The following is a 72,089-nucleotide window of genomic DNA, read 5'->3' as shown; positions in this document are numbered from 1 at the left end:
TTTGTCTTTTCCACCGTGATTGCGTAGATTTTGTTTGTGCTTAAAAAATGGTCTGTTTCACAATAGATTTTGATGCTGTTGTAAAGATTATTTGCAATTTTGCTGAAAAAAATTACCAATTAAACCAGCTGCCAAACTACAAAGTGGGTAAAATCAGGTATTGGCTTCTTATTTTATACAGACATCATCATGTGTTTGAGCGTGTAACACTGTATATCCCATTCCTTCAGTGCTATGCTGCCCTCTCTGAAGGATTGCTTCTTGGAGAAGCTCCATTTCCCAAAAAAATCAAAGCAGGAACTGCAGATGTTGAAAATCAGAAACAAAAGCTGGAAACGTTGTAATAGGGTTTAATAGCCCTCCCCAACATTGCGCACATCGACATGAAGCGTTGTCACAGGAACGCAGCATCCATCATGAGAGACCCCCACCCCACCATCCTGGTCTTGCTCTCTTCTTAGGAAAAGGTACATGACCCTCAAGACTCACACTACCAAGTTTGGAAACAGTTATTACCTCTCAACCATCAGGCTCTGGAATCTAAGGGGATAATTTCACTCGACTTCACTTGTCCCATCATTAATTTGTTCTCACAACCTATGGACTCACTTTCAATGATATTGTACTTCATCTCATATTCTCATATTGCTTGTTTGTTTGTTTGTTTATTTATTTATTTATTTATTTATTGTTGTGGCTTTTTTTTGTATTTACACAGATAACACTTTTATACACTGGTTGAATGTCCAAGTTGGTGCTCTCTTTCACTGATTCTATTATGGTTGTTATTTTAATAAGGATTATTGAATATGCACACAAGAAAATGAATCTGAGGGGTTGTATCTGTACTTTGATAATAAATTTACTGTGAACTTTGAAATGCCCAGCAGGTCAGTCAGGTTAGGTGAGATCAGAGTTTCAGATCAACAACTTCTCAGGTTTCACCTGGTAACATTCGGAACTGATGAAAGCGCATTAGCTGTTTCTTGTTCTGCAGAGGCTAACCAACTCATTAAGTATATCAGCATTTTTCATTAATATTCCCACTTTCCCTTCTAGGTAGATGTAAAGGATTCCATGGAATTTCATGAAGCAAAGCTGCTGAGTGTCCCGTCACAAACGATCTGCTCATTTTCTTAACATTTATTTAATTCCTTTTTAAGAGACCTGTGCACAGATTATTGATGCTGTTTCCCTGTATTCTAACAGTGACGATACTAAGATTTTTGAGAGGTGTTATGTACATGCATGCTTGATTACATACCTTCTGTTGACCGCACCTTTTTTTAGTCTGATACTCAGTGGCAAAATAATGAAACCAATGAGATGCAGGATGAAACATCGGCTGATATCTGTGCAAATGCACAAAGGAAGCCAAGGCTTAATATCATTGATGTATACCTTTGGTTAGGAAAATTACCATCACAAGAGGGAAACATGACTTTCACATGACTTCTTCCACCTCAGTTGGATGTACCAAGTTTTTTTCTCCAGTTTAATTTCCATCGGGCTGATGATATGGACAGTTTACGTTCGGAGTGAGGCAACTGTAGTTGAGCTGTGGAATATGAGAAGCTTACCTTGTGTCAATCCGTGACAAGAGGTATCAAAATATGCTGGAGGGTGGAGCTTAGTTATGATGGCGCTAAACGGTGACTCTTTTGCTTGCATCTTTGGAAACAGCTTTATTTCTATCTTTGATATCTCTGTTTTTCCCTTTCAAGTTTCCTGACCTGGAGTTACACTCTGACTTCAGTTCTTTGCGGGAATGGGACCCACTCTCAGGACCTCACGACCGGCCGCTTTTCGACGTGCCAAGGGTGCAGCCCAGAAGCTGAGTGCTCCTTCAGGGTTCCAGATTTTCGTGGCTCTGGAGGCGGGCTAGTTCCACCGACTGATGCATTGGGGGAGAACACGGAAGATCAGAAGCAGTGAGCTGGCTTCTGGCTATGTGCTCAGAGACCCGAGTTATTTGGGCAGAGGGCTGGGAAAAAGCGATGCAACAGACTTTCAACATCATTAATCAGTGAGTTGTTTTGTTACGTCACCCCTCTTGCTGTGAAATGGAGACACCTTTTTTCCCCTTATTGGGGAGAGAGAGAGAGCCTGTGGTACATCAAATTACCAGGTGAACGAGCAGTCTTTGGGGTACTGCAAGTCTGTGTCTTTATAGATGCTTTGCTGCACGCTTGAGCACTCAGTGGGGGGAGCAGATGCTTTTTTGCTGGTGGCGGAGGGGGTTGTGGCCTTGCTGCTGCTTACGCATGGGAGGGGGGAGCTGGGGGTGGGATTTGGGGTTCTAACATTTAACTGTCATTCATTCTTTGGGGCACTCCTCTGTTTTCATGGATGTTTGCAAAGAAAATGAATTTCAGGATGTATATTGTATCCATTTCTCTGACATTAAATGTACCTATTGAAAAGGTTTCCTGTACTAGTTAATTTGAACCAGGTGCTGGAGAATGGCCATTCAGCCCTTTAAGACTGCTCCATCATTCTACCTGCTTTTCACCACATCACATTAACGTGCATTAACAATATCTATTAAGAGCATCCAGTCCTTGAAGTTCGAAAACCGTCCAACAGGAGGTGCCTGAAACTTCCTACTTCTTAAATTTACTGCACATGCAAGAGAGTTGAGAGATGGGTCTATCTTTGCCCAAGTCTTGTTCCCAGACTCAGACAACATAACTATCCAGAGCACACAGTGCCTGACGAAAATGCCTAATGCATGAGATTGCGGCAGTGGATTTGCATAACCTGTGTGTGTGGATATTTTGTGCACGTTTAGTAAATTGCCTTGCAATTTAGAATGCAAACAGTTCACTCCCATATACATGTAAATATAAAAGCGCAGCTTCAACATGACTCGTCTTGCCTGATTTACAATTGCTCTTCAGCGCCAAGAGAAGGCTCATCTGTTTTTATTATCGATGAAGCCGGGAAGAGAAGGTGTTAAAGCACATTCTCTTCACCTCAGAGCAGTTGGCGCTGGACACAGTCGAGGTGTAGAAACATGATTGCTGAGATGATGACAGCAAGTGCATTACTGAATATTATTTGCAATCTGGATATTGGACTATCAATCCAGAGATAATGGTTTGAATTTAATAAGGAATTTGTTGCACTGACTTTAATATAAGTGCACTTGATTACCATTCTAAAAAAAAATTCTGGTTTATGAATAACCTGCAGTGAAGAAGGATATTAGTGTTCAGATAATTTTCCAGGGATCAATGTCAAAAGACAAAAAGTCACAGTAAATTTATTATCGAAGTATATATTCAGATATGTAGCCTAGAGATTCATTTCTACGTCAGGATGCTGTTCATTGACTGTAGCTCAGCATTTAATACCATCATTCCTACAATCCTGATTGAGAATTTGCAGAAGCTGGGCCTATGTACCTCCCTCTGCAATTGGATCCTCGACTTCCTAACCGGAAGACCACAATCTGCGTGGATTGGTGATAATATCTCCTCCTTGCTGACGATCAATGCTGGCGCACCTCGGGGTATATGCTTAGCCCACTGCTTTATTCCCTATATACACATGACTGTGTGGCTAGGCATAGCTCAAATACCATCTATAAATTTGCTGATGATACAACCATTGTTGGTAGAATCTCAGGTGGTGATGAGAGGGCGTACGGGAGTGAGATATACCAACTAGTGGAGTGGTGCCGCAGCAACGACCTAGCACTCAACATCAGTAAGACAAAAGAACTGATTGTGGACTTCAGGAAGGGTAAAACGAAGGAACACATACCAATCCTCATAGAGGGATCAGAAGTGGAGAGAGTGAGCAGAGTCAAGTTCCTCAGTGTCAAGATCTCTGAGGTTCTAACCTGGTCCCAACATATCTATGTAGTTATAAAGAAGGCAAGACAATGGTTATACTTTATTAGGAATTTGAAGAGATTTGGCTTGTCAATAAATACACTCAAAAACTTCTATGGAGAGCATTCTGACAACCTGCATCACTGTCTGGTATGGAGGGGCTACTTTTTGCACAAGACTGAAAGAAGCTGCAGAGGGTTGTAAATCTAGTCAGCTCCATCTTGGGTACTAGCCTACAAGTACCCAGGACATCTATAGGGAGTGGTGTCTCAGAAAAGCAGTGTCCTTTAAGGACCTCCAGCACCCAGGGCATGCCCTTTGCTCACTGATACCATCAGGAAGGAGATACAGAAGCCTGAAGGTACACACTCAGCGATTCAGGAACAGCTTCTTCCCCTCTGCCATCTGGATTCCTAAACAAATGTTGAAGCTTTGGACACCACCTCATTTTTTTAGGACAGCTGGTGGCACAGTGACATTAGCGCCGGACGCCAGAACAGAGGTTTCCTGGTTCAAATCCAGTCGGGCAGTTCCCGTGTAAGCTTTCCATCCGTGGCCGGGTGAGTGTTGAGCTTGCAACTTGACCTCGTAAAATGAAGAAAAATACTGCAAAATGTCTGTGCAAGGAGCGACGTGCCACACAGTCTTTCGTTCCGCGCCTTGTAAGGCATGAAAATGCCCGACGCTGGCCTGAGCCAACATCGTCATCATCATCAATTTTTAAAAATACACAGTATTTCTATTTTTTCATTTTTTTAATCTATTCAATATATGTAATTGATTTACTTGTTTATTTATTATTATCATTTTTATTTTATTTTTTTTCTCTACTAGATTATCTATTGTATTGAACTGCTGCTAAGTTAACAAATGTCACGTCACATGCCAGTGATAATAAACCTGATTCTGATTGTGATTCTGATTTCTTGTAAGAATTTACAGGAAAATAAAGAGATACAATGGAATTTATGAAAAAATATCTATAAACAAGACTGACAGCTAATTTGCATAAGGCAAATTGTACTGAGAACATGAATTGCAGAGAACTTGAAAGTGAGTCTGTAGGTTGTGGAATCAGTTCAGTGTTGTGATGAGTGAAGTTATCCACGCTGGTCCAGGAACATAATGGTTTGTAGGGTTACATCTCTTCCTGAATCTGATAATGTGGGACCTAAGGCTCCCATACTTCCTTCCTGATGGTAGTAGTGAGAAGAGAGCATGGCCTGGATGGTGGGGCTCCTCAATGATGGATGCTTGATGACAGGATGAATGTTTGCTATACTGGCCTAGTCTGGGATGATGGGTAACAGGAATCTGACCAATCTTGCCACAGTTTGGTACAACTGGGCGTGGATAATAAAAGGCCACATCCCACAAATGAATAAGTATTTTTGTTCAATATATGTAGCTGAAAAAAAATCTTTAAATTGGAATCAAGAGAAAATCAGCAGATGCTGGAAATCCGAGCAACACATACAAAACGCTAGAGGAACTCAGCTGTCCGGGCAGCATCTATGGAAAAAAGTAGAGTCGACATTTCAGGCCGAAACGTCGACTGTACTTTTTTCCATAGATGCTGCCTGGCCTGCAGAGCTCCTCCAGCATTTTGTTTGTGTTGCCCTATCTTTAAATTGGAATGAAATAACAGCATGCAGTGTTCCAATGTGATCTGTAGATCCCTACCTAAACGTCGGGAAATTATTTTGCAATGTTTGTGGACACTGATAAGATCACACCTCGAGCAGTTGCACTGTTTTGATCTCCATTTTTAAGTAGACATATATTCATAAGGAAGGCACAGCAGAGATAGTTCACCAGATTATTTCCTTGGTTAAAAGGAATGAAATATGTAATGTAGATTGAGCGTTGAGCCTATACTTCCCCAAATTCAGAAGAGTGAGAGCTGACCATATTAAGATTCTGAGATGGTAAGGAAGATACTGAAAGGATGTTTCCCTTACTGGGTGAATGTGGAAGTTTGTTTCAGAAAGAGATGTCACCAAAGATGAGGAATTCTTTCTCTTAGTGGATTAAAAATCACCGGCGTTCTCCACCTCAGAGAATTGTCCAGGCAGATTTATTAGTTATATTTAATGTGTGGATTAACTGACATTTTAATTGCAGGAGAGTCAAGGGGGTAAGGAGAAAGAACTGAAAAATAGTGTTGGGACCATAAATGGATCAGCCATGATTTTATTGAATATCAACTCAATTTGAAGAGTTGTGTACTATTACGATGTGCCTATATCTCATAAATCCAAGTGTATTAATTTCCTGGTAACAATTTATAACCAGTTGAAGTTGATATTGATTAAAAGATATCTGAGATATATTTAGGGAAGGATTTCAGAATGGAATACCCTGGGGAGAAGCAATGAATTTCTGGATGTCCATATTAAACTCCCCATTCTCCAGAAGTTACTGTCACTTTTATGCACTGATGAGACTGAGTGCTGGTAGTTTCTCAATGAGTACAGTCACAAACTCTGAACCAACAAACTTATCGCTGCAAAAAGATTCATTCACCAACCTTTGATGTAACTGAAATGTCAAAAATTACAGCATTAAACACAATAAAAAGAAAATCATTTTATTTTTAAATGTATCCATTCAATCTATGTTATCTCTTTTTAAAAGGTGAAAAGAGAGCAAAAGTAGTAAGGTAGAAACGTGAGAAATTCTGCAGATGCTGGAAATCAAAGCACAGGTGGAAAAGGCAAAGGGAAGAAGGACAGGCTCTAGTGGAAGGTGATCGGCAGGTGAGGAGAAGAGGTAAGAGGCCACAGCAGAGCATGGAAGAGGGAAGGGTGAGGGGAAAAATATTACCAGAAAGAGAAAGAGAAAGAGAAAGAGAAAGCAACACGTAAAGCTGGAGCCAGAGCGCCGGAGGAACTCAGCAGGTCAGGTAACATCCATCAAAATGAATGTACAGTCAGCGTTTCAAGCTGAGACCCTTCCAGAGGACTAGAATGGAAGGGAGAAGATGCCAGAATAAAAAGTTGAAGGGACGGTGGGAAAGGGTAGGAGGATAGTGACAAGGTGATAGCTGAAGACGGGGGTAGGAAAGGTAAGGGGCCAGATAGGATGCTTTCTATGTTGCAGTGATAAAAAAATGGTCGGGGTCCAAGGGAACATGCAAAGTGTCTTTAGCCTCCTGAGGAGGTGGAGATGCAGGTGAGCTTTCTTGTCTGTGGCATCAATGTGGTTGGACCAAGACATGCCAGTGGCAATGTTCACCTCTCGGAACTTGAGGCTCTTAACCCTTTTGACCAAAGTTCAATTGATGTAAACAGGAGTGCGTGTGCCGCTGTTCTTCCTTAGGTCAATGGTCAGTGCTTTTGCTTTGCTGACATTGAAGGAAAGGTTGTTATCATGACACCATTGTTGGCAAGGTGGCATAATGCTATTACAGTTTAGTAGATGTATCGGTCACATGGGTGTAATCAGGCAGTGTAGGATCATAGGGCCAGAAGGTTCTGTTACCGTGCTGTATCTCCAAATAAAAATAAAATAAATAAAAATCTAGGCATTTTATCTTCTTCTTGTCATCTGCTTGTAGATGGACTTGCAGAAGGCACAGGAGCTGCAGGACCTGCACCAGCAGGTTCAAGGACATTATTACACCTCAACCATCAGGCTCTTTAACCAGAGGAGGTAACTTTACTCAACTTCACTCACCCCATCACTGAACTGTTCTCACAACCCATGAACTCTCATTTAAGGGCTCTTCATCGCATGTTCTCAATATCTGTTGCTTGCTTGCTTATTTATTTATTTATTTATCTATTTATTTATCTATCTATCTATCTATCTATTTATTTATTTTCACATTCTTTTGTTTTGTGTTTGCATGTTGGTTGTTGTCCATCCTATTAAGTGTGGTCTTTCATTAATTCTATTGTGACTCTTGTGGGATTGTCTGTAAGAAAATAGATCTCAGGGTTGTATAGATGACATACATACATGTACTTTGATAATAAGTTGACTTTGAGCATTAAGCTGAGTTAAAGCAGAATCTGGAAGTGCATTTGTGAGTAGATGGGGAGTAAATTTAGGGACCGAGGGCACAGCCTGTGGGACACCAGTATTAAGAATAATCATGTCAAGGTGTTGTCTATCCTTGCTGATTGTGGTCCGTTGGTCAGGAAGTCAATGATTCATTTGTAAAGGGAGGTGTTGAGTCAAGAATCAACCCGCCCAAAGAAAAACATCAAACTCAAACCCCTCCCCTTCCCCCATGCAAAAACAGTTGCGCAAACGGAAACAGAAAAGAAACCAAGTGAAAACACAGAATATAAAAACACAAAATGGAAAGGCATATTTCAGTGCAGTTCAGCTCAGTGTTCGTTATCTGCAGGCCACCCTGATTCAAACATTGCCCAAAAGAAGTTCAAGTACTTGACTAGCTTCTTCGTACTTTCCTATCTGAGGACCTACAAAATCTTAACTTCATACTGAGAAGCATCGTTAGGTGAAGTTCTTGCTCTGCATATTTACAAAAGGAATGGTGAACATGACCTGTTTGCTACTCTCAATATCATCCCTGCCCCATTCCAGCAATCCCTCCACTATGGTTACTCAGAGTATCCATCACTGGAATTGGATATTGCCTACTGGAAGTGGCATGGGAGAACAACAACTTTCATTTGTATGGCATCTTGAGAAGGCAATAAAAAAGTGATCAGAAACTTCACTGTAGGAAGTTAAGAGCATGCCTGTATGCTTCAAAATGAAAATACAGAAATGGCCATCCAATGGCTGAATCCTTACTCACATGGGCTATGCTGTTTATATTTCCACTGGTGTCCAGGGAAAACTGCCTGAATTAGAATATAACACATTTGTGAAGTAAGGAAGCTCAAAATCCAGTTTATGTGGGTCAAAGATGACTTAGCACTCAGGATGGATGGTGTTTACAGGATTCCCGGTGAATGCAGAGCACCATATTATGAAAAGATGGGATGTACAGTGGAAACCTGTATCAAGGAGCTTAGGAGGTGTATCTGTTTGGGCTATCCAGAGAAATTGGCCAGTAGTAGAACATTGCATACACAATGACCACAGGATTGACTTTGATGGAACAGAACTACTGTGCCATGCCAAAGGCTTTTGGGACCACCTGGTGAAGGAAGATGATGGAGTCTGTTATTGAAACATCAGTTAAAATTGACACCAGGACGTGGCTGGCAGCCCGAGAAAAGCTGGGAAAGCTCTAGATCCTTTCTTCTGATTTAATTTTGTTTTCAAAAATACCCTGTTAATCGTAAAGTATTACATGAGGTTGCAGTTTTATTATTGTTTCTTAGAAAACTCTGTTTCAAAAATAAAACTAAAATTTTAAGTTAGCTAAGTGAATTATATATTCTGTACACTCAGTGGCCACTTAATTAGGAAGCTCCTGTAAAGTGGCTACTGAGCAGATGTTCCTGGTCTTCTGCTGCTATAGCCAATTCACTTCAAGATTCGACATGCTGTGCATTCAGAGATGTTCTTCCATACATCTCTGTTGTAATGCGTACTTATTTGAGCCTTTCTGCTCAGCTTGATCAAGTCTGACCTCTCTCATTAACAAGGCATTTTCTCACACAGAGCTAATGCTCACTGGATTTTTTTTTGTTTCTCGCACCATTCACTATAAAGTCTTGTCACCGTTGTGTGTGAAAATCCCAGGGGATCAGCAGTTTCTGAGATACTCAAGCCACCCCATCTGGCACCAACAATCATTCCACGGTCAAAGTCACTTAGATCACATTTCCTCCCCAGTCTGACAGTCTGAACAACAACTAAACCCCTTGGCCATACCTGCATGCTTTTATGCATTGACTTGCTTCCACACGATTAGCTAATCAAAAATTTGCATTAACGAGTAATTGCACAGGTGTACCTAATAAAACAGCCACTGAGTCCATTCTCTGATGCACAAATTTCAGTGTGCAATTGATCTTATTTTTATTTTTATTTTTGATTCTTTCAGATTTTATTTACCTGCTCCAATATACTTCAGTCAAAACTTTCCTCAGAATCTTGTCTTTCATCCACCCCTAACAACCTGCTTCACTGCCACTGGTAGCATTGACCTCAACTGCCCTTTGACCTGTCAGTCCCCCTCTTTCACTTTGCTGCCACGCTTCCCTCCTCCACAACTTAAACTTTTCTGTTTGATGAGAAACTAACGACCTGAATATTAAATTACCTTCCCTCTCCACAGAAGTTCTCTGTTTTCAGTACTTTCTGCTTCGTTTTCATTCGTTGTATTTCAGAGTTTACTTTTAGCGTATGTGCATGCTCAACTTTTGTTTTGCACGCTGAGATATTTGAAATATCGGCCTGCTTTTCACAGGAAACAGTTAACAGTTCCCCAAGTAGTCCGGTAGCTTACCTGGCACAGACGACTACAATTTTCGGCTTTCTAGCTTTCTAACTGAGAAGGGAAATCACAAACCATGACACTTCACAGAATCATGCAGCATTGAAAAAGGTCTTTCGTTCTAACTTGTCCATCAATACCCATCCAAGCCAGTCCTGTTTGCCCATGTTCAGCCATTAAGTACCTCTAAATCATTCTCATCTATGTACATCTATAACAAGAGGAATTGAGTATAGGAGTAAAGAGATCCTTCTGCAGCTGTACAGGGCTCTGGTGAGACCCCAGCTGGAGTATTGTGTGCAGTTTTGGTCTCCAAATTTGAGGAAGGACGTTCTTGCTATTGAGGGAGGGCAGTGTAGGCTCACAAGGTTAATTCCCGGAATGGTGGGACTGTCATATGTTGAAAGATTGGAGCGACTGGGCTTGTATACACTGGAATTTAGAAGGATGAGAGGGGATCTGATTGAAACATATAAGATTATTAAGGGATTGGACACACTGGAGGCAGGAAGCACGTTCCCGCTGATGGGTGAGTCCAGAATTAGAGGCCACAGTTTAAGAATAAGGGGGAGGCCATTTAGAACAGAGATGAGGAAAAACTTTTTCACCCAGAGAGTGGTGGATATGTGGAATGCTCTGCCCCAGAAGGCAGTGGAGACCAAGTCTCTGGATGCATTCAAGAGAGAGTTAGATAGAGCTCTTATAGATAGCGGGGTCAAGGGATATGGGGAGAGGGCAGGAACAGGGTACTGATTGTGTATGATCAGCCATGATCACAGTGAATAGCGGTGCTGGCTAGAAGGGCCGAATGGCCTACTCCTGCACCTACTGTCTATTGTCTATTGTCTAATCCAAACATTGTCATTGTAGCTGCCACTTGCTGTGTGTAAAGCTTGCCCCTCAGGTCCATAGTACATTATTCCCCTCTGCCTGTAAAACTGTGCTCTATAATTTTTGATTCCCCAGCCCTAGAAAAAGACTGTGTATCCGTTGTAATTGACCACAGCACTTTTACTGCAACATCACACTCCTCATGGAAAACACTAAAGAAATTCAAAGTTGCAAGAATTCCTAGGAAATCTGCTCAAACAACTTGCAGTGAGTTGGACCTGCCCCATTTAACACCTGTAAGAAAATTAATCACAGGGTAGTAAATGGTAACATACACATACTTTGATGATACATTTTGCTCTGACTTTGAATTCTATATGATCAGAAGAGGGGAACTTCACAGATGTCTGCTCAATGCAAAATTCTTCAAAGGATTAGGTAGTCCATGACTGTGTGCATGGAGAATTTGGTTGATAAGCGACACATAGTATTCATGTGCACAGTGCCAGCAGTGACCACCTGCAGTGGCATTCAATGGTGTGGCCAAGTTCCTGATAACCAACCCTCCAGCGATCCAAGGTTCTCCAGAACTCAGCTGGGTCTGTTAAATGAACAGTTGTCAAAGGCTTTTGCAAAAGACCTTCTGACCATCTACAAAGCACAGGTCAAGAAGTATAATGGAATATTCTCTGCTTGCCTAGCTGAGAACAGATCCAACGACACCCAAAGAATTCAAGACCATTTAGAGCAAAGTAGCCTGTTTGATTTGTACCAGACTAATATTCTAAACACACAGTTTCCACCACCAGTCCACCAGGCTGCAGTGTATGCTGTCTACAACCTACAGTGTGGACAACATCTGTGCACCGACAATCTCCCTCAAAAGATAACTGGGAGGTCAGCTCCTGAACTGTGGAATTCAATACCTAGAACTGTGAGGGATGCAGACTCAGCTGGCACTTTAAAATGGCAGCTCAAAACCTGTTTATTTAACCTTGCTTTTAACTTTTTTTTCTTCTGCTTTCGTGTTTGCAACTTATCTCATTGTAATACTTTGAACTACATCAGCTGCATGAAAAGCTGTTATCATTTATTTATCTATTTACATATATATTTATGAATCCATCTATTTATTTGTTTGTTTGTTTGTTTATTTGGAGATACAGCATGGAACAGGTCCTCCAGCCCCATGTGCCACACCGCCCCGCAATCCAACTATTTAACCCTAGCCTAACTACAGGACAATTTACAATGGCCTATCATTCTACTGATCTGTACATCTTTGGGCTGTGGGAGGAAAGCACAGCACCCAGAGGAAAGCCATGTGCTCAAGGGAAGAACGTGCAAACTTCTTATTATCACCCTCCTTCAGTCCACATCCTCGATGATCCTCAGTAGAACTGGGACAACAGACACAAGGCTTCATTGCTCACAGGTTCCCCATCAAATCGCACATTGTACCAACTTAGCTCATCGCTGGGTTTGAATCCGGGAACTCCCGCCCTGACAGCGTCGTGGGAGATGTACCATGACCTTCTCAAGGGCAGTTAGGGTTGGGCAATACATTTTCTTCCGAGTGTCTCCCGAAATCTGAGAATAATGGAAGAAAATCCCCAGGATTCAGATTTGTTCCTTCTTAACTGACCATTAATCTCAATGATTAAGCAATGATGTGATCGGCCAAATGGTTTTCTACTCTGCTTGAAAATTCTATGGCTCTGCCATAAACTGTTAGTCCTTTTAAACCCCGGAGGCTTGTATAGTTATGAGAAGAGGTTGTATAAAAGATATAAAATTATAGCTGAAGAGATATTGCAAAGTAATTCCAATAAAAGGGAAAGCAGTTATCAATTATAGGAACGATTCTGTGCATTAGTTCCCAGATGAAAGGTTTAATCTTTTGTGTTCTATTTATTTACTCAGACTCTCATCTGGATGTTTTTACCTCCCAAGACTCAGATAAATTAGTTCCCACATTTTGTCATGGTTACTGCTCAGATTTCATACAATAAGGAACTGTCCAACTGTGTGAATCTAACTCAATAGACTTCAGTACGCTGGCCAAGCTGCTTTACGTTTGAATCTCCAGGCACATAGTTCATGTTTCTCTTATTTTCATTTTCGATTTGAGATGCTGTGGCTCTGCCTCTAAGTATTCTTGCAGTCATTATTGCTTTAGGTGCCTCTTTCTCTGAGCATTATGAATCTTTCACAAACAGCACTTTAGACTGTGTCCAACAACTACTCAGATTGGGGACAGTCTGTTCCCTCTTGACTACTTAGCAATTCTTGTCTAATCCTTTGCTACCTCAGCTCCTCTGTTTGCCATGGAGGTCGTTCAAAATGGATCCCACTTCGTATCACATCCCACTCTCTATCACCAATGTACTTGCTGACTCCTGGTTACTTAATGTATAACTTTTTTAAAAAAGTCTTGGGCATGCATTAGCTTTAAAGCCCAGGAAATAGGCCCTCTTCTCATTGCTACCGTCAGCAGGAGGTACAGGAGCCTGAAGACACAAACCCCATGTTATGGGAACAGCTTCTTCCCCTCCTCCATCAGATTTATGAATGAACCATGAATCCATTGGAATCACCTTGCTATTTTCCTCCTCAGGGTAGAGGAGCAACACCTTATATTTCATTTGGGTAGTCACCAATCTGATGAATGAATATTGATTTCTCCTTCCATTAAAAAAGTATCCCTCCTCCCCTCTTTTCTATTTTTCACTCTGGCCTCTTACCTTTTCTCACCTGCCTAACACCTCCCCCTTGTACCCCACCTCCTTCCCTTTCTCCTGCAGTCCACTCTCCTCTCCTATCAGATTCCTTGTATTCTCTGGCTTGACATGGCGACTGGAAAAAACAGCAGAGAGTTGCGGACACAGCCCAGCACATCACATAAACAGCCCCCACACACCCCTCATGGACCCTCTCTGCCTTGGTAAAGCAGCTAATGTAATCAAAGATCCCACCAAATCCAGACATTCTTCACTTTCCCTCCTCCTTTTTATCGAGCAGAAGGTATGAAAGCTTAAGAGCACATATCACCTCACTCTATCCCACTGTTATAAGACTATTGACAGACAGACATACTTTATTGATCCCGAGGGAAATTGAGTTTCGTTACAGCCACACCAACCAAGAATAGTGAAGAAATATAACAATATAAAACCATAAATAATTAAATAATAATAAGTTAATCATGCCAAGTGGAAATAAGTCCAGGACCAGCCTATTGGCTCAAGGTGTCTGACACTCCGAGGGAGGAGTTGTAAAGTTTGATGGCCACAGGTAGGAATGACTTCCTATGGCGCTCAATGTTACATCTCGGTGGAATGAGTCTCTGGTTGAATGTACTCCTGTGCCTAACCAATACATTATGGAGTGGATAGAATTATAGAACATTATGGAATGGTCTCCTTGTACAAGAAGATGGACTCTTTACCTCACAAATTACCTCGTCACGGCCTTGCACCTTATTGTCTGCCTGTACTGCACTTTCTCTGTAATTGTAACACTTTATTCTGCATTCTGCTATTGCCTTTCCTACCGTCTACCTCAATGCACCGATGTGATGAAACCATCTGTATCAACAACAATCAAAACAAAATTTTTCACCACATGCGACAATAATAAACCATTTTACCAATTGGCTGAGTTCTCACCCCATAGATTTGGAAAGGGTTGAAACACAAAAATGGGTACTTCACACATAATTCAGTTAAGTACTTACCCTCCAAATATAACCAAGTAAACACCAGGTGTAGGAAATGTTTTCTTGGTGTCTATCAACCCATAATTGAAAGTGGTTAGATGAGCATGATAATATCGGGAACCTAATAATGATTCTATGTCATAATAGGCCAAATCCAGATAAAAGATACTCACATTGAGTGAAGTTCATGAGTTGATGATGAATCAGCAATTGACCCAGATTTCTTCATTTAAGGTCCTAATTGTAATCCTGTTTCCATTAAGTTGCTCCTGTTTTCACCTATACTGTTAATTATTAAACTGTTTTGCTCCTGAATTCATTGAACTGACTCATGGTAACTGCACAAAGCCTTTTGAACTGCAGCAATTTTTTTTTGATAGGATAATCTAGAGCAAATCCAGTTGTCATGGAAACTTCTAAGCAGCTGTTGAGGCAAATCATTCAAATTAAATAAGATTTTGTTTTTGCTCAAAAACTGAAGAGAATCAAGGCTTTTTGTGGGAACAGTCAATAGAAAATGAACTTCAATTAGACCAGAAATAGACTGCGGGACTGTGTTCCATTTCTAACTTATGAGATGCTTTTCAGCGTTAATTTCCTGATTAATCTTTCAGTCGTGTGTTTTCATTGCAACTAATAGCCCAAAGTAGAAGAGATGAACCCCCAAAGGCAGGTTTCTTCCAATGACAGGAGCTGTCGTTATTTTCTTGGTGTTGTTTCCTGGCAACTTTGGTCTTAGCAACCAAAATTGAGCCCGCCATTGAAAGGAAAGACACTGAACACAGGGCTACAAAGCAAAACATTTTTCAAAACGGCTGGCGCAGGATCAGGAAAGGAATATTCCTCAAGTCCCAGGTATTTCTGAATGAAAGATATTTTTAAATAAAGCTACCATCTGAACTGCAATACATCGGCAGAAATTCTACATCACTGATGGATGACAATTAAGGTAATTTGTAAGCAATATTTGAGAGAACCTATGCAATTTAATTTAATCCAAAATGCTTCAGTCACAAGTATGAACTACCTGTGAGGAAGAATTGTTTCCACAAAATACTGAATTTTATATTTATTCAAAGACAAACATCACAATTATTTTACTCCATGCTAGAATTTTAAAGAATAAAGTGCTGTTGCATTTTAGAACATTCTCACAGTGTCAGAAGATATACAGTAACTGTATACTAAAATAGATTAGGATTAAATTTCAAATGTGTTTTGTTTTTGTTTTAGGGCATTGTATTATATTGGCAAATATTTTCTAAGAGATTTTAAATTATACTCTCGGCAAGCAATAAGTCCCACACACTGAACTATTTTGTGTTTTTGTACTAAGTTATTTGAGTTAGAGGAGCCTTTGATCGTAATATCAAATGGGTTAGAATTCTCTGAAAGAGGCTATAGTACATTATGAACAGAGGATAATCTTGCCAGAAAAGCATTAAGGGGAACCTCTACATGTGGGCTCAGAGGAGAGATGTCATCTATCAGGTTCAAGTGTACGTGAAACTGGGTGTGATTCAATACACGTTATTCTAAGCCAGTAAACTACAAAACTGACAGCATGAGGTGTATGTCTCCCTCTAGGAGTGTACATATCATGTCACAGCTTGAATGCAATGTTGGAATACTCAAATTCTCAACTTTTAGCTCCATTTTAGACAAAATGTTGCAGGTTTTGACACTAAAAGTTTGATATAATCATGTTCAGATGCCTACATGGAATAAAAGCAAAAATATACTAGTTCGGTTTTATTATGGGTTATGCTATGCTCAAAGATGGGGAACGAAAGAGGAAACTCAATGCAAAATGCACTTCAAATAAAGACAGGTATGAAGTTGTGATAGTAGGGGAAAGAAATTATTTTGACAGCAATCAAATAAACAGGAGACAGAATAATGCTTGGGATCAAAAGGAAATTCCTATTTTAACTGATTAGTAAAGGAATGCAATAAAATGCAGTTTGTAAAATCTACAGACTTGTCTGATACATTTTACATAACTTAATTAAGATCAATCTTGGTAAATAGTCTGCACCAAGTAGACCAATAAGTGTTCAAGGACAAAATCACAGATTAAAGTTAGCATTGTAAGCAGCATCTTATTTGATTTTATGCCAAGGTTATGTGGAATTTTGCCCTTTGAGAAAGTGACTTTATCATTTTTATTTTGACTTTGTTTCCAGTCCCTGCTGTTTAAACTCCTCCCATGCGGCCATATAAAAATTCGTCTTGTGCGAGATTCATTCACAGAAACGGTCTTCGACGTGGCTTGCAACCTCTTTCTTTCAAACTTCAGCTCACATGGAAATGAAGGAGTTTGCCCCGGACAAGAATTTGTTGCAGATGAGCCAGCCAGCCTTTCAAAATGCAACAGCTGAGGTGGTGCCTCGAATGGCATCGAGGGCCACAGTTCCTCTGCTGCTTCTCCTGGGACTGCTTCTCATTTTTCTCAAGCTCTCTCAAAAGAAAGCAACCTTGCCAGGTAAACGTTTCCATCCGAGAAAGTTAACCAAAGGAGCCGTCACTCCAGTATTGCTAACTGTGCAATGTCTTTATGCAGGTCCTTCTTTTTGCCTGGGCATTGGACCTCTCATCTCTTATGGTAGATTCTTGTGGATGGGAATTGGCAGCGCCAGCAATTATTATAATGAAAAGTATGGCGGGATAGTGAGAGTGTGGATCCATGGTGAGGAAACTCTTATTATTAGCAGGTAAATCCATTTGCAAGTTCTCAGGAAGTTAATGGTCTATTGAATAATACTCTGCCATGAACCATATTAACTGCACTCATGCTAAAGGACAGAAAATCACCTTTGCAATAAAATTGAACAAGCATTTATTTGATTTGTGGAACAGCCTGGTTGCAGTACAGACACTATCCAGACTTTATTTCTTGTCTAGACCCTCTGAACCAGTGTGGATAACTTGGCTCACCACAGCAGTGAACCAGTTCCACAAACTATAGTTCTTCTTCACAACATAGAACAAGGACTCTACAACTTATGCTCTTAGTACTATTTATTTATTTGTACTTGCACAGGTTGTCTTCTTCACATTGGTTGTTTTCCATTGATTCTATTGTATTCCTGTGAATGCCTGTGAGAAAATTAATCTCAGAATAGTATATGGTGACATATATATACTTTGATAATATACTTCCTTGAACTTGGAAAGTTGAATCAGTCTTTTCATTTACAGTTAAACATAAGCAGATACATCATGATTTTTGCCATTGATGCTGATCTGTACTGTTGGCCAGGATTAGACTGGACTTTTCAGATGGATGACTAAATTCCTCACACTTCTGATTTTTCTCTTAGGTCCTCTGCTGTCAACCATGTGATGAAGAAAGGTCACTACATCTCCAGGTTTGGAAGCAAGCATGCCCTTCAGTGCATTGGTATGAATGAAAATGGCATCATTTTCAATAATAATCCTTCCATCTGGAAGCAGACACGGTCTTATTTTGCTAAAGGTAAAAGATGTTTTGGCGCGTTTGTTCTGAAGTGTTGCCTCAGTCTTTCTGAAAGGGCTCAATCATGGATGTTTAAGAATACATTGTATTAAATGGCTGCTCTGATCCCAAAATCTCTTGCACTCAATTAATATATATCCAATTGTCCAGCAGCGATGCTATGTTGCTACATCAAAAATAGATTAACAACTGGGAGGATGTTTGACCAAATTACACTATGCCAGTTTGAACGTTGAACTTTTTTAAAAAAAAACATAATTCTTCAAGTAAGTATCCAACATCTTTCAAATAATCAGGAAGATTTGAACTGAAAAACCCTAACAGTCAAGTCCAGTCAAGTTGATTGTCATTTAACTATATATATATACACACACACACACACACACACACACACACACACACACACACACACACACACACACACACACACACACACACACACACACACACACACACACACACACACACACACAGTTAGTCCTCACGAAGGGTCTCAGCCCGAAACGTCGACAGTGCTTCTCCCTATAGATGCTGCCTGGCCTGCTGTGTTCCACCAGCATTTTGCTTGAATTTCCAGCATCTGCAGATTTCCTCGTGTTAACATTTCTCCAAATCAGGGTGCAAGGCACAGTGGTACACAAAACATATGATATTTTATGAAAGCACGTCATTAAACTTGGCAATTCTTCTACCACTCAGTTCCATTAGTCTGCAAGGAAAAGGCTATAAGATTCAAGAAGCCTCTTTGTCCTTAGGTCAACTAATGGGGACAAAAGATTATGCTGGAAATGCTAGAGCTATATGATTATAAAGAAAGAATTAATTTATTGTGTCAATCCGTTATATTTTCTTTTACTCCTTAAAATTGTGACAATGACATAGAAAAAAGTGTTATCTGTATTTATATTATTGTTATAAATTCTCTTTTCCTATAGTCTGTATACTGAAGATTGGCAATAAACAGTCTTGAACCATTAATCTTGAAATATCTCCAATCATGTGAACAATGTAACCAACAGTAGTTTTATATTGATAATATTCTATGAACTACTATGTAGAAGAACTATATTTGAACTATTAATCCATGAGATTACATACTTCTGGGAAGTTTCAGTTACAAGTCCTTAAGGCAGATTTTTGACTTAATAAAAATCTTCTGCTTGCAAGTTTTGCCATCACCAAAATAAGAAACCCATGGAAGAAGAAGCAGTGATTTGAAATTAGTTTTAAAGTTCTATAACAGCCGGAAAATTTACATTCTTGAAGAATGATAGACGTTACATTCAAGTGTGATACTAGGGATGAAAAATCAAACTGAGTTACAATAATACATTTTATTCCTCACTTGTTATTTTGTTTTGCTTGCATGGAATTAATATTGGATTTATATTCAGTACATGATATGTTACACACACAAAATGCTGGTGGAACGCAGCAGGTCAGGCAGCATCTATAGGTTAACTAGCTTTACTTTTAATAATGTTTCGGTTTGGTGCGAAAGCAGAGTTTGATCAGTACTCAGAGACTAGTATTGCCTGAATCTCTGGGTTAATACCTCTTGTCTATCTTTCTTTTTCAATAATTGTCGTACTGTATTTTATTCTGTATTATCTTCCTTTACTAAATGATTGTAACTTTTCTTTCATGGACTTGTTTACACTTTATTCAAGTTTAAATAATATCTTTCTGTCAGTCCACTAGAGTACAGTTCAAGTCATGACCAGAGGCTGCATTACTTCCAGTCTTGAGTGACTCACCAAGAAATCTGGGGATCGAGTGGACTGGTTGCTCCACAGGAGAGAACTCAAAATAATGCATTAACGCCAGGCACTTTCTCAATTTTGGCAGTAGGCATGTCAGGATTGTGAGAAGTGAGCAGGAGTTCGGCACTTGTTCTGTCAGTTTACACATGCGAGGCACATTCCTGAGAGGAGGGGCTGTGCTTGTCAAAGATCATCTCTGATGGTGTTAAGCTCTTCATATTTTGGCTTGAAAGTCCATAGGAATAATATTGGCTTCCTTTGCAAGTCAGGAACCAAATGATCACAAATCAAGCCATTTGCTGTCCCAGTAAAGGCTGGGAGCTAGAGCAGGGTTAGTTACAGGTCAGTTACTCACCTATTTCACTTGCTGATTTATAACAGAATAATTGATGCTAATCAATTACAATATTTTCTGCTGAAGTAAAACCTGTTCTGGACTGCTCCAGAAATGAGTCACTGCCCATCCTTGATGCCCCCCAGTCCTTTACAAGAATTTGTTCTGTAAGCCCCTGATCAGGGGTGGGCAAACTTTTTGACTTGAGGGCCACAAAGGGCTCTAAAATTTGACAGGGGGGCCGGACCAGGAGCAGATGGATGGAGTGTTTTGGTAATACACCTCATAAGAGAAAATAAAATATCATGGGATATGTAGAAAACATGTGCTTTAATTTCAATTGAAAATGAACAAATGCATTACAACAAAATATCTGTCTTTGAAGCCCCATGGTAGTTAGCTATTTATTGAAATGACTTTTAAAACACTGAAAATTAAATGAATAAAATACAGCTTTTTTTAATAGTACCAGTTATTATTTTAAAGCACTGAAAATTCTGTTATCCTTCAAGATATTATCATCATCACTCTCCTTCTGACTGTCTTTATTTCAAAAACGGTAGGAGATGCAGGTCTACTTGTCCTGCTCCTTCTTATTCAATTGTCCCCTGTGCCAAAACTCAACAACGATCAGCACAAGGACAGAACAGTGACAGCGCACCAGTATGTGGAGCGCATTATTTGATCTGGAGCGTATTTTTTATTTTGAGAACATACGTGCACCTGCGCACAACTCATGTCCATCACTTAACAGAAATGACATGTAACATGTAAGGCTTATTGAAAAAAATATTTTCAAATGCATTTTTTACATAACACAACGAAGAAACTTATTTTTAATTTCAGTGGGAACAGTGTTGTTGGTCTCCCTTTTTAGCCAGCGCATCAAAGTCTGGATTTAGTTTTGTTGTGGCGATTCTCAGGATGGATCTGAGGTGTTGGTCAGTTAACTTGGATCTGTGGCTGGCTTTGTTGATGTTCATGACGCTGAACGCCTGTTCACACAAATAGGTCGAGCCGAACAAAGAGTAAAGCGCAAATGTGGAGTAATACGCTGCACCTCAACAAAGGTCAATGTACATAGAGTGCATCATCTATTGGGAAAACGCCAGAATTGCGGGGAAAAAACGTTAACAAGGTTTATTAATATAATTTCATCAAGTTCTGCGGGCCGGATTAAAAAGCTTAACGGGCCGCATATGGCCCGCGGGCCGTAGTTTGCCCATGCCTGCCCTAGATGGTGCAATTTTGCTGAAGCTTCTCTGTGTTGTATTTTTTAAACACTCCTGAAGGAATATGCATTTCTGCTTTATGCCTTCACCTCCTCCTTGCAGGAGACGCTACGTGTTCTGTGTTAGGTCTGTTGCATGAATGTGAGGCTCTTCCTAATACTGTAGTATAATTCAACTGAATTACAAGTGAATATGTTTTCTCCACAGTCAACAGTGTCGGTTCTTAAGATTTGTTCTCAGTGGTCTGTCTAACCATTTCAGCCCTGACCGGCCCCATTCTCCAGAGAACTCTTGCGATGACTGTGGAGTCTACTCGTGATCACTTGGAGAAGCTGTTAGGAGGAAACAACAATACCACCAAAGTCGATGTTCTGCTCTTCCTGAGGGCCATAACATTAGACATCGCCAACCGTCTATTCCTCCGAGTGCCTCTGCATGGTAATTCCAATTTGTGGCCTGGTTTATGGCAATCATTTGGTTTGGACAGTAATAATAATAATATTTTTATAATGTGGGTGCTGTGCAAGTCGCCCTGTTCTATGCAAAAATGACCGAAATAATTAGAATGCTCTTTGCTGTTGCTCATCATGGTTGATTTCTATCCTATTAGCACTTCACTCAGAGGGTGGCGAGAGTGTGGAATGAGCTGCCTGCACAAGTGGTGCATACGAGCTCGATCTCAACGTTTAAGTGAAGTTTCAATAGGGACATAGGGATAGTAGTGGTATGCAGGGCTATGGGCCCAGCGCAAGTCGATGGGAGTAGGCCACTTAAATGTTTTTAGCATGGACTAGATGGACTGAAGGGCCTGTTTCTATGCTGTACTTCTCTACGACGCTTGCTCCGGCAATGGGGGTCTGTTTATGTACCAGCGGAGCAAGAATGACAATAAAGTAGAAGGATTAAATATTTTCACTGAGTCATATTAGTAATGTTTCCATCATTTATTCTTTGGGGATTTTTCTGCTTCGTGGAAGTCTGCGAAGAGTAGGAATTTCAGGTTGTATAGTGAATCCATTCTTGGAATCACTGAATGGTTCACAGTGTAGGAGTTACAAACTGAGCCTACCCAAAATGAACTCATGCACCCTTAAAAGTCTGCGTGAAAGTTAGAGAGCCCTCCACGCACAGGAAGCCCAATCGATTCCGTGCACTATCGTAGGAGAAGCTCATGTCATGTCCTTGCAATCAATCCGATACAGCTCAAGATTAAGTGGCACATTAGTCAAAGGATAATGAATGCTCAAACCAAATCCCTCTGTAGCACTTTAATTCAGCCATTCATAAAACAATTATCTATATTCACGAAAATTCATGCAGGTCCAGTTCATTACAAAATTTGCATGGGTTGATTTCACACCACTGTTCTTCTGGCATCTTAATCCAGGATAAGAATTGAAAAGTGAAACAGTGCAGAATATTGGTGGGCAGATTTGGCTTTGAATTAAGCAAATTTTCCCCTTCAGGGTATTGATATGTAGCCTCTCACCCCTTCTTGAATGGCAAGGGTTGGGAACGGGAAAAAACTTGGTGGAGGGTGAATGGCATGGATACTTAAACCAGCCAAAAAGCATGCATTCATTCCTAGATTACCTGTTTGTTTTTAAAGAAGGAACCATAAAGTTTTTCATAAACTGACAAAATGCTGGAGGAACTCAGCAACTCGGGCAGCATCTAAGGAGGGGAATAAACAGCAGACATTTCAGCCTGAGACCCTTCATCTTCTAACTTCTGCCCCATTTCTTTCTAGTCCTGATCAGACTCTCAGCCTGTTTGTGCTGCTCCATTGTTGCTGACTGACCTGCTGAGTTCCTCCAGCACTTCATGTGTATGCTTAAGATTTCCAGCACCTGCAGAATGTCTTGCAGTTACGAGTTTTTAAGAAGTTGTTTTGATTTTGTAGAGGGAGAAATTGTGGCCAAAGTTCAGAAGTACTTTGACACCTGGCAGTCACTCCTACTGAAACCTGATATCTTCTTCAAATTCAAATGTATGTACAAGAAGTATGAAAAGGCTGCGTGAGTATTATTTTCTTTATCAATGAAAACTCCATCTTGAGCCTATTAAGGTTGAGGTTGCCTTGGAGTAGAATAGAGAAAACGGACATCCGGAACTCATTCAAGGGTAACTTAGTTAAACGATAGCTAGAATGTATGTTGTTTTTCATGGAGATAAGTAACATGGAAGCAGGTTCATGGGTTTGGTGAGCAAGACAGAAAGTACTGACTATGAATATGCATATTAATCTTTTATTTACAAACGACAAAAGATTCAGTCAAATGTATAAGTCCCCCATATTGCACAAAATTAAATATTCAACAGATGTTAGCTAAATGTGTGCATATCTTTTAAACCTGAAGCATTCCTTCCCAATGGTTCTGTGAAGTGTGCCCTTGGGCAAAGGAATGAAGGAGAGCAACCCTTTTCAACTTGCTGTTCTTATACCTGGGGACTTTTGAAACTAGACACCAGTGCTGTGGCCCACAAGGCAACTGATAGAAAAGAGCAGCTACAGATTTCAAACGGGCCAATCAACGACTGAAGCAGCGTTCGACCAGTAAATAAGCCACACTCCCACACGACATCAGATAAAGTGAAACAAAGCAAATAATCCTCTTCCTTTCATTTATAGACGATGATACAATGTTAGCCAGGATCTCTTTTTTTTCTAGCATTGACCCATCTGGCTTTAGTTATGCCAAGTCTGAATGTCAAATTCAAGTCTGCTATCAGGAAGGAGACAATTGTTCTGAAGGCAGTGCAGCATATGTTCAGCAGATTGATTCCTGTCAGGAAGTGGTTGTCTTCTAAGGAAATATTTAATTTATATTTTATGTGATCTAGTCTTCCCTGTGTGAAAGGCCAATCAATTCACCATGATATCAACTGGATACGTGCACCCACCACATTCTCGCCAGTGATCCAGTACGGTTCAGAATGAGAGCTGTGATGCACCATCAATAACTCACCAAGACGTGAGGCGAGATATAGGCTTTTATTGGCTGGAAGAAAGAACAAGCAGCAGTTGACCACCACACTGCTTCCTGGAGACTGAGACCAGGGCTCAGGCCCCAATCGCCTTTATACCGGGGTCTGTGGGAGGGGCCACAGGAGCAGTCAGCCGGGGGGGGGGGGGGGGGGGGGGGGAGACAGACAGGTATATGTAGTTCACCACATTCACCCCCCCCCCTTGTTTTAAAAAAGAGCCCCAATGGGGCGAAGTTTCTTACAAGTATATTTACAGGTTAAGTCTATCAGGTGGTCAAATCTGTCGCTGCGATCTACATAGCACCGGCTGTGATTGCACAGGTGCCGGTGGTGATTGCACCGGAGACAGTGGTTGAGATGGTTCCGGCCTAACTGGAGGTGTCAGCCCACTAGGCATCAGTGATCCCTCATGCGTGTGCGAGGCGCCTGGTATATGCGCGTGCGAGACGCCCGGTATAGGAGTGTCGTGAGGAGTCTGTGTAGGGCTCGGTGTGCGCGGTGTCACCTCGGGTACAGGGTTCACAGTTACCGTGGAGTGTTCCGGGTAGTGGTCTGCTGCTCCTGCGGGCGCCAGGTCACGGACGGAGACCGTGTCCTCCCGCCCATCAGGTAAGACCACGTAGGCATACTGGGGGTTCGCATGTAGAAGGTGAACTCTCTCGACTAGTGGGAAGTATTTATTGCTCCTCACATGCTTCCAGAGCAGCACTGGCCCTGGGGATGTCAGCCAAGCCGGTAGGGTGGTCCCAGTGGCAGACTTCCTGATCCCCGTAACGAAGGTGACTTGTACTAGCAGCTCCGCATGTTGTTCCGCCGTCAGTCCTTTGCAGTCGCAAGCTCGCACGAGTGTCTATAGGGCTCGGAGAAACTGCCCGCTCGACTCGTCGGTTCGCTGTCGCCGCGTCGCTAAGCGATGTCTTGCGTAACGGTGTTCACCGGCCGCAGGTACTGTCTTTTGAGGGCGTCCAGTGCCTCTTGGTAGGTCGGCAGGTCTCTGATAAGGGAGAATACTTTCGGACTTACTCTTGATAGTAGGATTTTGTACATTGGGGCAGGCTCAGTCACTGGAATCGCTTCCAAGTATGATTGGGAGCATGCAAGCCAGAGTTCAAAGGCAAGAGCTGCTTCTGGGGCTTGGGAGTCCAAGTCTAATTTTTCCAGAAGTAAAATACTTTACATGTTTTAAAACTTCCAGCCAATAAAATTGATGCACCATCAATAACTCTCGGAGACGTGAGGTGAGATATCGGCTTTTATTGGCTGGAAGAAAGAACAAACAGCAATTGACCACCATGCTACATCCTGGAGACTGAGGGCAGGGCTCAGGCCTCAATCGCCTTTATACCGGGGTCTGTGGGAGAAGCCACAGGAGCAGTCAGCAGGGTGGGGGCGGGGGCATGTCCAGACAGGTATATGTAGTTCACCACAAGCTGAAAAAAACCTGATAAAGTAGGCCAGTCTCAGAGTAAATAGCCATCATATAAGATCAAGTGGGAATTTGTTTTCACATTAGACGGTGAATTTTGCAATTCTTAATGCTAGAGAGCTGTGAAGGTGGAGTTATTACATATAATTAGCTGGAGATAGATAGATTTAGGACTATGGGGGAATTAGTGATTATGGGAACAGGAGTTGAAACCTGTGATCAAATGAGCCTTTAGCCTTGATTGGTTTTCATTTGATTTTGGTTGCTTAAACAGGTTTTCCGTTAGCATTATTGCCCAGTTGATTGACCCATTTGAAAACAGAAAGTCAAGTTGATTAAATTTACCTTTTTTTAATTTGAGGAAAACATGCTTTTCCCTAGTCTGCTACATTGAAGTATGGCCTGCTCAACTCCTGAAGGTTTCATCGTGCAGAGCTTTCACCTGCTGTGCTGGCCATTGGGAAATGTGTCAGTGTCTTAAAGAACACTCACCATGGCAACCAGAGCATGGTACCAAAAAAAATCTGTTGTGGAGAGGGCTGGAGCATGGATCTTCATCACAACTGCTCACAGGCCCCCTTCCTTCCTAGTACCTCAAGACCATGCTCACACATGCATCACCACACACTGTGTCATCCCAGCACTTGAACAGCTTTTCAGGTACGTATCACAGCATTGAGCTCAGAAGCCTAAAGTTGTTCTGGATACAAATAGCACAGGGCAGATCTGACTCACAAGCAGAATCATGATCAGTCAGGCATACACAATTAGGGAGCAGAACATCAATGCCCGAGTGCAGATACTTCCAGTCATAATTGGCTAGTGAATGGGTGCAGTGTTCCTTGCGCGACAGTGATCATAGGATGCATATTTTTGCACGAGTTTTATAGCTGAGAATGAGAAACTGAGAAAATGATTCTGTCATCTCTCACGAATGCCACCACAGAAATGGCAACACTGCTTACGTGGAGTGTCCGGTCCAATTGCTCAACGGATGAGACTTCCTCTTCAAATGGACAATCATTTTAAAATATATGCAACTTCTTTTATGTACACCTTACATATGTCTGACAGATGTAAATGGATCCAATTTCTTAGGCAACAATCTTTTTGAATGTTGGACCTTATGGCCAACTTCCGGTCTTATTTCTTAAGTTCATATGTTGTCAAACTCATTCCCATTGTTCTCGAATTTCAGTCAGGATCTGCAGGATGCAGTAGAAGAGCTGCTACTGAAGAAGCAACAAGAACTGAGAGATACTGAGAAATTGCACGACATTACTGACTTTGCAACTGACTTGATTTTTGCACAGGTAAGAGCCTACTTAATTAATATTCCATTAAGTATTAAATTGCCATTTAGTTATCGTGTATTACGGACATTTTCACAGTAAGGATTGAATGACATTACCTGAGTATTGAACGGATGTCAGTTTCTGAATATTTGTGACTTGAAATATAATTTCTGTCTTTCATTGCTGGGCATCCTAGTATGATTGACTTTCTTCTTCACTCTCTTGTATCCTGTTAAGGTTTTCTTTGCCCCGCTCATAATTTATAAGGGCTTTTTTTCCAGTCATTTCTTTTATTCTCAATTCTTTTTGTTCACTCTGTTTCATTTTATTAATGCTGCCATTCTTTCATTTAGATTTACTTTTTTATTTTGTTTCTTTACGCATTCTGGTTTTCAATTTTTCATCCTGTTGTCTCATCCTTTAATTTTCCATTTCTATTTAACTCTCTCTTCATATTTCTATTTTAGTACATTTTTCCTTTTATTCTTAAAACTTTATTTTTAACAATATTACTCTCCTAGAATTTAATATTTTTATTCCCATTCACTTACTTTGAACAATTTTACCTTTTTTGTTGACGTTTTTGCCTTAGTCTTTGATTTTTAATTTTTTTTATTTCTTACTTTTAAATGTGGGTTACTTTAATAGTTTAATCCCAACACCTTTCTATAGTAATACTTAATTAACTATTCTTTATTTCTTATTTTTAATTATTGTTCACTATTTTCTACTCTGATATTAAACTGAACCATAGAACTATTGAACTATTTTAATTTTATTTCTTTATTTTCAACAAATTATTCCTTTTCACTTAGTCTTCCCTTTACTTTTACTATCACCTTTCAGTGCTATTCAATTTGAAATAAATGAAGAGTTTATGTTATTTTGACTGTTAGAACATTTTTTGTTTTTAGGACATAACCATTTAGCAACTGATTTGGCTACCAGTCTTCACATCTGAAAATGCATTCTGCATTTAATTTGGAGTGCAGCTCTGAACAAAGGGTTCCTAAAAGCTGTGAATCCCAGACCAGCCAATGCTGATTAAAATTAATTTGGTTATCTGTGGTGTGGATGCAAATCAGGAAGTATGAAGGTTGTGTGTAGTTTCAAAGAAAGCATTGTCCATGCATTGTAAATATGGAATTGTCCTTTGATATTTGACTGATAAAATATCGATCCCCACATAGGGCCATGAGACCTTTCAGGCAAAAGCGTCTCCATACGATGCCTGCCGTACCTTGCTTTGTCAAATAAAGAAGCTGCTTTGTATCTACCAGTACTTTTCTCCTGTGGCTTCATTCACGCAGCAATATTCCTTCCTGTATGTGTTTCCATGGCTTTTCTCACAATTCAGTTTATTTCCCAGCAGTGTAATAATAAACATGTTGAGACCAAGCTGATTGTCCCCCACACTCAGACACCAGAACTGACTGTACCTTCACAGTGACAACAGCTAATTCAATTCAGAGCATAAACTGTACCTGGAATCTTATTTGAATAATTTCCACACAAAGAGCCTATTTATTCTTACGGATCATTAAGTTTAATGAAATATATTATTCAAATTATCATTTTCACAGTATTTGTTCAAGATGATATGCATAGCTACCAAATTTCACTGTACTCATCTGATGATGAGAAAATGATGGACTCTTGCATAACTTCAGTTATCAAAATAACTTGTGTTAACAAAGTGAAACACAGAGTGCAAGAAAATTTGCATCCATCTTGGAGCAAAAATGACCAGGGCAGGAAACATTTGAAGAATAGATTCTTAATTAATCAGGGCATGAAGGGTTATGGAGGGAAGGCAGGAGATTAGAGCTGAGAAGGAAATGGATCAACCATGATGAAAAGGTGGAGCAGTCTCATTGGACCAAATGGCCTAATTCTGCTCCTATATCTTATGATCTTATAGCTTAATAGCTTACTTATACTTACTGCCCATTACATCACTAGCATTTAGGGCAACAATTAAGGTCCTCCATTTCTGCCTGTTCAGGGGTTCCTTCAGTAGTTTCCTGTCAGCTCTTACTACCATCAGTCACGCAAGTCCTGGCTGGAGACTCAGGAGTATTGACGCACTCAGATGTAGAAGAAATTTTCATTGCTGTTTCCATTAACACTTTTGTTTTACCAGTCAGGGTTGTTAGCCCTGAACCTGGAGGACTGATGGACCACTCTTAGTCTGGCCTCTACCCTTTGACCTATTTGGCACGGGTGACCCCTACCAAGAGCCAAGGCATACAGCCCCGACTCCAGCCAAAATAGCTCTCTGGGTCATTGAGGCACGCAAGCCTCCAAACCCAACAACAAGTTTGTGGTCTTGGAGGTTATGATCTAATGATTATCCAGAACACTCAGTGGACTATCCGTGGTCATGTGGAGAACGTAGATTGTGACAACAATATTCACTGGAAGTTTGAAGGTGAAGTGTCTTGTTATGGAAAAGCAGAGTCCGAAGCAATGATGGAATAAGGAACAGAAAACTGAAGTGTGCCTATTCCTGTAGTCGAGACTTATCAGGCAAAAGGGACAGCATGGTAGTGGTTAGCAGACAATGCTTTACAGCACCTGTGACCCGGGTTCAATTCCTGTTGCTCTCTAAGGATTTTTGTGAATTTTCCTCATGACTCCATAGGTTTCCTCTGGGTGCTCCAGTTTCCTCCACAGTCCAAAGATGTTCCCGTTGGTAGGTTAATTGGCCATTGTAAATTGTCCCTTGATTAGGCTAGGGTTAAGTCGGGCGTTGCTGGGTGGCGCAGCTTGAAAAGCCAGAAGGACCGATTCCACATTGTATCTCAATAAATATCTAAGTTTGAATGACTAACTCATGACTTAGCATGTGTCAAGCAGAGATCTTTCACCTTTAGTGGTAGCTCTGGTTTGACATAATGTGAATAGGATGGCTGCATTGACTTGAGTACAGAAGAAATTGCACACCATCCCAGATGCCTAAATTAGTCAAAATTCTACCATTCATAGAGAAAAACTCCTTGATCTGAAGTGTTAAATGGTTTCTCTTTCCACATCCTGCTGGATGACTGAGCTCTTCCAACACTTCTGTTTTTACTTCCAATTCCAGCATTTTCCGTATTATTTTGCTTTCTGTTATTAACGATCTCTTTTGTTGATTCATCTTACATAAGTGATAAACTCACTTTAGAATTAGAATTAATTTAAATCTTGCATCTATCCCACAATGTGAGGGAGAAAAAATCTTTGCGTTTCGAATCCATCGCAATGTACAGACATGTGAATTTAAAAGTCTAATGGCTTTAGTCTAACAGGTCTGTTGGTCCTGGCTTTAATGCTGCAGTACTGTTTGCCAGACAGAAGAAGCTGAAATAGTTTATGGTTGGAGTGACTGGTGTCCTCGATGATCTTCCAGGTCTTCTTTCTGCCCCTGCTGCTGTAAATGCCCTCAATGGAGGGAAGTTCACATCCACAGATGCTCTGGACTTAATGTATCTGTTTGTGAGATGGTAAATGATTTGGAAGCAAAATTCCTTCTGGGGATGCATTTTTATAAACAACAAAACCTTCAATCTTGTAAAAAACACAAAATGCTGGCAGAACTCAGCAGGCCAGACAGCATCTATGGGAGGAAGTAATAACGACGTTTCGGGCCAAAACGTCGTCACTATCTCCTCCCATCGATGCTGCCTTGCCTGCTGAGTTCTGCCCGCATTTTGTGTTTTTTTATTTATTTCCAGCATCTGCAGATTCACTCGTGTTGCCTTCAGTCTTGTCATATTTTATCTTGTTTGGTAATACAAAGTTCACTTTATGTCACCCAATACTTAAATAAAATTGCCTTTCTTCTGTCTCTGTAGACACATGGAGAGCTGACTCCAGACAATGTCAGACAGAGCCTGCTAGAAATTCTGATAGCAGGACCTGACACAATGTCAGTCAGCATCTACTTTATGTTGTTACTCATAGCGCAGCATCCCGAGGTGGAGAAGAAAATACTGGAAGAGATTCAGACTGTTACAGGTATGAATGTGAAACAGGAGGTAAAAAAGCAACTGACTGACCGTGGGCTGATTCTAATCCTTGAGCTGTGCTTCTGCTTCAATCGTATCTCTGAATTTCGTTTTGTGCATTGGGTTGAAACAATCAAGTGGACACAGCAATAAGCAGGCCCTAACCTATCAGAGGCAAAATTAAATTAACTGGGGTGGCATGGTAACATAAAGCAATTGCAGCACCAGTGATCTGGGTTCAATTCCATCACTGTCTATCAGGAGTCTGTACATTTGTCTTCCTGTGACAGTCCACTGGGTGCTCTGGTTTCCTCTCACATTCCAGAGATGTAGGTTACTTAGTTACAGGGGTGTTATTGGGCAGCACAGGCTCATTGGGCCAGGAGGGCCTGTTACCATGCTGTATTTCTAAATAAAAATGAAATTTAAACATTATCATCCACTTCTTGGGTGACGGGGTGGAGATGCGTCTCCACCAAAGGAAAAACGTGAAACCCAGCGATTCCCCAAAAAGACTGAAGTCTGCAGACTTCTGAGTGACTTTTATATTTCCAACGGACAATATATTATCCCCTAGACAACAGTCGAGATTATTTTCTTAATGATAATTATTGCTATACCCGCGCTTTAGATTGAGTTTTGCCAATGTATATGTTCTGAATGTTTGTATTAACCTTACTTTTGTGCCCCCCTTTATGAATAAAACGTTCGAAAATAGAGCCATCAGACTCCAACAGACCTCTCTATCTTTGCTGGTGAGTTATCCAGTTACGGGATACGTAACAACGTGGGGTTTCTCATCTCGGGATTTGACACCAAATTGGGAGGCCAGTGAATCGGGCTTGTAGTCCAAAACTTGAATCTGGTTACGCGGGTAGCCAGACGGGAAACCAGCAAAGATGGACGTGGGTGAATTTATGAAAAACCCGACTGTGGGGGCGCTAGAGGCAGCCACCAAATCAGACTTGTTAAATTTGGCGAAGGGGTTGAACCTCACAGAAGTGAGGTCGTCCATGAAAAAGCGGGAGGTGCGAAGGGCCATAACCCAGTATTACATTGGGAAGAAGGCGTTTGAAGCTGGGGTATTGGGAGATATCCCTGAAAAGGTACCATCAAGTGGGACGGTTCAGTTAGAGGTGGAGAAATTAAGGCTGGAACATGAAATTAAGTTAAAAGAGCTGGAAGCGGCTGAGAGAGAGAAAGAAAGGGTTGAGAGAGAGAGAGAGAAAGGGAGCAGGTGTTCCACCTAAAGGAGCTAGAGGTGACACGGGACCATGAGCTCCAACTAAAGAGGTTAGAGGTGGAAAAGGAGCAGGACCAAGCTGAGAGGCAAAGACAGCATGAAATTCAGCTAAAGGAGCTAGAAGCAGCCGAGAAAGAGAAACAGAGGCAACATGACTGGGAGATGGAGAAGGTAAGGAACGAGCGAAGAGATCAAGAGTTAGACCGAGTGGAGCGGTTTAATGTTAGTAGGGAGTTGAGATTGGTACCCCCGTTCAAGGAGACAGATGTCGATAGTTATTTCTTGCTTTTTGAAAAGGTGGCAGTAAATCAGAAGTGGCCAAGAGAGCAGTGGGTGGCGTTGTTACAAAGTGTGTTAAAGGGGAAGGCCCAAAGAGCATATGTGGCGTTGTCCCTGGAGGAGGGAGAAGCGGAGAATTATGCTGAAGTAAAGGAGGCCATTCTCCGGGCTTACGAATTGGTACCTGAGGCCTATAGACAAAAGTTTAGAAATTTAAGGAAAGGGTGGAATCAAACATATACCGAGCTAGCCCATGAGAAGGGGGTGCTCTTGGACCGTTGGTGCACCGCGGAAAGGGTGGACGAGGATTATGGGCGTCTCAGAGAGTTACTGTTGATTGAGGAATTTAAAAGTTGTGTTCCGGAGGAGATCCGGATGTATTTGAACGAGAGGCCGACTAGGTCCGTCGCAGAATTTGCTAGGTTTGCAGATGAATATGTCCTAACTCACAAGACAAACTTTTCCTCGACAAAAAGTTACCCGAGAGACCGTGGGAACGGTAGGGAAAGCCCACTGGCTAAGGTAGAAACTCAGCCGGGAGCTAGCCGGAAAAGTGAGGATACCAGGCCAGAAACCTGGAGATTTCCTGGTTTGACCTGTTTTAATTGTGGAAAGGTGGGACATATTGCATCTAAGTGCCCCGCTCCGAGAAAGGAGCCAGGAAAAGGGAAAGCAGCTATCCCTATAGGATGTATCGCGTCAATAGGAAAATCGGCGAGAGGGCTCCCAGTAGATGGAGTACAGGAGGGGCGTGAAACGTTTAGTTCCGTAGGAACCATGTCCCTGGAGGAGGGGGGCCCACAAATTCCAGTATGGATCTGGAGAGACAGTGGAGCTGAGCTATCATTGATTAGCCATAAAGTGCTAGAGTTCGGACCTCCGACGGGAGAGGTAGCCCTGAGAGGCATAGGAAAATGGACCGAAGTGGTACCCTTGCATAGGGTCCTTCTAGATTGTGAGTTGGTGTCGGGACCAGTGGAGCTGGGGGTCCTGCCGGAGTCGCCGGGGGAAGGCGTGGATGTCCTTCTGGGGAACGACCTAGCGGGAGGGAAAATGGGAGCAGCCGTGAAGCTGACAACCCAGCCTGCGAGGATTGAGGCCCCTCCCTCAGATCTGAAGATATACCCTGCCTGCGCGGTCACTCGCGGCATGTCGAGAAAGACAGCTGAGAGAGAGAGCAGTCTAAATCTGGCCGGTTTTGATTTGGCCGACACGTTTTTACCGACTCTGTACCAGCGAGGGTTTCGAGGAAGGTAAACCGGAGAGTAAGGAGGGGGGAGAGAGTAAACAGGGGGAGGTATGAAGTGTGCCTTCCCTCTGCTAGCTCGTAGGTCACCCTTGGGCAAGGTGTAGCATCTGTTTAGCTGCCGATCAGGGTCATGTGAAGCCATGTGGTCATGTGGTGGATGGTCACATGAGCAGCTGGTGCACACCACAAGTCCTGGCTATGCGTCCATTGATGCCAGTCAGGCAATCTCTGAAGGGTATTGATAAAGGCTGGCATCACTTGTCTTGTAAAGACACTGCACAGAAGAAGGCACTTTCGTATAAAATTTTGAAAAGAACAATCATGGTCATGGAAAGACCATGATCGTCCACGTCATATAACATGACATATAATAAATGAACATTCATTTCCATTTTCTTGTTATCACCTCCACATACAGCAATGTTGAAATTGTTCTGCTGTGGAATTCTATTTCTCCTCTACTCATTATTCAAAGCCCCTGGATTTCTCCTCTTATGGGACTGATCAATGTAAATAGGGACATCTATTGAACCCCAAGCCTATGTCCATGTGTCATTCAGCTTCCCTCATCCTCTCCACAAAAATCCTCTTCCAAAAACTGTTAGTATGGGAAAGCCTCCTCTCCTCTTTTAAGTCTGCTGACTGTGAAAATGAACATTTGGAGACTTTCTGCTCTCAGAGAGACCATTAACACTCCTGGTCCGTATTGTACCTAAATCCTTAATAACTCAAGAGTGGTCCAACTCAGTAGAAACTCATCTGTAGTTATAAGTACATCCCTTATTCATTGTGCTAAGCATACTGCACAGTGGAGACATCATATTGGCATCTGATTATAATGCCCAGTTCCAGTAACTGAATACCATGTGCACTTGCACATAATGTACCATGGCAGTGACCAGGGATAAATTTCAAATGGGGTCTTCTCTTCTCCATTATCTGCCTCGAGTTCAAAAACATTTTTCTTAGGCCCAGCTTGTCCTGAGGCAGGGTTCAGACCTAAGGGAGGGACCACATCTTTGACTGCACAGATGCTGCGTGACAAATTAGTCAAGTTCCTCCAGCAGCTTGCTTTTGTCAAATGTTTATAATGACACAGAGGCACATAAACCAGGATCCGCATCAGCTCCTGGGGAGCTAGTCCCGTTAGTCTGATTTCTCTGCATCTCTGTAACTTATTCTCTCTGACACCTGCCCATCAAATCTCCTTTCATGTTTTACAGACTTAAAATCAGGTGTATTATCACTGACATATGTTGTTTTGCCGTAGCAGTATAGTGCAATACATAAAAGATACTATAAATTACAATATTATATATATATAAACTAAGATTATATTGTATAGAACATAGAACAGTACAGCACATTACAGGCCCTTCAGCCCACAATGTTGTGCCGACCCTCAAACCCTGCCTCCCATATATACCCCCCACCTTAAATTCCTCCATATACCTGTCTAGTAGTCTCTTAAACTTCACTAGTATATCTGCCTCCACCACTGACTCAGGCAGTGCATTCCACGCACCAACCACTCTCTGAGTGAAAAACCTTCCTCTAATATCCCCCTTGAACTTCCCGCCCCTTATCTTAAAGCCACGTCCTCTTGTATTGGGCAGTGGTGCCCTGGGGAAGAGGCGCTGGCTGTCCACTCTGTCTATTCCTCTTAATATCTTGTACAGAAATTAAATAAATGATGCAAAAGAAAGCAAAATAAGTGAGACAGTGTTCATTGGCTGGTTTATTTTTTTGCCAATAAATTACATGAAGGAGATATTTGATATTAAAATTAACCAATCAGCACAGATAACCCCAACGGTCAGGATCAAAACTGGCTTGTTGGAGCAGTAAGAACTAATATCTGCACCACTATGCAGTAGAAAGAAAGAAAGCCGTTAATTCATTTAATGTCCCTTTGTGTAACTTTCAAAACATGTCAAAGTGTTCTATTGCCAAAAGGATTCGCACTACTCTACATCAGGAAATGGAACAGCCCAGTTAGTCCCTGCAAAAAAAAAGGATATGCCAATGGACAGATACGCACAGTTACCTCTTGTACCTAATAAAGCAGCTACTGAGTGTATCTTAGTGGTCTTCTGCTGCCGTAGCCCAACCACTTCAAGGTCTGGCATGTGGTGCGTTCAGAGATGCTCTTCTGCACATCACTGTTGTAACATTTAGTTTACTGTCACCTTCTTGGTAGCTTGAACCAGTCTGACAAATCTCCTCAGATCTCTCTCATTAACAAGTATTTTTGCCCATAGAACTGCTGCTCACTGCGTTTTTTTTTGCACCATTCTCTGTAAACTCCAGAGACTGTTGTGGATGAAAATCCAAGGAATCAGCAGTTTCTGAGATACTCAAACCACCTCATCTGACACCAACAACCTTTCCATGGTCAAAGTCACTTAGATTACATTTCTTCCCCAATCTGGTGTTTGGCCTGAACAAGAAGTGAACCATCTGACCATGTCTGCATGCTATTATGCATTGAATTTCTGCCTTGCGATTAGCTGATTAGATATTTACAAATGGACACTTGTTTGTTGTAATTTTAACTGAACAATACATATTGGACTGGACACCATGGATAACTGTTCCATTCTTCAAAATAGTTTCTTAGGTTTATTTTCCTATCAGTTTAATATGCTCTGAGGACGTTGGTTCATCAGTGCAGTTCTGTCCAATGGACATCAGGCAAGACCACTGTGCTCAGAGCTCTGGAGCAAGTGTTGAACCCAGACTCCCTAACACAGTGATGTGACACCACTTACTGAGCCAGAAATTTTCCTGAACTTGCTAACTTGCGTAAGACATGTTGCTGGTGATTTTCTGTCTAATATCACAAACTTATGGTCATCTTAACTTCAGCTTTCTAAAGTACACTCACAAAGCTACAAGATCTAGATACAGAAAATTTGGAAAAAAAAGTCGTAATTACTTGACAGGTCAAACCCCCCCCAATCCCATCTCCATCTATATTTTCAAGCTTCTTTAGATCCCATGAGCTTTCTTTAGGGCTTTGCTGCTCTCTGTGCCTTGAATACTCCAGGACTTCCTGCTCATATTCCAATTCTGAAATAAGGGTGTTTATGGAGTTGCTTCTCAGTAATCACTCAAATATGTTGACAAGTGAATCATGGTACATGAATGATAGAAAAATGGAGGGCTATGTAGGAGGGAATGGTTACATTGACCTTAGAGTAGGTTAAAAAGTCAGCACAATGTTATGGGTTGAAGGGCCTGTTCTGTGTTTTAATGTTACGTGTTTTCTATGTTTCAATTCTCCACCTGAATGGACATAACATCTGACACCTATTAACATCCACTAAGTGGACTTTAGTGAGACCTAAGATCACTGTTTTCCAGCAGTTTATAATAAAGACTACAGATCAGATTCTAAATTAGATTTCCTACTTCCCTCTTCATTTCCAGGGAAAAGGGAAGTGCAGAACAATGACCTACAGCAGCTGAAGATATTGGAGAACTTTATCAATGAGAGCATGAGGTACCAGCCGGTGGTGGACATAACCATGCGCAAGGCACTGAAGGACGATATGATCGATGGCTTCCTAGTGAAGAAGGGTACCAACATTATCCTTAATTTGGGCCGCATGCATAAAGATGATTTTTTTCTCAAGCCATATGAGTTCAGCCTGGAAAATTTTACCCAAAGTGTGAGTATCTCCACTAGGATGCTAAGCCAAACAATTTAATCTGCAATTCCAAACAAAAGCAAAATACTGCAGATGCTAGAAATCTGAAATAATCACTGAAAATGATTTAAAAACTGAGCAGATCAGTTAGCATCAATAGAAAAGGACAGAGTTATGTTTTGAGTTAATGACCTCTCTGATTGACTTAAAGTATTAACTCTTCCTCACAGCAGAAGCTGCCTGGTCTACGATGTATTTTGCATCATTTTCAACATACTTGCACTATTCTATCGGTGTAGAAACAGTATAAAGGCAATTTTAATGGAGATGCTGATGTTCCAATATGTTTTCTCCATTGTCAATGTGTAGATGTTCCCACAAGTCCTATTCAGAGGAACCCCTGAGGAAGAAAGTCATTGCTCAGAGTGTAATGAGATCCAAGTGACCTCCTGGATAGATCAGGAATTGGAATGCAGTCTCAACACATATGAGGGTCTCTGTAGATACTAAAGGAAGATAAAATTAGCTTCTGCAGGTATACACTGCCTGGGCTGGTAGTTGATACCCTACGCAAGAGGATAGAACCAAATGGGGTTAACAATCCAAGTTCAAGATTGCACACACGCAACAGAGAGGACATCTTTACTTTCCAGGGTACTTTTTGCATTACCGTCTTAGTCTTCCCGTTATTGGATGCATGATTAGTTCTGATGCTCCATTCTCTGGAGAGTATGGTGTGCTTGGTAAACTAACTGCACCATGCACAGATACATCACCCCTCCTAACAAAAAGGCTCAAAAACATAAAGCAACGGACATGAAATTTCGATAACTCCATTAATGAACTAGTGATTCCTTTTGCATTTAGGGATATTTTTGTTGCCAACATTTACCTGTCAACAGTTTAGTTTCATGGTGCTAATGAACTTGCTATACCTCAACCAATTCTTCTTCTTCTTGGGCCCTTAGTCCCCAGTGGAGTGTAGGCCATCGATTACCTCCTATCTCCATCATCCAAAATCGATGGTATGATTGTAGTTCATCAATGCTTCTGCAATCCGTTGTTCCCACTATACAGGCGATTAGTGTAGACAACTTCAGCAGAGCCCTGTTGGCTGGCCTTACCAATTTCCAGCTCCTATGACGGGGAGCACCTCAGCCAATTTGACGTTGCTATTTGTGACATTAGAGGCCAGCAAGCTATTTGATTATGAGGAGCAGCAATTCCTAAGTTAAGTTAGGCCATGACTATATCTCAGTTGTTTGCAGACTTGAGACAGCTTTGTCTTTGGTGCTCTCTTTGCTTCCCTCAATTGTTGCCATGAATCTGTTCTGAAAGATCTTCTCCATCTTGTTTTGTCAATACTGGTGGACTTTGGATGGACAATTACAATTCTCAGGACGTTAGCCTCGGAGATAGTTCTGGTGGGGCATGACAGGTTGTGCGCTGATTCTCATATAGTGTAACTGCTGGGATTGAGAGGGATCCAGAAGGTGATCAGGGGTCAAGGAAGGACCTCAGTCCAAGGAAGAATTAATGGCTGACAGCTGGGCAGGTTTGGAGAAGGAAAAAAAGGGAGCACAATACATTAAACTGGATTTTGACTCTACATTGGCTTACTGTTGTCACATGCACCAAGTTGGAGTGGAAAGCATGTCTTGCACACCACTCATACAGATCAATTCATTCTGACAGTACACTGAGGTAATACAAGGTAAAACAAGAGCAGAATGTTACAGTACCACATCAAGCACAGTGCAGGTAGAAAATAGGTGCAAGGTCAGAATGAGGTGGATTTTGAGGTCAAGAGTTCATCTAATTGCTCTAGAGAACCATTCAGTAGCCTTATAAAAGTTGGATAAAAGCTGTTCTTGAGTCTTGTGGTGTATGCTTTCAATCTGTCATATCTTCTGACTGATGGGAGTGAAAAGAAGAAAGAATGTCCAGGGAGAGTGGGGTCTTCGAGTATGTTGGGTGCTTTACCAAGATAGCAACAAGCCCACGGAGGGGAGGCTAATTTCCACGATGTACTAACATGTGTCCACAAATTAACGGCAGTTTCTTGCAGTCTTGGGCAGAGCAGTTGCCGTATCAGGCTGTGATGCAGCTGGTTAAAATGCTTTCTATGGCGCATCTATGTTAGGGAGTCAAAGGCCACATGCCAACTCTCTTCAGCATCCTGAGGAAGTAGAGCCACAGATGTGCTTTCTTGTCCTTGTCATGCTATTTCCCAGCTTGCCAGACTTATCACCGGAACGCTGTTTTATTAACTTCTAAACTTCTAACAACCTAACCACAATTAATTGCACAAATAATATGTTTAATTATTCAACATGGTAACTGCTTTCAGCACTAGAGAGTTTATTTATTTATTTATTTATTTATTAGATACAGGCACAGAACAGGCCATTTCCAGTAATCCCCCAGTTTAATCTTGACCTAATCACGAGACAAGTTAAAATGACCAATTAATCTACCAGAGAGTATGGCTTTGGACTGTAGAGCACCTGGAGGAAACCCACACGATCACAGGGAGAAACGAACAGGCTCCTTACAGAAAGCAGCAGGGAAAGCATTGTACTAACCACTACGCTACCATGCCCCACCCACGAGGGTGCTGGAATAAGCTGCCAGAGAAAGTAGTTGAAGCACGTATAGTACAAACATTTAGAAGACATTCAGACAGGAATGTAGATGGAGTGGAAAGGTTTTGAAAGATACAGGCCTAACGATTAGATGCCACGATTGAGTTGGGCTAAAGGATCTACTTCCATACATATTTCTCTCTGAACTTTGACGTTTGATTCCCATCAAGTACAGCATCAGAAAGAAAATCAGAGTGAATCCAGGAATTCATTTAGATCTTTTAAAAAACTATATGACTCTCCATTCTAAATAGTGGCATAAACCTGGTTTAACCTCGCTACAAGCTCTAGCCAAGTCATTGGGTGGATTTGTAGCAGAGGTTGATGGGTTCTTGATTAGTAAGGGTGTCAAAGGTTATGGGGAGAAGGCAGGAGAATGAGATTGAGAAGGATAATATATCAGCCGTAACTGAGCAGCAGAATAGATTTAATTCTGCTCCTATGTCTATGGTTTAAGCAAACTGAACACACAAAGTGCTTGTTTAGTTAACAATATTGTACTGTCTCTATATGGCTTCACCCATCACCTTACAGCCAGCCTCCTTCCTTTTATATTCTGTCTTCTGCCCACTTCCTGTCCAGTCTTGAAGCAGGTTCTTGGCCTGAAACTTCGTCTGTTTATTCATTTCCATAGATACTGCCTGACCTGTAGGGTTCCTCCAGAATTTTGTGCGGGTTGCTTTGGATTTCCAACATCTGCAAACTTTCTTGTGTTTATAATATACTATCTCCATCTATTTGTGCACAAGTGTCATTCAGTTTTAACAATTCTGTATTTTTAGGTACCTCATTGCTACTTCCGGCCATTTGGCTTTGGTCCTCGATCCTGTGTGGGAAAATATGTCGCCATGGTAATGATGAAAGGTATCTTGGTGACAATGTTAAAGCAATTCACGGTTCATTCAGATAATGGAAACAACCTACAAAATATTAAATATATTCACCACTTGTCCTTCCATCCTAATGAATCACAGACTCTCCAAATGACCTTTATTCCGAGGAATCAAGCAGAGGATTAAAGCAGAACTCAAGTAAACTTACACTGTTTGATAAAGAGATGTAGATCAACATAATGAACTTAAGGAAATCATTCCAATAAAATATACCATCTTTCCAGTAAGTTGACTCAGAAATCATGACTTGAAACCTAGCCAATGCAGTTTGGATATTGACAGATTATATATCAATGATGTATACAGTATGTCTGAATTTCCCAGTTCATCGTTCTCCAATATACTCCCTCTTATTTTCCACTGATTTCTTATCTGTGGATCAATGTATTCACAAGATCAGTGAAAATAATTCTATTTACATTATATACATGAGGAACCAATCATTATCCGCACAAGTACGCTGACCAGTTGCAAACCACTTGTGTCAAGGGGTTCCCTTTCTATCCTGTTCTAATATGGAGTTGCACCTTGTAACAAAACCGATCACTGCTTGCAAATTACAGAAGTTTATTAGCTAATGCCCTTTATACATTTAAATGTTTTTGTGTATTTATTAATGTGTATTATTACTTTTGGAACTTTATGGGACCGTATATATGTTTATTTGAGAGGCATATAGATAACAAAAGCAAGAGCCTTTGCTGAATAAATCTATGGAAAGACCATACCAATAATCTCTTTCAGTTAAGTGTATATTAAATATAAAAATAATTAATGTAACTACAAAAGTAGTTCATTAAAAATAAACACTCTCGAGATATTATGAAAAAAAAACTCTTTTGTAAAGTGAACAAAACAACCTTAGTAAGGGAAAGAAAATTAGGGAAGAGAATAAGTTCTACTCTCACTTATGAGACTGTACTCAAGTGTCAGGCGTCTTACAAGTCTGCACCATGGAAAGCAGAGAAGATGCTCTGACTTCACTGCAACTGGTGATTGTCATTTTCAAGCTTGCTATGAGGTGAGGTATGAAATGTTTAAATTTCAAAGATTGAGGAATGAAATTGTTAATTAATTATGAGATAACAGAGTGTTTTCCATATTGCATAGTAATGTTGTAATCTACTATCTTACAGACCTTTTTGTACCTTTATTAATAACTTGGGCCAGACAGGAATATTCAGAGTATTGACATCGCCTGCTCCTCAGCAGAAGAATGCTAAGTCTTCACGTAAACAAAACGATGTGTTTGTGGGGCCTGCCTGTAACCTTTCCCTGATATCTTAGAGCAAAATGTGTGCCATGATAAAACACAGTTATCATTGCAAATTGGAATTGAATCTAAAACAAGAACACACACAAAAGGCCAGGCAGCATCTATGGAAAAAAGTATGATGTTTCAGCCCGGGACCCTTCTAATGCTCCCGGGACCCCTTTCATGCTCCATTGCAGCTGATGGGAGGGAGTCCTGCTGTAAGCTTCAACAGTCCCATAGCCCTGAGATTATATGAGGTACTCTGGGACAAGGAAGAAATTAAAACACAAATTGAACAAAAAACTATTAGTATAATTTTAATGTTCAACTGACTGAACTTGTCTGTCTATGTCATAACAGTGGCCTGTTAATATAAATTTATAAATAAAGTTGAAATGGAAACAACATCAAACTCTAGATATTGAAATCTTTATATCTTTCTTTTCCAATATTTTTAGTAGTTTCTATATAGAAGAATACAGAGTACAAGAAAGTGTATATAAGAGGTCAGAAAAGATAAAAGAACTACCAATTTCATTATATCTGTTCATAATAACAATCTCATTACCCTGTATTCATGTAAGTTAATCAATAGTTATATTGAAATATGCTAACTTATTACAAAACAGAAGAATCTAACCTCTACCAAGTCCAAAGCTGTTTATTAAAGAGAAAAGAAAGTAAAATACCTTCTCATATAATAAAAATTAATAATAGCCAATATCTGAGTTTAAACAATGAATTGGTTTTGAAAATAATTCAGAAAAGGTCCCCACAATGTTTGAGAGTCTTGACGAGATTCAGACATTGAACAACTAATCTTCTCTAAATCTAAACGTGATGTAATGTCACATAACCATTGAGCATGAGTAGGAGGAAGAACACCTTTCACTTAAACAAAAGCGTCCTCCTAGCTATAAGAGAGCTAAAGACCAAAATATGTAAATCAGATGCCTTCAGCTTAATATCTTGTCCTGCAATAATGCTGAACAAGGCAATCAGAGGGTTAGGCTTAAAATTGGCGTTAAAAAGTAAGGAAAAACTTATTTTTCAAGATTTGGACATGTCCAAAACATATGAATTAATGAAGCTTCTCCATTATTACATCCGTCACAGTAGGGAGATATATCCGAATAAAAACGAGATAGCTTATCCTTGGTCATATGAGCTCTATGTATGAGGGATGATGAGCACATAGCACATAGTCTGGAAGCTTAGCTTTACCTAACTTTAGGTCTTATTACTGGGCAGTTAATATATGATATCTTACATTTTGGCTATATTATATTAATCATGTAGACTGTCCGCTATGGGTTTCTTTAGAAGCTAACTCTGTTAATAAATTTTCTATTATTTCTCTTCTTGGATCCTCACTTCCTTTACTTGTAAGTAAACTAACTGATAATTTATTACAAAATGCTGGTGGAACACAGCAGGCCAGGCAGCATCTATAGGGAGAAGCACTGTCGACGTTTCGGGTTGAGACCCTTCATCAGGACTAACTGAAAGGAAAGATAGTAAGAGATTTGAAAGTGGTGGGGGGAATCCGAAATGATAGGAGAAGACCAGAGGGGGTGGGGTGAAGCTGAGAGCTGGAAAGGTGATTGGCAAAAGGGATACAGAGCTGCTGAAGGGAAAGGATCATGGGACAGGAGGCCTAGGAAGAAAGAAAGGGGGAGGGGAGCACCAGAGGGAGATGGAGAACAGGCAGAGTGATGGGCAGAAAGAGAGAAAAAAAAGGGGGAAGAAAAAACTAAATATATCAGGGATGGGGTAAGAAGGGGAGGAGGGGCATTAACGGGAGTTAGAGAAGTCAATGTTCATGCCATCAGGTAGGAGGCTAACCAGCCAGTATATAAGGTGTTGTTCCTCCAAACTAAGTGTGGCTTCATCTTGACAGTAGAGGAGGCCATGGATAGACATATCAGAATGGGAATGGGACGTGGAATTAAAATCTGTGGCCATTGGGAGATCCTGCTTTCTCTGGCGGACAGAGTGTTGGCGTTCAGCAAAACAGTCTCCCATTTTAATTCCACATCCCATTCCCATTCTGATATGTCTATCCATGGCCTCCTCTACTGTCAAGATGAAACCACACTGAGGATGGAAGAACAACACCTTATATATCGGCTGGGTAGCCTCCAACCTGATGGCATGTACATTGACTTCTCTAACTTCCGTTAATGTCCCTCCTCCCCTTCTTACCCCATCCCTGATATATTTAGTTTTTTCCCCTCTCCTTTTTTTTCTCTCTCTCTGCCCATCACTCTGCCTGTTCTCCATCTCCCTCTGGTGCTCCCCTCCCCCTTTCTTTCTTCCTAGGCCTCCTGTCCCATGATCCTTTCCCTTCTGCAGCTCTATCCATTTTGCCAATCACCTTTCTAGCTCTCAGCTTCACCCCACCCCCTCCTGTCTTCTTCTATCATTCTGCATTTTCCCCTCCCTCTCCTACTTTCAAATCTCTTACTATCTTTCCTTTCAGTTAGTCCTGACAAAGGGTCTCGGCCCAAAACATCGACAGTGCTTCCTCCCTACAGATGCTGCCTGGCCTGCTGTGTTCCACCAGCATTTTGTGTGTGTTGCTTGAATTTCCAGCATCTGCAGATTTCCTCATGTTTGCTTGATAATTTAATAGTTAAACATACTCTGAGGGTCTGGATACAATTTAGAAAACACTTTGGTTTATTGAGATTTTCCCTTTCAAGTCCCATTTATTCTAATTTTTTTAAACCCTCCATGACTGATTTAGTTTTTAAAGAATGGGACAGGTTGGGTATTAAATGTTTTTGGGATCTGTTTATTGGAGGATACCTTTTTTCATTTGAGCAATTGTCAGCTAAATATATCTTACCAAAAACTCACTTTTTTAGATATTTACAAATCAGAGACTTTTTAAGATCTCAATTATGCGCATTTCCTATAAGCTCAGATAAAAACTTACTAGACGTAATTTTTAGTTTGACACCTTTTCATAATGGTTCTATATCTAATATTTATGGTATGTTACTGGAGACGAGGAATGTTCCTTTAAACAAAATTAAGAATCTCTGGGAACAAGATTTACAGACATCAATATCCGAGGAAACTTGGAATGAAATTTTTAAACCAAAATCTTTATATCTGAATGTTCAGACTTATTCTGAACTGAAATGCTCTTATCTCCTTTGGGTGGTGATCTATCTATATCTCATTGGCTGTAGGGTTGACATCAACCCGAGCTGCAGCAAGAGTTGAACTAACTGTATCTGAAGGGTTAGCACAGCCAAAATGAATTGCATGAACTTCTGATTTTATACTCCGGCTCAATCACCTTGGTCCCAGTTGGTGGAGCCGGACTCTGGAGCGAAGGTTCGCGAGTTCGAATCCAAGTTGGGTTGAGTGTTGAGCTAGCAACTCGGCCTCATAAAAACAAGAATAGCTTGCTATGGAAACACCGTCATGACGGTGCCCCGATAACTCCACCGCCGAGTTAAGGGCTATTCTTCTTCTTCAATCACCTTGAATGGGGTTTGGCAGGGCAGGAGAGGGAGGTGTGTTATCAATTGTCACTACTGCAGAATCTCATGGGCCTGGTCTTAAAGCAGTTTTTGCAATTTTTGGTCTATTGAATGAAAATATACTTCACGATCTTGGGTGTGGGGGGTGTTTAAAAGCATATTATGGCCAATGAAAGTCTTTGGATCTGTAATTGTAGGGAAAAACACTCATTTACTAGGTGGATATGGCAATGTGATAATCATCAGGTTATCTGAATTAATTGTTAGTTGAGGAATTACTATTATTAGATCTGTTACTATTCATATTAATTGGGCACGTGACCTTTGACCTTGATTTTGTGGGGGCATTAAAGCAGAAACTCGCATTGCAGATTTGTTGAAAATTCCTCACAACGATCTGATGCCTGTGGAGAGAGCCTATCCCTTTCCTGCATTGTTCCTGTGACGTGTTCCACGGGACCCAAACTGATCAGCCAATCATAATGAGTAATCCTCACAGACAGCAAATCAAGAAGTTAAAAAAGTAAAATTCATCAATGCTTTATGGACATTTTGCAGAGAATGAAACAAAGGGACTCACACATAGAGGTGGATTCTAACACTTGGTAAATAAGCTAATAAAATGTTTAAATTATATTGCCCTTGGAGATAACATGGTTATATATAGATTTATAATCCCCATTAACAAATTCAGTAGTTTAGAGCTAAATGATTACTAAGCAGTAATTATGGCATATTTCTTACAAACCATGCAGTAGTGCATCATGTTTTCAAAGTATTTTATACAGAGAACACTTTTACCCCGTACGTATATTTGACTTTTGGACGTATAAGAACAAATTTCATAACAGCACACAGTGCACATTTAGGAATATCACTGACAGTGATGTTGAGATGTTCATGGTTAGTGAGTACATGTATAGTCTAGAAAATTCTGTTATTTTCAGCCTAAAGCATTTGTTTCATCACCTTTACTTACTTACTGCTGCTGGCTTTAAGGGCAGAAGTGAAGGTCCTCCATCTCTGCTGTATAGAAGGATTCGTCATTACTGTGTCCACAACAATTGTCTTTTTGGCAGTCAGGATTGTTAACCCTGAATTGAACCCCAGACCTGGAGGATGGACCACTCTTAGTCTGGCCACTACCCTTTGACCTCTTTGGTGTGGATGACCCTACGAAGTGCCAAAGCACAAGCCCCTGACTCCAGACAACATACCTCTCTGGGTCGTTGAAGCACACAAGCCTTCAAACCCTATTGTGGTGAACTACATATACCTGTCTGGACATGCTCCCCCTGCTGACTGCTCCTGTGGCTCCTCCCACAGACCCCGGTATAAAGGCGATTGAGGCCTGAGCCCTGGTCTCAGTCTCCAGGATGTAGTGTGGTGGTCAATTGCTGCTTGTTCTTTCTTCCAGCCAAAAGAAGCCTATATCTCGCCTCACGTCTCGGAGAGTTATTGATGGTGCATCACCTATGGAGACTATCATCTTTACAGGTACAAAAATATAGGTCTTGATGTGGACATTGGATAGCATGTCTGTCAATTCCTGAAACACATGACTTGGAAAACTTTTACCTTCTGCTTGTAAAACCTGAAAACCTTCAGCAAGCAGAAACTTTCTGTGTCCTATAGAACAATGAAACTCAAAACAAACAAAATTCCAAACCTCTTCTAGCTAATCAACAGAACAAATAAAAATTAAGAACAGCAGTAGTCCAGACAGTTCTACTCTCCAAATAAATCTTAATAAGCTCTTCCTCAAGCATAACTTGCCCATTTTACTCTACATCAGGAGTTCCCAACGTGGGGTCCATAAAACCCTTGCTTAATGGTATTGTTCTATGGCATAAAAAAGAATGGGAGCCTCTGTTCTATGTCCTTTCATGTTGTCACTTCACAAGTACCTGCTTTTATTAACAAAGGCTCCCATCGTCTATACATTCATTTTATTCAATATCAATGTGATTTAATTACACATCAGCTCTAACCATTATGTTGGTAAATGCTCTGCCCTCAAGCTGTCTGTTATTTGCTACATTATGTGTGATGCACCATCAATAACTCACACTGAGACGTAGGCGAGATATCGGCTTTTATTGACTGGAAGAAGGAACCAGGAGTGAGTGTCTATCATACAAGGTCCTGGAGACTGAGGCCGATCTTCAGGCCGCAGGTCTCCTTTATACAGGGGCCTGTGGGAGGAGCCACAGGAGCAGTCAGCAGGGGCGTGTCCCGACAGGCACATAGTTCACCACAATGTGTTAATTTTATTCTATGCTCTTCTAAAATTGAATATAATTTTTATTTGTTCTGTTGATTAGCTAGAAGAGGTTTGGAATTTTGTTTGTTTTGAGTTTCATTGTTCTATAGGACACAGAAAGTTTCTGCTTGCTGAAGGTTTTCAGGTTTTACAAGCAGAAGGTAAAAGTTTTCCAAGTCATGTGTTTCAGGAAGTGACAGACATGCTATCCACATCAAGACCTATATTTTCGTAGCTGTAAAGTCAAATTTGCATTTTTATTTATCTTCTGAACTGGGCCTGCAACCAACACATATAGGCACATGTACATTGAGGCAAAGCCACTAAATGAAGATTATCCAGTTTATTTTTTGTGGAATTATTCAAAGGTTCTATAGTGAATCTTATAGAGTCACAGAAAAGTACAGTGCAGAAACAGGCTCATCAACCCATTTAGTCCATGCTAAACAATTTTAACAGTTATCATACAGCAATGATTGGAGGTTGGCTAATAAATTGGAATGATCAGTAGATTATTTATTAGATTAATGCCTCAAGTCATACATGAATGTAAAAAACCTGAGTAATCATTCTGACCCCTTGAATCTACTCTGCCAATTAATACTATCAAGTTCAGTCTTTGTCCGAACTCCACTTTTTATCCTTCACTGTCTTTCTGAGTACTGAATACATCCCATCTGCCCTATCCCAAACTCACTGCCAATATTTTCTGTCCTTTTCACTAGCAGAGACTGATGGTGGTTTTCAGACTGTTCCAAAGGAAAATGGCACAGTTTATAATATTCAAAGTCTGAAACTGTTTCCAGACTGTCCAAGCCTTTGAGCTTAGAAAGCTATTTTCATGTTGATTAGGAAGACCAATATCCTAAATTGTAACAACAACGCAACATAGCACACAAAGGGAATTGGAGATGCAGGAACTGACGAAGGGTCTCGGCCCGAAACGTCAACTGTTTACTCTTTTCCATAGATGTTGCCTGGCCCCTGCTGAGTTCCTCCAGGTGTGTGTGTGTGTGTGTGAAAGAGAGAGAGAGAGAGAGAGAGAGAATGTTCCTTTGTTGCCACTTGTGTAATATTCTACAATGCACCCACAAGAACACTGAAGGATCTTGTAAGCCGAAAATTGAAGCCTGCATTGGAACTAATTACAGGCTTCCAAAATTTCTGAGAACATGTTGGAGAATCCCAAAATCCCAAGGTCCATCTTCCTTCAGATGGCTTCTGGCTTTAATTTTCTGTCGTTGCTGATCCTCTTCCGGCCCTTTACGCCTCAACACTCCCTGCCATCTGCTTGGCTCAAAGTGCCTCAATTATCTGTTAGACCAGTTCCATCATCTGTGCAAAACTCCTTGGATCATCTGCTCCCAAGCAATCCTATTACCAGATTGCTTACTCCACTATCTCAGTAATGGTGAAAGATCACAGCAGAAGGGCCTATTCCACAATGCATTGAGCCTTGCATACAACAGAACACTGGAGGTTCTTCAGTGATTTTGAGAGTTTTCCTGATGTAGACTCAAATGAAACCAATAAATATCGGCCTAAGATGTGGGCGGTACAATTGAGGTTCAATTTCACTGTGGATTGTAAGGCGTCTATACTTTTTCCCCATGACCATGAGGGTTAATTTTGGGGCTCCAATTTCCTCCCAGATTCCAAAGAGGCATGGATTAGCAGGATAGTTGGCCTCTAGCATGTAATTGTGTGGCATGGGCTCTTTGGGCTGGAAGAGTCTGGCACCCTGCTGTATCTCTAAATGAAATAAAATAAGCAAAGATAAACTCTTCATTGCAAAGGCAGATAGAAAGTACAGTAAGATTTCAATGAATGCAGGAGCAGTCACTGCCTTTGCAGGGGCACTGAGTGAAAAACCTTCCCTTTGGTGACCTCACCTGCAGACACTGTACAATAAAATTAAGCAAATAATTGCCAAAAAGGATCATTCTGTCTAACGCACGAGTAAATATCAAAACTGTGTCCCTTTGCCATAGAACTTGAAAAGTCTTTGTTCTGATTTGATTTTTTTTGTAGTCACTGTATTTTCCAATGTCCAGATTTATGTGAATAATATTTATAATTAAAGTGTTCATGTGAAATCTGATCATGCTGTATATAAAGCTTCTTCTCATTATTTATTAGAAAATAAAAAGACTTTTAAATTACAAAGTGTACCATTTTTCTTTGCTTCATTATGTCAAGTAACAATGGAAAATACCTTTCTAAATCGTTACACAAACAAGAGAAAATCTGCAGATGCTGGAAATCCAAGCAACACACACAAAATGCTGGAGGAACTCAACAGGCCAGGCAGCGTCTGTGGAAAAAAATACAGTCAATGTTTTGGGCTGAGACCCTTTGGCAGGATTGCATAAAAAAAAGATGGGGGTGAAGGTGGGGTAAGAGAGGAAGAAACACAAGGTGATAGGTGAAACTGGAAAGGGGAGGGGTGAAGCAAAGCATTGGGAAGTTGATTAGTGAAAGAGATTACAGGGCTGGAGAAGGAAGAATCTAATAGGAGAGGACAGACGAGGGAGGAACACCAGAGGGAGGGGATGGACAGGCAAGGAGAAAAGGTGAGAGAGGAAAAAGGGGATGGGGAATGGAGAAGGAGTGGGGGGGTCATTACTGGAAGTTCGAGAAACCAACATTCACGCCATCAGGTTGGAGGCTACCCAGATGGAATATAGGGTGTTGCTCCTCCAACCTGAGTGTGGCTTCATCACGACAGTAGGGGAGGCCATAGATTGACATGTCGGAATGGGAATGGGAAGTGGAATTAAAATGGGTAGACACTGGGAGATATCCAACAGGATCCCACCACTAAGCACATCTTTCACTCCCCCCTCCCTATTTCTGCTTTCTGCAGGATCACTGCCTATGCAACTCCCTTGTCCATTTGTCCCTCTCCACTGATCCCCCTCCAGGCACTTCAAAAGGTACATTTAATGTCAGAGAAATGTATACAATATGCATCCTGAAATTCTTTCTCTTTGCAAATCCTTGTAAGTGGAACAAGTGCTACACCTGCCCCTACGCCTCCTCCCTCACTACCATTCAGGTGCCCAAACAGTCCTTCCAGGTGAGGCGACACTTCTCCTGTGGGTCTGGTGGGGGTCATCTCCCATATGCAGTGCTCCAGTGTGGCCTCCTGCATATCGGTGAGACCCAACGTAGACTGGCGTGCTCCATCCACCAGTAAAAGCAGGATCACCCAGCCACGCTGCCCACCAATCCCCTGTTTAGTTGAAGCCTAATCTCGGGACAATATACAATGACCAATTACCCTATTGACCAGTACGCCCTTGGACTGTGGGACTGGAGCACCCGGAGGAAACCAACACAGTCACAGAGAGAACATTCAAACTCCTTAGCGGGAATTGAACCCAGGTCGCCTGTGCTGTGCTAACCATTACGCTACCGTGCCGCTTTACGCTTTGCACTTCATGCAAATGACTGGCTGTGTTTTAATGGCAGTGTGTTAGAAGGACCTGGAAGTGACCGGAGTGTGAACATTTGAGCTGATATTCCTGAGCGGCACTGGTTGGTGTACTGTACCTGAGACTTTCAGCCAAGGTCTCGCCTGGTCTATCAGATCAACATGAATGAAACCATCAGTAATTTTGAAGAAGAACTCTGGATTATCTCTGTTCACCTGGCTGACACCTGTAATGAAAACCCATCAAGGTGAAACCTTAACTCTGGAGGTAACAGCAGTGACTGTAGACGTTGGAACCTGGAGTATAAAAGCAAACTGTAGGTTGAGCAACATCTGTGGAAGGAAAGGAATTGAATTTTTTTTGGGTTGAGGCTCTGCATTAAGAGCCATTTACTCCATTTCTCTGTTCAAGGATGCTGCCCAACATGCACAGTGTCTTGGAGTCATAGATCACTACAGCACAGAAACAGGCCCTTTGGCCCATCTAGCCCATGCTGAAATATTAATGTCTTGTCCCATTGCCCTGCACCCGGAGCTCAGCCCTCCGCCCTCCATGCCTCCCCAACCATGTATCATCTGTCCAAATTTCTCTTAAATGTTGAAATCAAACACACATCCATCATTTCCGCTGGCAGCTCAGTCCACACTGAATGAAGAAATTCCCCCTCCTGGTCACCTTAAACATTTTACCCTTAACTCATGACCTCCAGTTCTGCTCTCACCCGACCTCAACAGGAAAAACCTGCTTGTCATTTACCCTATCTATACCTCTCATAATATTTCTAACATTCTCTAGTTTTATTTCTATTTAACATCTCTGGGTTTTTTTTGGCCAATACGGGGCACTGCGGTAGCGAATCATTTAGCGCGATGCTGTTGCACCTCTTGGTGTCAGAGTTCGGAGATCAATTCTGGCGTCCTCTGTCAGCAAGTTTGCATGTCCCTTCTCGTGTGTGCACGGGCTTCCTGTGATGTTCCAGACTCCTCCCACAGTCCAAAGACATATTGGTTAGTAAGTTCTTTGATCATTGTAAGTTGTCCCATGATTAGGCTAGGGTTAAGTTGCTGGGTTCCTGGGCAGCATAGCTGTTTCTCTAAATAAATAATTAAAATAAGTTAATATTTATCTCTCTCTATACCTTAAGCTTCTAGTTATTATTGTTCATGGGAGCTTACAATATGTAAATTTGCCTGCCCCAGTCCTTAAGTTCTGGAACATTTGAAAGCTCCTTCATTACCAATAACACAGTACACTTAATAGAAGTGCCCTTTAACTTATGAATGTTGGCAGTTATTACACACTGTAACATCCAATTAAAACCGTTTATGTCTTCTGAGGGTGCTTTTTGGTTGGATTTAATATCTGGTTATTTTCCTGTAATAGCATTTATAAATAAAAGTGCGCAAGGGTGTCAGTGAGATTGGAACAGCTCTTGCCCACACAGGATCTGCATGATGCAGACTGTGCTGAACACAAGCAGGTGCCATTGGGGCAGCCTCCTGGTGTTGCTCTTAATAACAGAAGCTCCTGGGCCCCTTTGTACTTGTGTCATGATGTGAATAAACAGCAGCTGTTAGCGTAAGGAATGGGAAAACTGACTGTACTAGAACAAAGGGATCTATAAGTGTCGACCATATACTTATGCTTACAGCGTGGGCTGATTTTAACCAATGTTTCCCATTTTGCATTGGAACCAGCATGTTCAATTATGCTTATTTACAAAAAAAAAATCCCAAACCAAACCAGCCCCTCAAAAGTAAAGAGGCTTCTCTGGCTTATCCATCTGCTGTGCACAACATAAACGGAAGAGCGAGCAGTTTCAAGCTCCTGGGTGTCAACATCTCTGAGGATCTCTCCTAAACCCAACACATCGATGCGGCCACAAGGAAGGCAAGACAGCAGCTCAATATCAGTAGGGGTTTGAGGAGATTTGATAAGTCACCAAAGACTCTGGCAAATTTCTACAGATGTAATGTGGAGAGCATTTAACTGACTGGTATGGAGGATGGGGGAGCTACTGCACTGGATCGAAAGAAGCTGCAGAAATTTGTCAATTCAGTCAGCTCCATCGTGGGCACTCGCCTCCCCAGCATCCAGGACATCTTCAAGGAGCGATGCCTCAAAAAGGCGACGTCCATCATTGAGAATCCCCATCACCTGGGACACGCCTTTTTTTCTTTGCCTCTTCATGCCCTCTTTCCATCAGGAAGGAGGTAAGGGAGCTTAAAGGCACGCACTCAATGATTTAAGAATAGCTTTTTCCCCTCTGCCATCTGATTTCTGAATGGACATTGAATCCATGAACAATACCTCACAACTTGCACAATAAAATTATAATCAAGAACATTGAAGATAAGTAGCTAGTATTTCTTTTGTTGGCCTCCTGTTTTTTTTTTTTTGCTCTGTATATATGTATATATATTCCGACTGTTATTCACAGCTTTCTATTATGTATTGCAACGTACTGCTGCTGCAAAAACAACAAATTTCACAACATACACCAAAAATATTAAACCTGATTCAGATTAGACGCTTCAAAGTTAGTAATTCATTCAAAACAGGGCTGGACACTGGCTGGATCTGAAACGCATCCACGTTAATAGAGAGAAGTACGAAGCAGAGCAACTTGCACAATAAAATTATAATCAAGAACATTGAAGATAAGTAGCTAGCATTTGCATTGTCGGCCTCCTGTTGTAGAAAATAAAATAGCCGGGGTGGGGGAGTCATACAATGTTTTTACTTCAAAGAAACTTGGCTGAAAACACTAAGCAGAGAAAATAATGACTAGTACCAGTGTGTTCAGTCCAACGGCCTACGCACATGAATTGGGTAAAATAACTGGAAAGAAAATGTCATATATGAACGAGTATGGCTTGGTAGTGTAGCAATTAGTGTATTCACTAAGCTACACCAACAATCATTGACCAGGGCTCATTCCTTGGATCGCAATGGTATTTGATGCAGAGCAATGTATTTCACTGTATGTGCTGATGCTCTGATATACAGGTATATGTGGCAAATAACGCTAATCCTTAAATCTTCTTTAGGTTCACCAACCATTGTCAGCAAACACTGATGCTTTGTAATTGCTCCAAATTGTAGAGTTAGGTGGGGCACAATAGCATTGCAGTTAAATTATATGACCAGCCATCAGAGTTCTGGACGATTAATCAGGAAATCTGAATTTAGCTGATCTCATGCTTGAGCTTATTCAATCAATTGTAAGCACAAGAATGGGTACACTGCTGTAAAAAAAGTGGATCTTCAGGAAATTAAATCTGCCATTCTTAACCTGGCTGGCACCAAACCCACCGAGGAGCATGTCTCATAAATTGTTCCGAGGCAATTACTGATGAACATTAAATGCCAACATTGTTGACAAGATTTATATCCTGTCAATGAACAGGAAAATAAACTTATTCATATGGTTACATAAAATACGTGTCGGATATCCATCCCCGAGTTCCTCCAGCATTTTGTGTGTGCTGTCGGATATCCTTGGCCGTCTGCTCCTGGAAAATACCTCCGAGCACTTGCTTATCAACATTCAAGCCAATGAGTAATATTGATTCTTATATGTAAAGGACTTGGCTCCCCTTATAATCAAACACTTCATTTTTTATCAAGTCAAATCTAATATCATATGTAGTGAGGTGCAGATATAATGAAATACTTGCTTGCAGCAACATGTCCGGTGTGCACATTCTGACAAGAAACAATAAAATTCATATCTCTTAGATTTATTCAATAAGTTGAAAACACTCAGCAAGTCAGGCAGCATCTGTGAGGAGAGAAATAGTTAATAATGATTATTAACCTGACACTTATGCTGGGGTAATAATGATGAATGATTACGATTTTCAAAACTATATAAAGATTTGAGTCAACAAAAAATTTGCTTGAGCTGAGAGGGTTTTCAATCACGAACGGTGTCTCAGCCATCCCTTTTGTCTCATCCAGTAAAGCCTCTTAGAACTTCATGGGGTTGCTGATGCTTTTACACAAAACGTAGAAGGAACCAAGAAAGTTCACAAGCAATGAATCCTTCCTAGATTTATAACTGTACTCTTAAAATAAAATAGAGAATTACAGTATTCTATTCATCTCTGTGGAGTATCTAGATCCAGTACAAAACCAATCTAACATATTCCTACGAATGATTTCCAGAGCATCATTTGGAGACTGGGTAGTTCACCAGCAGAGGGCACTGTTAGGAAATTGTACAATGCTTTACTGAAAGACATAAAACAACTCAAATCAACCATGTTTCTAGCCATTTTGAAGCTATTCCTTGAGTAAAATGAAATAATTATTTGGTATATTTTTGACACGATATGTTAACTTTTGTTAATAATCCCTGTGAAATGGTATTCTGAATTTTCCGCTTTCTGTGAAAGAGGGTGAACTGATCTTTCACACCAGTCTGGATGATATATTGTTCAATCTCCATCACTAGGAAACAATGTGAATGAAAGAAAAATAACTCATCATGGAGCATTAGATTTTACGGAGAGTAGTTAAGTAGTTGACTGACATTTCTTTGTTGTAAAGGCCTAGTCAGATAACAAAAGCAACATTCATACGCCTCTGTATTATTTCTTTCAAAACATGTCAAAGCACTTCCCACACAATGAATGATTTTTTTCAGTGCAGTTGTATAGGCAAACCTACTGAAGGAGAAACAGGGGCTGAGAGCACTCTTAATCTCCCTTCCTAAAGATTATTTTGTAACGCTAGCCACCATTCCTCTTCTTAAATTTCACAAATAAGATGCTGCCTTTTCATGACTAGAAGCTGAAAATGTTTTATTCTTCTTTTCATTGCATTGCACTGTTGAATTATTTCATTGTTGTAACAGTGGGTGGGCAGACAAATTAGTTGCATGGCTTGCTTTAATACATCTCCTCATACCTCAGACTCTGAAAGTCTGAACAGCAAAGTGTTTCTGAAAATAAGGACGTGGCGTTGGCCAGCTAATAAGGCAAATCTGCACAACATTGTTTAATGCACGTCTGATTTCTGTGATCTTAATTGTGGGTTTCTGATGTGATTATGTATTTAACATCATGTTTGTTTTACTGTACTTCATTTATTTTCTGAACAAGAAAATAAATAAATAGGTGATCGTTATATGTTTGTTTTTCTCTACCAAGCTGGAAAGGCAGCAATGGTTGTACCTTTTATGAGAGGCAATCTGGTTCCTGTCTGAAGCAGAGGGAGATAGAACGGGTGTGGCAAGACTCGCAAATGGTGGCAAATCCAGAGTAACAAAATGCTGGAGGAACTCAGCAGGTCAGACGGCATCATTGGAGGGGAGTAAACAGTTGATGTTTTGGGCCGAGACCCTTCAACAGGACTGGAAAGGGAGGGGGAAGAATCCAGAATAAGGACGTGGGAGGAGTTGAGGGAGTACAAGCTGGCAAGTGATGGGCGAAATCAGGAGAGGGGGAAGGTGAGTGGGTGCAGAAGGTGGGGAAGGGATGAAATGTGAAGCTGAAAAGTCATCGGTGAGAGAGATAAAGAGCTGAAGAATCTGACAGGAGAGGACAGCTGACCATGGTTGAGAGGGAGGGAGAAGCGGCACCAGAGTGAGGAGAGGGGAGCCATAATGGGGAATAGAAAGAGTGAGAAGGGGGAGTGGAAAGTAAGTTCAGGAAATGACCAATCTAAGTGGTTGGAGACAACAGTTCTGGCAGTCTTCCTTTGAAAATCCTTAAGATCTGTGGCTTCTGTGCAAGCTGTACAAGATCTGAGCCTACTGACCAACTCATCTGCCACTAATCTTCACTTTTGAAGTCTACATGAAGTCAGGTGATGGAAAGCAGCCATTCTCATTAGGGGTGCTATAGCTTTAGTGACCTGTGGGCTTCGAGGTTGTAAATTTGGAGGCAAATGGAATGGTGGACAACTTATAATGATTATTTTGATGTTCTGATTATTTTTATATGTTTTTGTTGAGCTTTGCCTTTTATTCTCAAACAATTTTTGTTTTCTTTCTACACTTACTTCAATGTAATACCATTTTTTTGCCTCCAAATATCAGAGAAATTCACTGCACCATGAGTCACTGCTGCCATTGACTGCAGATTTCTGTGACACTCATGGATTCAGGGTCTGAACTTTTTTTTGTGTGGCTGTATTTTACGGAGATGTACACCCATTTGCTATCTTGTGTGTGCTATGTGTGGCTTGTGCTGAGTGTGACTGTTGGTACTGTGTTTTATACCTTGGTCCTGGAGTAACACTGCATCGTTTGGCTGTTTTCACGGGTATTCATTAACGGATGAATGTATTTAAACTTGGATTGAATAACATTTCATTGAATCATGTCCCCTATGTCTTGATATTGGCATAGCAGTGGGATCAAACCTGCATAATCAGCTGCGCTAAGAGTGTGTGCATGGGATTGTAATGACTCTGGAGGTAAGCCATGCCCAGTAAGATATGGCTTAGTAACAATGCACTAAATGCCTCTTTAGTTCTGTCGTATATTCAAAATTATAATAGTTACAATCCTGCCTATGTGTTACCTATCCTCAATTTACTAATTTAAATCAAGACTTACTGCAGCTTTATTTGACAGGAGTTGCTTTGGGAGTTTAAGGGAAATTATTTTTCATTTTAATGCCTTCCAAATAATATAACCTATATTTAAGACATTTTTAAACAAGGTAGCACACATTTTATTCACAGGTTAGGGCTCTGGTTATTTGACACAGAAGCGGGCCATTTGGCTCATTGGGCCTACACCAAGTATTCCATTCCCCTCTTATTTCTTGCAACCTATTCTCTCTCATGCTGACCAGCTGCACCCTGATTCCCTTACCACCCGCACAGAGTGATAGAGCACAGAAACAGGCCCATCAGCCCACCTTGTCTGTGCTATCCATCAGCGCCCATCTATACTAGCCACATTTGCCAGTTTTTGGCCTGTAACCTCCCACAGCTGAGCAATTCAACTCCCATTCCAGATGCTCCTTGAATGCTGTGAAGGTACTTGTCCCCAGCAGGTAGTGTCAGCCTGACAGCATGTGGTGAACTACATCTACCTGTCTGGACACACCATCCCCCGCTGACTGCTCCTGTGGCTCCTCCCACAGATCCCGGTATAAAGACGATTGGAAACACAGCCCCTTCCTCAGTCTCCGAGATGTTGTGTGGTGGTCACTTGCTGCTTGTTCTTTCTTCCAGCCAATAAAAGCCTATATCTCGCCTCACGTCTCTGAGAGACATTGATGGTGCATCACAGCAGTGTAAAACCATTACAGCTTCAGCAACCCGGGCCCAATTCTGTCGCTGTCTGTAAAGAGTTTGAACATTCTCCCCATGACCATGTGGGTTTCCTCCGGGTGCTCCAGTTTCCGCCCACATTCCAAAGACACACGAGGTCACAGGTTAATTGGTCACGTTGGTGGAATTGGCTGGCACGGGCTCATTGGGCCAGAAGAGCCTGTTACCGTACTGCATCTCTAAGTGAGTAAGTAAACACACAAACCACCCTCTAGATGAAAAAAACTTCCACCGATTCCCTCTGAAGCTCTTGCTCTTCAACTTTGCCCTTTAATCTGAGGGGAAAAGTATCTTATTATCTCTCCTACCTATCCCCCTCATTATTTTCTAGACCTTCATCGGGTCCATATTTAGTCTCTCTGCTCCAATGAAAACAAACCCAGTCAATTCTGTCTCACGTAACTGAAGCATTCCATCAGAGGCAACATCCTGGTCCGTTCTCTTCTGCTCCCACCAGGGGTAATTTGCTGTAGTCATTAACCAGCAATCACTCTGTCTTTGTGAAACCAGGGCAACTGGCAGCAAGCCACCTGGTTGGGGGAGAACCTGCAAACCTCCTCCCTGACCCTGAGGGCAGAGGTCAGGATGTAACCTGAGTTACCAAAGGTGTCCTTCCTGCTGAGCCATAGTGGTGCCTGACTCTGAACTCCCGATGTAAAATAAAATTCCTTGGAGCAGATGTGTTACTGCTGGGAAGAGTGTTCCCTCTTAGACATCCCTCACTTGTGTAGTTCTCTTCAGCTCTGGGATGTCGTCATCCCAGTAAATATTTAGAAGATTTTGTTCTCATGTTTACTACAGATGAACCTCGTGTGCAATCTCCTTGCCAGTTACCAAAGATTTACCTCCTATTTATTTATTTAGAGATACAGTATAGTAATAGGCCCTTCAAATCCAGAGAGCCCATGACACCCTTTTAGACCCATGTGACCGATTAACCTACTAACCCAGTACATCCTTGGAATGTGGGTAGAAACCCAAAGGAAACTCGTGCGGTCTTGGGGAAAACGTACAAAATCCTCACAGACAGTGGTGGAACTGAACTCGGGCATGGCCTGTAAGAGCACATTGGTAGCCACTTTGCTACTGTAGATATCATAACCTTGACAGTTTGATTGAGACAAGCAACCTTGTCGTTGATTGTATCATTTTTATGTTCGGCTCAGTTCTGCATTTCAATAGGCTCATGTTGAAAACACTTATATTACAATGCAAAAGTCTTAGACACATGCTATAAAAATATAGATAGGGTACCTGAGACTTTTGCATGGTACTGTATTCGTCAATCTGGAGCAGGAAGTGATTTTCTAAATGTGGCGGGAGCACAGGATGTTGGGAATGGTGAGGGTGAAGTCCAGTGGGGGGGCGGTGTGGGACTGATGGCAGAGAAGGAGTAGCCAGAAGTGAGGGTGGTGCCGGTGCAGACACCCAGCCCTGAGACAACAGGCAAAGTCACTTGATTGCAAACAATTGGTTTACTGATCAATACAGAATGTCTCTCTGGTGCTTTCTGCTCTCTCCCCTTTTCCCAACCATGACTCCCCTCTCCCTGTCCACTTCCCAATCTCAGTCCACAATAGAGACCCATATCAGAATCAGGCTTATCATCACTCACGTGTCATGAATTTTTTTTTGTGTGGCAGCAGTACAATGCAATACATAATATTACTACAGTGCTGTGCAAAAGTCTGAGGCACCCTAGCTGTATGTATGTGCTTAAAACTTTTGGACAGTTCTATGGATATACACAGGGAAGAGGGTGCTCTATGCTAAAACACACGTTAGCCTGATGAACTGAGTTGTTAGGTTTACTAAGTGAGATCATTTAAAAACTATTGTTCATAATAATTGAAAAATACAGAGTATCCTGAGATTCTGTTTTATTTCTGTAACGTGCAGTTTGGGCCGTGCATTATAATTTTCTTAAGCAAGTTTATAAAAAGCTGCCTAGATTGGTAGTGAGCCAAGCCACCAGGTTCCTTCCCTTACCACATTACAGAGGGAATGTTAACATTCATACTATATTTATCTTCCGTAAAAAAAAAAGCCCCATTTTTAACCCAGAGACAAGAGACTGAAGATGCTGGAATCTGGAGAATCAAACGATCTGGTGGTGGAACTCAGGGTCCGTGAGGGGAAATGAACTGTCGACATTTCATACCAAAACCTAATTCAGAGTTTCAATCTGAAACGTCAACGATTCCTGCAACCCGCAGATGCTGCTTGACCCGCTGACTTCCTCCAGCTGATTTGTTGTTGCCTCACTTTTCAGCCACTCTGACCGTTGTAAATGAAGCAGTTTTGGATCAGAACTAGTTTCAATCGAAGACTTTTCATCTCTTCACTAAATACATAAAAGTTATACCATGAAATCACAAAATTATAAACTATAAATTGGTAAGGTATAAAATGGATTACCCGGTTTCTGTTATTTAGATTATGTTAATATTGGGTCTAGTGTGCATCGTTTTATAATATTCCTGTAGCTGTGGATAAATTTATTTTCTGCTTCTCATTCTTCTGGTGCTTTCTGGAACTCATCCGAATGGACAAAATGGTCAAGGCTCCCAAAACAGTGTGAGTCATGGATTCTATAACAGTTTATTGTACTTACATCTAAACTGTTATTCACTTTAACACGCTGTTCCCTTTAGACATCACTCACAGGCACATTTCTCTCTTTAGCTCTGGATGATTTCAAACACAGTAATCAGTCAGAACTTTAGGTTCCCATGATTACTGTCGACAGATCCCAACCAGAATCTTTTTGCCAGATGCCAAAGTTTGACTTCAGCACTCCTAGTTTTATAATATAAAAATTATAAGCTTGACAGTTTGATTGAGGCAAGCAACTCTGCCTTTGATTGTACTATTTTTAACATTAATACTGTAAATGTTTGGGGGGGGGGTGGTGGAGATATGTCTCTTTCAAAGGAGATACAAAGCGATCCTTTCCTCCACTAGTCTGAATGACACTCTTGGGGAAGGCATAGTTTCTTGCTTGTCCCCCCCTCCCTCTGACCTGAGTCACATGAAGCCATGAGAACAGGAGGTGGACGGTCACACGAGGAGCTGGCACATATCACAAGTCCTAGTTACGTGAGCGTTAATGCCAGGCAGACAATCGCTGCAGAGTATTGATAATGGCTGTGATGCACCATCAATAACTCTCGGAGACATGAGGCGAGATATATATAGGCTTTTATTGGCTGGAAGAAAGAACAAGCAGCAATTGACCACCACACTACACCCTGGAGACTGAGGCCGGGGCTATGTCTCCAATCGCCTTTATACCGGGGTCCGTGGGAGGAGCCACGGTCAGTGGGAGGAGCCACAGGAGCAGTCAGCCGGGGGGGGGGGGGGGGGCATGTCCAGACAGGTATATGTAGTTCACCACAGGCTGGGGTCACCCATCTTGTAAAGACCCTGACCAGAAAAAGGCAAAGGTAAGCCACTTCTGGAGAAAGATTCGCGAGAACTATCATTGTCACGGTCACACACGTCATATGAAACGGGACATAATGAATAAACTGTGAATGTCATTCAGACTGGTCCCATCACTCTCCTGTTTTGGTGGAGTGGTTTATTTTCCCCTCAAGGGAATGTTCTCCTGTTCGACCATTACCATAAAAAGACGTTTTGATTGAAAATGTTCTCGGTTAATTAGAATTTTGAAAGGCTGACGGATCGGCTTTATGAGCTGAGCATTAGGATTCTGAGGGGTCTTTTGGGGATGTATTCAGACTTGGTGGAACAGTGGATGTACTTCTCACAGAATTTTATGTCTTTGCTTGAACAGCTCACAGGGATTCAGAGAAGAAACTTCCAACACTACATGTCACTATGTCCTAGGATCACTCTCTGCATGAATGAGTTTTCCAGCATGTCCTTCAGCTCACAGACAGTTGGAAGACCCTGGATCTTCATAGTATGGCGCGATATGAAGCTTGGTCGATCTTTATGTGGGAAGGCCTCAGACTGCCTTTATAGTACAGCCGCCTGACCTTTTTTATTGCCAGTTTGATTTGAATGAGATGTGTTCCTGTTGCAGGCTCAGCTGTGGTAGCGAGGGGTGAGAGTCAGACCTTGTTTGAGTGAGAAACACAAGGTTAGCTGGGGTAGCTCAACGGGCCAAGCAACATCTATGAAAGAAAATGGGAGGTAGCCGTTCCATTTAGATCCTTCTCATGAATAGTCATCTTCCTCTTGGACTGCCCCTCTTGACTTTTGCTCTCTGTGGAGCAGTTCATTTCAAACTGCTAATCTCCACTCCCCTTACCCACTGCAAATTCACCCCCGCAGAATGCACTGCTCCACTAAAAGTCTAGAAGAAGGATCACATCCCAAAGCTTTGACAGTCCATTTCCTTCCATTGACCCAATGAGCTGTGCCAGCCTATTGTGTGTTGCTCCAGATTGCAGCATCTGCCGTCTCTTGTGTCTCCATCTTGGTTGGGGTTGAGGTCAGTGATGTTATTTTATGAACGAACTACTTTCTTGTGTTTTTGCAGAGCTGATACCACAACATGAGGTGGATATTCCCAAGGCATTCATTTTCCTGATTAATGCTGATTCACTGTCAAATATACAGTACAATCAGTGGCCACATTGTTAAGTTTGGGAGTAGAACCCGGTGTGGTCTCCTGTTGCAGTAGCCCATCCACTTCAAGGTTTGATGTGTAATGCATACAGGGGTGCTCTTCTGCACACTACCATTGTAATGTATGGTCTGTTGTCTTCCTGACAACTTGAACCAGTTTACCCAGTCTCCTCTGACCTTTCTCATTAATAAGGTGTTTTCACCCACAGAAATGCCGCTCACTATTTTTTTTTGTTTTTGCTCCATTCTTGATAAGCTCCAGAGACTGCTGTGGGTGAAAATCCCAGAAGATCAGCAGTTTCTGAGATACTCAAACCACCGCTTCTGATGCCAACAATCATTCCACGGTCAAAGTCACCTAGATCACATTTCTTCCCAGTGCCGGTGTATGGCCTAAACAACATCTGAACTTCTTGAATATTTCTGCACAAGTGTACCTAATAAATTGTCCAGTGAGTGTACAACCAGCCTTCAAATTTTGACATGACCAATAACCCATACAGAAGGCTTAACCCTGAACCAATGCTGTTCAGAGGTATATGGAAAAGTTATGGGGTTTTGCACAGGTGAAGGTTATTTTGAGTTCACTCTTTATTCCAAAGGTAGGAATTTGAAAAAAAAATTGATAAATGCATATTTCATGCACCTATAATGCACCTGTAATTCAGAAAAAACAATGAAATGAGTTTCTTAGCCTTCTTATCACATACAGAACCACAGTTGTGATGCTTTGAAATTGAAGGAGAGATGGAGCTTTGCGGAAGAGGTTCACCTGGATGTTGTCTGGATTAGAGGGTATTGTTATGAATGTACCACAGCTCTGAGGGGCCGAAGGAGCGGGAGCAGCCCCCTCCTTCCAGAGAATCACAAGATCGTTATTAATTCAGGTCTCGGAAGTGAGAGACAATGCAACGGTTTTGGCCATTGTTCTTAGAGGCACCTGTGTGACGTGCATGTCCCTGCTACGTGACAGCTACCATGGATATGGACACCATCGGGCAATGTGGGGGTGGGGATTGCATCACCCTACTTTGATGGACATCTACAACTCTGCAAGTCAAGATAAAAGGGGACTGCAGGAGGCAGTACCCCAGCGACGCACCAGAAGGAGACCCTCGATCAGTGCTCCCGTGGCTGGAAGCCACTCAATGCCACGTGCGCTCCTAACTCCTTTGCCCGGGGAGCGGGTGGCTGATAATACCGAGAAGGACTTCGAACTAACAACGGGGAAACAACGCTCCCCTGATTTAACAGAGTGGCTTCATAAAGACCCGGGCAAGTTTTTCCATTTTTCACCGATCCCTCTAAAACACGTGAAACCCAGCGATTCCCCGAAAGGCTAAAGTCTGCAAACTTCTATGACTTCTATATTTCCAACAGACAATACATTATCCCCTAGACAACAGTCGAGATTACTTCTTAATGATGAACATTACTATACCTGCGCTTTAGATTGAGTATTGGTGACGTGCATTATCTGAATGTTTGTATTAACCTTACTTTTGTGCCCCTTTATAAGTAAAACTGTTTGAAAAGTGACATCAGACTTCAACGGACCTCTCCATCTTTGCTGGTAAGTTATCCAGTTACGGGATACGTAACAGTATTAACCAGGAAAAAAGCCTGGACAAACTTGAATTGTTTTCTCTGGAGCACTGGAGGCTGAGTATATAAAATTATTAGAGGCCTAGAAAGGGCAAGTGGTGGGAATCTTTCCCCCAGGGTGGAAATGTCAAATAGGAGAGAGCACAGATTTAAGATGACAGGGGAGAAGTTTAAAGATGAGATACAAATCATTTTGCCTTACACGGAGAGTCAGGGCAGTCAGAATACTCCGCCAGAGAGGTGCTGGAGGCAGATACAACAGCAACTTTTAAGAGGGACTTAAACAGAAGTATGAACAGAGAGGCAATGGATGTATGGAGACCATGTTCAGGCTGATGTGTGGTATAAGTTGGCAACTTGGTCAACTCAGATATAATGGGTGGAAGGGCTTGTTCCTGTGCTGTACACTTCTAAAGTCAGGAAGTGGTCCAACCAGCTGAAGTTCCAATGTGTTCTTCCCTTTCTTCTCTTTCTCTCTCTAATTGCTCTCATCCATCTGTTAACTAGTTGACACTGAAAACAATTATGTTCCCTCCACAACCTTAATCTCCACAGACATTTCCTTTGTTTCCCCTTCCTGATAAAGGGCAGGTGACCCGCAATGTTATCTCTATTTCTCTTCTTTTTCCGAGGCATCATGGCAGTTGGCAAACAACTGTAAGGTGCATTACCTCCACCTTCCGAGCGGGAGTGTGGGTCAGCACATCTAAATCCGACATATTTATATTTCTATCAAATTCTATTAAAAACACCTGTGTTCTTAAGGAACCACAAAAGCAATAATCTTCCGATCCTTTCTGCAAAATAGTGTTAATGTTAAATTGTATTTTATTCCGTGATAACTTTAAAATCAACCATCCCCTCTCAATCTTTGTTTCACTCTCCGTTGATGCTGCATGAGTTGTGCACTTCTGGCATTTTCTACAACATTTTAGATTACCAGCCCATGATTAGTTCCCAGTATAAAGGAGTTAGCACCATCACAGGCACATTTTAGTGCATTCAACATCAATCAGTCTAAGTCCTAACAATATTTAATGCAGCTTAATGTGAAAAAGACTAAGGAGCTGGTGGTGGACCTGAGGAGGGCTAAGGCACCGGTGACCCCTGTTTCCATCCAAGGGGTCAGTGTGGACATGGTGGAGGATTACAAGTACCCGGGGATACGAATGGACAATAAACCGGACTGGTCAAAGAACACTCAGGCTGTCTACAAGAAGGGTCGGAGCCGTCTCTATTTCCTGAGGAGACTGAGGTCCTTTAACATCTGCCGGATGATGCTGAGGATGATCTACGAGGCTGTGGTGGCCAGTGCTATCATGTTTGCTGTTGTGTGCCGGGGCAGCAGGCTGAGGGTAGCAGACACCAACAGAATCAACAAACTCATTGTGATGTTGTGGGGGTGGAACTGGACTCTCTGACGGTGGTGTCTGAAAAGAGGATGCTGTCCAAGTTGCATGCCATCTTGGACAATGACTCCCATCCACTCCATAATGTACTGGTTAGGCACAGGAGTACATTCAGCCAGAGACTCATTCCACTGAGATGTCATAGGAAGTCATTCCTGCCTGTGGCCATCAAACTTTACAATTCCTCCCTCGGAGTGTCGGACACTCTGAGCCAATAGGCTGGTCCTGGACTTATTTCCACTTGGCACAGTTAACTTATTATTTAATTATTTATGGTTTTATATTGCTATATTTCTACACTATTCTTGGTTGGTGCGGCTGTAACAAAACCCAATTTCCCTCGGGATCAATAAAGTATGTCTGTCTGTCTGTCTGAGAGGGTGCAAAGCCACGCTAAATTAATTGAACTGATTCAAACACCGTAGCTCTACGACACGGGCAACAAAAAATACTCTGATAGACGCACCATGCACAACAATCACTGGGAGTCCTCCAGCAGATTGTTCAAGACTGGAGAGCAAGAACTTAGAATCCTCATTTTCGATGGATGGTTTTAGCTTTACTAAAGCTCTTCCATTTGCCTTTGAAAGCATTTCCAAAAGCATTTGTGGGGGTATTAGTCAAACATTTGAAAAAGAGAAATATGACCAAAAAAAGAGCAGAGAAATAGGATTAAAGTGACAGCTTTGATGTGCAGATGGCCCTGGAAGAGAGACACTGAGGCGAACAGCTACCTTCTGTGCTAAACTACCTCTGTGATAGATTCAATCAGGCAAGTCTGAAAATTCTAATACCATTCACACTAATGAACAGCAGATTAGCAAGATTTCTTTATCAAAGTTCTCCATCTATGTTTTCTTATTTTTCTAATTCTTGCTGAAAATAAGTGGAGAGTGCTCCTGGATTTTCCAAGATTAAGTAATAGCATGGCCAGGTTTAAACAAGTGGGAAGAGGCAATCCCCTTCTTTGCCTCATATAAACCACATCCACATATAGTTTACACCCCATATACAGCCCAAGGAGCTTGGAAAATGCAGAAGATCTGTTATCACTTACCATAGGTCTTCCCTGATAAAAACAAAAAAAAATAGGTTTTGTAGATACTAATGAACCAAAGAAAACATGATTAGTGCAGTAAAGTGACGCTGAGATGAAAGGTCTTGTTCAATCTGAGGAGTGGCTTCTAGTTCTACTCCGCTGTTTCTATCTTCATTTGTGATCTTCTGCCAGTGGGACTGAATCCAAAAAAAAACTAAAAGAGATGTCGCCTCAGTCGGAGTATTGTGTCAAGAGCGTTATTGCAAGGTTTGTTGGCTGCTTTTACTGAAGGCATGGAAACAAACATGGTTTGTGATTGAGTAATCTCCAACCAGAATCATGACGCTTAAAATTGGATTGCCAAGCACTGATGAAATCATTATGCAATCTGGTTTTGATTTTATCTCCCAAGCAGGTATATCGGTTCTGGGTGTTTTCAGATGCAATCTCTGCTTGTGAGTTTGATGAGATTTTGCTTTGGAATCAGATTCAGAATCAGGTTTATTATCACCAGCATGTGACGTGAAATTTGTTAACTGAGCAGCAGCAGTTCAATGCAATATATAATCTAGCAGAGAGAGAAAATAATAATAATAATAATAATAAAAAATAAAATAAAACATAATAAATAAACAAGTAAATCAATTACTTATATTGAATAGATTTTTTTAATTGTGCAAAAACAGAAATATTTTATATAAAGAAGAAGTGAGGTAGTTTTCATGGGTTCAATGTCCATTTAGGAATCAGATGGCAGAGGGGGAGAAGCTGTTCCTCAATTGCTGAGTGTGTGCCTTCAGGCTTCTGTACCTCCTACCTGATGGTAACAGTGAGAAAAAGGCATGCCCTGGGTGCTGGAGTTTGATGATATTTTGCTTTGGAATCAAGTGACCTCATTAATCATGCAATGCCCAATTTAGCCCTTACCAACAAAGGAGTTCAAATTGGATGACAATGGCACAGTGTTAATTGTATCAGCATGTTGCTTTTCTTGCTGTTTAATGGGATGCTTCACAGATAATGGAAAAACTGACTCAACTACTCCAAATCTGACTCCAGGTTGCTTGGACTCATCTGAAGCACACAAAATACACTATTGAGATTTAAATGCATGGGGGCCCATGCAGTAATGCTGCTTGCAGAATACATTATTGTGGCATCATTTCTTTAGATCTGTTCGGTTATTTGGGGTGGGACCAGGATCTCCAGGCAAGAGATCAAGATATGCCCATTGGCAATGATTTTACCTCCAGGGGATCATAGAGGTATCTCACCGCTAACAAAACCTCATGAAGGAGCAATGTATTATACATTCTGTTTTCCAAGTCCAATAGCACAGAAGAGACCTTCAGCTGCACTGTCAAGTTCTCTGCTTGGAGTCACAGAGTCATACTGCATGTCAGCCAGGGCCTTCCACCCAACTTGTCCATGCCGATCAAGATCTCTCTCTTACATTGTCCTATTCCCCATGTTTAGCCCATATGCTTCCAATCCATTTCTGTCCAAGTAGATGCCAAATACCTCTTAAACTTTGTAATTACAGTCAACTCTACCGACTCTTCTGGAAGCTCGTTCCATATACACGTCACCTTCTGTGGAAAAAGTTGCCCCTCAGATCCCTTTAAAATCCTTCCCATCTCAATCGGTATCCTAGTATTTTGACTATCCTGAGAAAAAGACTATGTCATTCCACATCCCTCATGGTATGACATACCTCAGTAACACCATCCTCAGTCTTCTCCAATCTAGGGAAATAAGTCCTAGACTATTCAACTCAACTTGTCTCCTCCTCCTTGTGGAGGATGAGGTAATGTTGACTGACCTTCCTTGTCATGGGACTTTTGAAGCCCACAGGATCTCTGGCATGATTCCCAAATCACTGCTGATTGTGGCATCAGAAAGGTCACTCTCAGAGTTTAGTTGCATTTACCTTAATTTCAGTGAGCAATATGGTACTGCAAAGCACTGGGATTTGCTGGCATTGCTGTACTCACCAGTGTGTGGGCGGCAGCTTTAACACCCGATGAGGACAACCTCCTGCCAAGCTCGGTGCACAGAACCCCATTCCTGGCATGGCCACATTGCACTGAGAGCTTACTGCCCTTCAAGTCTATTGCCACTGGAGTGCGCCTTTAAGAACTGATTCCCTTCTCTAATCGTTGTGCAGTAACGTGCCAGAAGCAGTGTTTAACTGTGTGGTGATACCGGAATGCAGGTGCGTTTGTTTCATTTGATGCTTTACATTCCCCTTGGGATTTAAACATAAATAAACAAACAAAAAAAAGAAACCTAATGTCTATCTTTGTGTTATAGGAGCTGGGAGTTTAGCTGTGATTTTCCAGCACTTAATATTTTCAATTGTTTTTAACTTATTTAATGAGATACAGCGCAGAGTAGGCCCACTGTGCCCAGCAATCTCTGATTTAATGCTTGCCTAATCAATGAACAATTAGTCTACCAACCTTGTGGTGCACTGGCCAGCAACCTTGCCAATTCTTTAGCATTTTGCCTGTGTTTTATGAAGCTGAGTTACACTAGCTTGATGGACGAACGGAAAGTGTGCAAGAGGCCTGCTGGATTCCTACCGGGACCACTCGCCCGAGTGAACATACAAATTCTTTACAGGCAGCTGTGGGAATTGAACCTGGGTCGCCTGCACGATAAAGCATTGTACGCCACCTTGCCGCCCCAATTATTTGATCACACTGTTTAAACCACATACTAACTAAAATGGGAACAAATTGCTAAAGCTACCAGATAAATATCTGTGCTTTGGAAATATAGCTTCCCATCAAGTTAATGATTTCAGTAAGTTCAAGCAATTGGAGATCATCTGAATTCACTCTAATCTTTGCCAAGGCTTGATCTGATTTCCCATAAAATTAACAGCAGAAATTAAATTAGAATAACCTAATACGTTACAGTACGGGCTTTAAAAGAAAAATAGATGTATTGAATTATATATTTTCAAACTTCCTTTTCAGTGAAAATAAATGATCTATATTAAAAGCTCAGTTGCAGAAAGAGATGGATTGTGATCTGTTTTCAACTGATAGGATTGTGTGTTGCCCTTGGATAGATAAACAATAAATCCTAAATAGATTTGTCAGGATTCTTTCAGTAAATGCATCTGCAGTTGACTTTTAATTGAAGATTTAGATTTAAAACAAATTCCCTTACATAAAAAAAATCAGATATATTTTGAATTAGAAAATATTCAATTGATTTAAAACCACTTCAGTAGAAAAAGCCATTACAATACTCAATGTCCCCTTATTAAGTACCCAGCTAGTGCACTTTCATGTATATTCATGGAAGATAACCAGTACTCAAACACAAGATCTGTTCATTGTCATAATTCAAGAGGATTCTTAAATTATTTTTGATGTTTAAATTCACATCAATGCTGCTAATTAAAAGCAGATATAATTTCTCTGGGAAATATAATTGTGTCCAATGTACGTCGATGTTTCATAGGACAGATGTCAACTTAACAAAGGAAAAAAGGATTGTAGGAAGTAGAAGGAATTGGCCAGTTTGTCCCATGAGACTGTTCCACGATGTGAGAGAGGAAAGTTTAAGGGAGATTTGTGAGGCAAGCTTTTTTCTAGAGAGAGGCAGGGGGAAGATGAATTCAGATGGACACATGATTTGACAGGGAATAGAGAGATTGTGAAGAAAAATGAACAAAAGCCGAAAGACAAGTTCCTTAAGATTCTGGAACCTTCCCCCTTCCTTCTCAGTCCTGAAGGAGGGTCTCTGCCTGAAATATCCACTATCCATTCAGCTGTTACCTGACCTATTGAGTCTCCGGCATCTTGTGTGTGTTGCTTAAGACAAGGGCCTGTTAGCTTTCCATTGCTGAGGTAGCATTAGGGCTGTGCAGGTTAGTACAAGAATCTGATGGTCATAGGAAAGTAACCCAATCACAAACAAGGGAAAATCGGCAGATGCTGGAAACCCAGGCAACGCACACAAAATGCTGGAGGAACTCAGCAGGGCAGGCAGGATCAAAAGAAAAGAGTACAGTTGATATTTTGGGCTGAGACCCTTCAGCAGGACTGGAGAAAGAAAGATGAGGAGAGTTAAAAGGTGGGGGGAGAAGGGGAGAGAGAAGCACAAGGTGAGAGGTGAAACCAGGAGGGAGAGGGGTGAAGTAAAGAGCTGGGAACTTCATTGATGAAAGAGGTACAGGGATGGAGAAGGGGAAATCTAAACGGAGAGGACAAAAGACCATGAAAGGAAGAAAAGGGGGAAGAGCACCAGAGGGAGGCGATGGGCGGGGAAGGAGATAAGATGCGAGAGGGAAACGGGGTTGAGGAATGGTGAAGGGGGTTGGGCCAGGACCAGAAGATAGAGAAATCGGTGTTCGTGCAATATGTTGGAGGCTGCCCAGATGGGATATAAGGTGTACCCTCCTCGTAACAGTAGAGGAGGCCATGGATAGACATATCAGAATGGGAATGG

General features: G+C 41.4%; 1 protein-coding gene across 3 annotated transcripts; it reads left to right on the top strand.

Moving 5' to 3' along the window:
- The first annotated feature begins 15,516 nt into the window (after positions 1-15,516).
- LOC132382520 (aromatase) lies at positions 15,517-42,885 on the top strand. 3 transcript variants are annotated; one of them, XM_059952794.1, is made up of 10 exons: positions 15,517-15,704; positions 16,942-17,240; positions 17,319-17,469; positions 18,079-18,158; positions 21,824-22,000; positions 23,466-23,580; positions 27,175-27,289; positions 31,111-31,273; positions 37,467-37,708; positions 41,115-42,885. In XM_059952794.1, exons 2-10 carry the CDS (start codon positions 17,060-17,062, stop codon positions 41,349-41,351), a joined length of 1,461 nt encoding a protein of 486 aa, XP_059808777.1. In that variant the 5' UTR covers positions 15,517-15,704; positions 16,942-17,059; the 3' UTR covers positions 41,352-42,885. The 3 variants fall into 3 exon arrangements, with proteins under 3 accessions (XP_059808777.1, XP_059808775.1, XP_059808776.1); XM_059952792.1 differs by having other exon boundaries at positions 18,079-18,233; XM_059952793.1 differs by having other exon boundaries at positions 15,518-15,610; positions 18,079-18,233.
- The last annotated feature ends 29,204 nt before the right edge of the window (positions 42,886-72,089 follow it).

The sequence above is a fragment of the Hypanus sabinus genome, chromosome 28 (assembly GCF_030144855.1).
Source record: "Hypanus sabinus isolate sHypSab1 chromosome 28, sHypSab1.hap1, whole genome shotgun sequence".
In the NCBI taxonomy this organism is placed as follows: domain Eukaryota; kingdom Metazoa; phylum Chordata; class Chondrichthyes; order Myliobatiformes; family Dasyatidae; genus Hypanus; species Hypanus sabinus.
This window is presented reverse-complemented; position numbering and strand designations above follow the sequence as displayed.

What these genes read in the sequence shown, in the direction of transcription:
- LOC132382520 (XM_059952792.1), top strand. Translation starts at nt 17,060, where the DNA reads ATGGAAATGAAGGAGTTTGCCCCGGACAAGAATTTGTTGCAGATGAGC. An exon ending in ACGGTCTTATTTTGCTAAAG is followed by an intron (nt 18,234 to 21,823) that starts GTAAAAGATGTT and finishes TAACCATTTCAG; the next exon opens with CCCTGACCGGCCCCATTCTC. An exon ending in TGGAAAATTTTACCCAAAGT is followed by an intron (nt 37,709 to 41,114) that starts GTGAGTATCTCC and finishes CTGTATTTTTAG; the next exon opens with GTACCTCATTGCTACTTCCG.